General features: G+C 34.8%; 1 protein-coding gene across 1 annotated transcript; it reads left to right on the top strand.

The window, feature by feature from the left end:
* The first annotated feature begins 21272 nt into the window (after positions 1-21272).
* LOC126970179 (uncharacterized) lies at positions 21273-53260 on the top strand. The gene is made up of 7 exons (XM_050815960.1): positions 21273-21507; positions 42744-42958; positions 43033-43168; positions 47226-47359; positions 49919-50106; positions 50736-50881; positions 52906-53260. The coding sequence occupies exons 1-7, from the start codon at positions 21450-21452 to the stop codon at positions 52974-52976; spliced, it is 948 nt and encodes a 315-aa protein (XP_050671917.1). The 5' UTR covers positions 21273-21449; the 3' UTR covers positions 52977-53260.
* Positions 53261-58179: the final 4919 nt, after the last annotated feature.

Genomic DNA, 58179 nt, shown 5'->3' with positions numbered 1-58179 from the left:
TATATTAAGAAATTGACTTGAGATGTTGCAAATGTCTTGCAAATCTAAACAATTTGTTTTGTTTTAGAGTGATAACCCTCACTTCTGGGATTAATTACATAAATAAAACTGAAAACAAAATTATAGGGGCGATGCGGTACTCGAACCCGCGACCTCTCGAGCCAACTGTTCGAGTGATGCATCGTTCATAAAATCTTGTATGTTTTGTGCAACTCTCAGGTGGTGGCTTCATCTGCAGGATTCACTTAACAGTTGATAACCTGCAATGATAAAACATAACAAATTGCTTAGCTGGTTTTGTCAGGAGCTGGTGTCTGAAGCAGGTTGACTTTGTAAATTAAAATATTATACATCTAGTAGTAGACTACAGAAGCATAAAAAATAACAATAGACTACTTTAAACATGTAAATTAGCAGACTAAAGTGCATTGCACTTTGCAGTGTAAAGACAGATAACTTTTGGAAGTAACCGTCTACACTGTTCACTTGGAGGAAGAGCTACGCATATTATGTTATGTATATAAATATATATATTGTATATGTTGTCCCCGCCTCATAGGGTAATAACTTCCAATTTAAATAGAACCATGAATTTGTCGAGACACTTCGCAACACTTTTAAAACAATAGTTACTTGTCTAATTTAGCTAGGAGGACGTTCTTATTTTGCCTGAATAGATTTAGGTAAGTCTACTGACTTATTCTGTTTTATTTTTATTCTGCTTAAAGACCTGGTGGTCTTATCTATCCAATTACAAGCGAGTCTGATTGGGTGTTATAAAAAACGTTAAACGTAGGTGTTGCTTTTCAAGTGTCTCTTTTTTCACCTCGATCAATAAGAGCGGAGGAGAAGTTTTACCAAATTGGATCATTTGTTATAATTGCCAATTAAACAAAATCCACTAGCAATTTCTGGATTTGTTTCCGCGAGGAAGTCTGTTGTAGATGGTAAGTTATATGTGTATTAGAGCTGCTCTCTACAAGTGTAAACTAACTAACACCAGTGGGAGGCTCCTTTGCACAGGAAGCCGGCTAGATTATGGGTACCACAATGGCGTCTATTTCTGCCGTGAAGCAGTAATGTGTAAACATTACTGTGTTTTTGTCTGAAGAGCGCCGTAGCTAGTGGAATTACTGGGCAAGTAAGACTTAACATCTTATATCTCAAGGTGACGAGCGCAATTGTAGTGCCGCTCAAAATTTTTGAGTTTTTCAAGAATCCTGAGCGGCACTGCATTGTAATGGGTAGGTCATATCAATAAATATCAGCTCAACATCCTGATCATCTCGACACAAAAAAACACAGAATTCGTATCGAGTTAGGTAAGATTTCAAATATTACATGTTAATTTGGCGGAACGGTTGTCAGTATCGTATAAGGGAATCGTTCATGTCCAACCTGGTCACAGGCTTGTGAAATAGGGAGGGAATCAGTAAATCAGGACTTCTTTGTCCAAAAACGGTATTGATCTCATACAGATAATGATACTTTTGAATAAATCTAGTAGCCCAATGAAATGCAGTTGGCATGATATTTTATGTAATTTATTTAAATTGTAAAGCACTTGGTGCCGAATTTGCCTTTAAAAAGCTTGGTGAACGTTGTAAGTATTATCAGTACTTCAAGCCACCGCTTGGAAGTATATGAGGTGAAAATTCGAATTTCACCTCATACTTTCTTTTACGAACGGGGACTTCCAAGTACCCAACAGCTCCTACAATTTGACGGCATTCAACGAAGATCGGCTCGAATTGTTCAGGCTTATATTAGCAGTCAGCATTCAATACCGGTTATGACGTAAAAATTAGATATTTCACCGGCACTACGCAGATATTTGGAATTTAACAACCGCGCGTTTGGAATGACACTTATTGCCTCACGCAACCACTTTGTGGAATCGTCTGGCTGTGCTGGCTGTAATATCCCCGAACCGATACGACCTATAGACCTTCAAGCATAGAACATACTCCCACCACAAAGACCGGCAACGCATCTCTTCACCCTTGGTACCACGGATCTCCATGGGTGGGTAGTTTACACTCCTCATCGGGTCATCGCTAACTTCATAAAAAAAATCCTAAATTGTCTTCGCTTAAACATAGATATTTTTTATGATTTCAGAAAATGAAAACATTGCGCATTTTCTTATAATTTTGATCATAAGCTACATAGTACGTAGGTATCTCAATAGAGATCAAGATCAAGGCGAATACGCCTTTTGATAATAGTATTTATTTCAATTTGATGTCATACTATTTTCAAAATATCCATAATAATTTGGTCAGGTGCCTTTTGTTCAATAGGTGACTTTGGCTGTCAAAAGGTTAGTACAGCCAACACATAAAAGTAAGAATACAACAAAACAAGCATTATTAGATCTTCAAAGTAGAAAAGGTTCAACTTAAAAAATCACGCGAGAATCTCTAAAGCCGCCACAAAAGGGACCGTAAAAAGCTCACAAAAGGCACACTGAGGGCTTTGAATCCTCCTCAATAATTCAGGATGTTTTTGTTGGACGGGACATTAATTATTCCCGGAACCCACTTGCGCTTGGAATTTTTTAAATGAATTTGTTCGACGGGGTGGTGTCTGCGGACCGTAAACGATACGTTTTTATTATCTTGACCTATATGTAACGAAGTATTTTAACGTAGTTTCCACCCAATTTCAAGAGTCCGAAATAGGTATAACTTAAAACTCTGATCGGTTCGATTTTGATAAAATAAACGCGAAATATTAGTCGAAGGAAAGCTTCGTAGTATTACAATGCCATGTTTCATAAGTCATAAATAAGAAACGGATAGTATTTGGCACGCCCAGTAATATTAAGTAAATAGGCGACATATTTGAAAACTGTTTCTCTAAACACCAACCGTAATGACATTATCAATCAAATTACTATGAAATCACGATACATCAATCGCTCAAATCATGTACACACAATTACCTATTTTATTTTTCAGCTGATCCTTTGATTTTATTTTTTATATTTTTCTGGGTCACCTGATTTGTTTGTTTACCCAAGGTGTTAAAAAAGTTCGCGAAAGACGACCAAAAAGCCGCGTTCTCCTACATCATGACAAGGCTTCTAGAATCACATACGGCCAACAAAACTAAGTCATTTTTAGCTTCCGAAAAAGTACACCCCGTCATCCATCCTGCACATAGCTCCGACCTTGTGATAGTACCCTGTGTTTCTGTATTTTTCCCAAAATCAAAGATTTGATGAGAGGTTTCACTTTTACCAATTCCGAAGAGCTAGTGACAGCGTTCAATCAGCATGTAGAAAACATGCCTTCAGATATGTGGTCCTCCTGTCTTAAAAAATGGTTCGATCGCATGAAAAAATGTTTGAAATGTAAAGGAGAGTATTTTTAAAAACAATAAACATAATATTTTGGTTATAGCATGTTTGTTTTTTTAAGTTACGCAAAACTATTAGCGTGACCTACGTATAACATGAATTCCAAAACCAAAAACACGTACGTAACGGGTGAGATATGAAGAAAAAAAATTAAATCACTACAGTAAATTACCCGCCGACTCCTACAAAATTCACACTCTATAATCTACTATTCTTAACCTAAATAGATATTATGTAACATTTTTTTTTATGGAATAGGAGGACAAACGAGCGTACGGGTCACCTGGTCTTAAGTGATCACCGTCGCCCACATTCTCTTGCTACACCAGAGGAATCACAAGAGCGTTGCCGGCCTTTAAGGAAGGTGTACGCGGTTTTCTTGAAGGTACCCATGTCGTATCGTCCCGGAAACACCGCACAAGGAAGCTCATTCCACAGCTTCGTAGTACGAGGAAGAAAGCTCCTTGAAAACCGCACTGTGGAGGACCGCCACACATCCAGATGGTGGGGATGATATCGTAACTTGTGGCGTGTCGTACGAAGGTGAAAATATTATGTAACATTGTTAAGATCCCATATATTTTAGTAAAGTAAAGCTTTCATAACATCAAAGCTAACATAATTCGAAGCAGACCGAGCAGGCTGCGAACTTGAGTATTACCAATATTGATATTGTTGGTTCTAAACTTCAGTTTATATTATATGTAAGTTAGCGTGTAGCTTACAAAGGCGGCTTCGTTTTCGAGAGATGAGCTATTGGCAGAAACAAAGTCTGAAATCTGCAAACATACGGATGGTTATTATTTAAATGTAGTACGCGGTTTATTTGAAACATACAAAAAGTCGTTTTTAAAACTAGATTTAATAAAAATAAAATACTAAATGAAAAAACTTATTCAGGCCGTCAAATAAAAAAAAGTTACAAAAGGATTTTAATATATTATGTGATAAGACAGAGATAGACATTAATAAAATGTTATCAAAAATTAAATTTGAAATTGTAGGTCTAAATAAAAATTTCTATATACAGATTTAATATTATACACTTATTCTCACTACATGAGGAAGACACTCTCATTTTTTGAAACAAATTAAAATCCGGATTTGAATAAAAAATTGCGAACGAATTTGGAACTCAGGTTGTATGCGCGTGTTTTTTTTCTTTGATTAACTTTTTAATTTGGCTCGCGCTCGGTTTGCATATAAGAAATATGGTTGATTCAATGTCCGTGATTGATCTCTTTTGTGTTGAAACTTTAACTAACACTAGCCACATTGCAACTGCAAATCACTTTTAAGCCCTGTTTTTTATTTATGAGTTGCACGTTTAGAAGTATAATGTTTTTAGTTTTTAATAGCTACGAGTATATATGAGTATAGTAGATGTTATTAGGTAGAAGTGTAACTAGTTTTCATAATTTTAACAAAAAAAAAAATAACTTCATATATACTACAGGTTAACTAACAGAAAACGAATTAGTGAAGTGAAGCAAGAATTTGCAGCTAAGTTGATCCATTGGCCAAATTAGCTGCCAGTTCTTAAGTAAGATAGCTAGTAGTTTTGAAACGCGAGCTCTCTATAAAATCTCTGCGCTATTGGGCCTTCCGGCTTAAGTGATGCCAACGGCACAAATTTATAAGACGCACCAAGATCGACGATATTTGTGCCATCTTTGGCAGTCGATTTGGTGCCCAACGCAATTTGAAATAGTTTAAACATACCAAACCACAGTATCGCCACTGGTAGTAATAGTTATCCAAGTTACTTTATGAATCATTGAGTTCTGGTAACAAACATATATTGAGAAGCAAGAAGAAAAGATTGATTTAGTTAAGCTATCAGAGAAATTAATCAAACCAAAGCTTACAACACGACAGCAAGACAGCAGATAATGTAGCGTTTACTTATAAAATACTGGCCCGTGTGTTTTCATCGTAACTTGTAAAGTTGCGGCAATTGAGGCTATTGTACGTAGTATGTTGCTGTAACTTAATAAATACTAAGTTTCTTCGGATATTGAAAACATGTGTAACTTGCGTCAGTTCTCCCGTAGTTCTAGTAGGGATAATAGGTTATAAATTATTAGTAACTCGCTCACTGATGGATTAGTTTACTCGAGGAGTCGTGAGTACATAGGAGCGTACAGTTCAGCTGATGGTAAGGGATTACTGCCCGTTATACCGTCTTTTAATAGTAGATGAATCACAGATGATCTTCACGACGTGCTTTTGAAGATGTCCATATCGTTTCCTATCTGACAGCTCCACGCAAGTATGTACATTACACAGTTCAATAAGTCAAAAGTTACACTTGGAAGAAAATTTCTTGAAAACTGCAATGTGGACGAACGCAATACATTTTGATGGTGAGGATGATTTATTTTATATATGAGGGGGAAAACGGGTATGAGACTAACACGATGGGAAATGATGGCCGATCGGAGATGACTTGATTGTCAATGATTCGAGCCGCTTTTCGTTGGATGCGGCCAAATGGAAGAAGCTGGTACTGAGAATATTTTAGTTAGTGGCGTACAGTTTGATGGATGTATGGTGTATCACTTGAAACTAAAGTCGTAATGAAACTCTAGAATGTGACCGGCATTAAATATTGTTTCGCTCTAGAGTATTGTCAGGTGCGGTTGTATGACAAAAATATGTCGGTTGTTTTCGAAGCTTCTCGGTCGAACGAGCAAACTTCTGTCTTCGTTAAGGTGCACAATAATAATAATACTTTATTTAATTTTATTTTACACTCACTGAAAATAGCTTAAATTACTAAATGTACAATATTTATTACATAATACTAATTATTTACATCTTTTTATCGCTAATTGTAATAATACTAATATTGAAAAACGGTTTTGCAGTGATATTAAAAGAGGTTGACCTCTGACTAGGAAACTAGCTACTAAAACTTTATCTTCGGGGTCAGTGATTTCTCGACAAATGACAATGACAAACGAAACAATTAAAGATAAATAAATAAAAATTAAATGTGAATGTGTGTGTGTGTGTGTAATTCTTAGTGAGTAGGTTACAGTAGACTTTCCGTTTCTGAATATGATAATTGTTTAAGATAGGCGGTGGTTTTCTTTCTTACCTCAAAATTGTTTAGTGTATAGAATAAGGTCTTCACAATGTTTATTATACACCATTAGGAAGGTCTTGACAAAGATGCAAGTCTATTTATTTATTTTATTTATCTATTTTATATATATAAGAGATTTCCACGTATATAGCCACTCATCACGATATCTCTGGATCCATTAGAGCCAAAGACTTGAAATTTGGTAGGAATATCCCTTTCACCGAGTAGAGGTCAGCTAAGAACGGATTTTCCAAAATTCCATCCGCAAGAGTTTTTTTTTATTATGAACAGGACAGCCTCTGTCGGGTCAACTAGTTAGATATAATAGCATATCATGGCATCATATACATCGAAAAAGAGATAAAGCTAAGAAAATAAGCACGCGCTGATAATTCAACATCTATATTTCATTTAAAACTCAGCAATCTAAAGCTTAGTATTCAACGGAGCTCGTAGTTTTATCTGATTACGAAAACAGAAACTAATATAAAATCTCATCACGAATCTCGCTACACTGCGATACAGTCTGCTTATGAGGGTTACACTAAAAGTTCGTAGAACTGGCCAACAAGAAAAGTATTCGATGAAAAATTCATTGAAATGTCTAATAAAGAAGTCTTTGAGAAAATGGAAGATATATAAAGTTATACAGTGTAGGTCTAACCTACAGCAAGAATTTTTTTGCCAATAAATCTAACGGGGGTTTTCTTGTATACGAGTATATTGAAAAATGATTTAAATATTCTTATTGTATTGTGTTTTGGGTTGAGCTGATGGTCTTGTTACCAATGCTCCAAATAAATAAAACGAACAATTAACAACAAGATACCTATACGTATATTATCATTAATTACGAATTTGCTGCAAAGGTGCGTGTCATAATCATTACATAAGGTCAGCATCGCTCTAGTGATTACTCTGTTGTTATGTACCGGAGTGAAGTAGCGGCACTTAACGGTAATTAATCCGGACTAGTCTGGCCCGTTCGTGCTGATGTTATAAGACGGCAGCGTGACTCTCCCACTTCTAAAAGCCCTTAGTCGCCTCTTACGACTCCTTCGGCCTGGGACTCCCCTATTCTTTATACGCCCCGAGGAAGCACAGGGTAAAGAGCTGACTGGGCAGCAGTGATCACTTCTGACCAGGTATTAATCCTTCTTTGTCCTCTCCCAAAACAAATCAAGCGTTTTATAGTTGTAAACATGCCGTGTCAATAAATTTTGTGAAATAACAGTTTATTAAACGTTGTAGGTATTTATTTTAGCAAAACTAAAAATTCTTATTTTTTTTGGGTTTGTATGTGTTTATTAATTATTTTTATAGTAAAACTCCTTTACGCGCGCTTGACGTGGGGAATAAGCTGGTGAATGCGTGACGAGAGCGTTACGAAAAGTGTGATCGGGCGAGGTGTACAAGCGAAGTTGAGTGGGTGGTACAAGTTAGTAAAAAGTGCTAAGTGCTTGAAAATGGAACAGTTCAAATCCTCCGCCAATGTAAAGATTACACCCACATAATATTTTATACTAGCTGACCCGGCAAACGTTGTTTTGCATTAATAAATTGTTTTGATCTTTTGCTTGCTAGTTGATAAGAGATGGCGCTAGTTGTATTCATTAGTAACAATCACACTTCTTTTATATTTTGTATAATTCACACTATAGTTTTATAAATTATAGCCTATTTGTTATTCTGGCGTGTAAGCTATATTATTGTAAAGTTTCATCATAATCTATTCAGTAGATTTTGCGTTAAAGAAGTTCAAACATACATCCAGACATACAAACTATCACATTTATAGTATTAGTAGGATTGTTACAAGGAGCTTACCACAATAAAGTTTATTTCATCCCAATTCTATATAAAATCCGATTCAATGAATGAATTTTCCATCTATCGTGTGTCTTAAGCACGTGCTATTTTTATACCATTGTTTTAAGGTCTTTAATAGGTAAGTAGGTTATTTTGTTTAATAGTTAGGAAAGAAAAACTGTATAATCTTTTTATGCCCACTAGACATGGGTTTGCGCCGTATTTTAACGAAAATATTCTCATTGTGTAACGTCATTTACGAAGTTACCATAACATATAAGCGTCACGACGAAATGTTGTGAGATGCCATAGAGTTTGTAATTTAATAGACGTACCATAACACCTGAGTTTATTTAAATATTGTCATATTGAACAAAACGTACAAACTTACATCTAGTTTTGTATTTGCTTCAATGGCTCGTATGATCGGAGCCAACCATGATCCAATAATTTGTCAATTGAAACTATACAAGAAGTATAGCGTGTCTTGGAAATAGTTATTTGTTCAACAAGTGAGTAAAGTTATTTTGCTGCGAGTGCTGACTTTAAATCACGAATCGGCGAAGTAGAAGAGAATTCTAGAATTCTAATATAGAATACTGAGGCAGTGAGTGATTTGAAGGCACGACACCAAAAAAAATTTGCTCTCGTGTGAAACATACAACTTTTCACCTCGACTAGCGAAAAAAGAGTTATAGTAAGAGAAACAATTAATAATGTTTACTAGTATTTATTTTAAATAAAAGTCTTTTAAAAGGCAATAGTAAAAGAACAATGGCGAAATTTTACCTGACTATAGGAATAACCGTCTAAGGTTAGTATAGTTACAAAAAAAACTTCGTAGATAAATTGACTTGTTAGATAAAATTGTATTGCAAAAGGAACCGGGGAAATAAATAAAATATTTATTTCATTTTCACATTATATGCTGTCACGACTATGAAATCACATCCATTTTAGGTTAGATCAAGGAAAGCTATCTGTCAATATGACTGACAGCGATGAGCAAGTGATCAATGAGTTTCTAATTTCTATACCTGTCACCTATGATCTACCTAATGCTAATAATACCTATCAATTATATGTAGTTACCGATGTTGTGTTGTTTTGTGCTTTCTTTATTTTAATAAGTAGTTTCTGTTTTACATGGCTTGGTTTTGGACTTGAATAATATCTTTCTCTCGTTTTAAACTCTGAACCTCATTTTGAACTATTTCTGCCCTCCATTACCGGACTATGATATGCCCCACGATTTGGTCTAACGTACGCTGTTTGTATAACAATAAACAAAATAAAATATTTTGCTTGTTTAATTGACTGCTACCTACTTCTACAAAATAAGATCTTGGATTGAGAAAAAGACATTAGAAAACTAGGTACTTATTTTACCAGTTTTTTAAGATTATAAAAATAGAAGTACTTAGTTTAAAAGTCGACCCGAGCCTTAAATTCGGGCGTAGGTTAGGCACACTTTAGAAGTACCTACGACTATGGATTGCGCATTTGACTTCCCTCTTATAAAATTACTTATAAAGCTATGGACAACCAACTCTGGTTTGTTGCAAATAAACTGTTATTACCATTGCATCAAGTAACAAGTTTCCATTTTATCATAATATAATACCTACTCAGAGTTGTTGACCGTAGACAGTAGTACCGTAGACGTTAGTAATTAGGTAGGTATTTATTAACTATTTGCCTATGGTTACTCACTAGTTCCTATCCTTAAAGATTTTTGGTATTGGTGTTATTCAGTGTTATTGTTGTTGGAACATGTTAGTTGGAATATAATAGATAAGTATAATATAGTTAGAACGGTAAAGTAATAAAAATAAAAACCTAACCTAAAAACTCAAACAAAATAATCATTTATTTCTCCATTATCCCGGTTCCAAATTTAAAATGAATAATGTCAGTAGATGCAGAAAATTATAGAGAATTAATTAGTACACGTCAGTTCTTGAGACGCTTCCATTCAATTTCATATATTTTGTAGTATGAAACTTCGCCATTGTTCTTTATGAATCCAAATTTCGATAAGTGACATATAAATTTGTGTGACAGTGAGATAATACGCGAGGCTAAAATGAGTTTCGGAATGCACCGGATCGCATTGTTTATTTTTTTAACGCGGAGTAATTCCCGGATGTATGGTTCGAAATTTAAATCACTTTGCCTCACGCGAGTTTTCACGTAGCAATAGCACCCTTTTCGTGCTGGAGAGGTTAAAAAAATATTACACTTTATTAAACTTTTTACGAGGCAACGCACATGAACATGATTTTCCGATACCGAAAAGTTAATTCATAATTCCCCTCTATTATTATTAGTATGAAGTAATATCTTAAATCAACTTCAAGTTACTATTGGAATTCAAAACCTTAGAAGTTTTTATTCAAAATTGTTTTAACTTGTAATTCGGCTGCAGCCTATTGACACGTCTAGAAAATTAGTAACTCCTCAAAATTATTTATATATAAATATTGAATATATATGATGAATATGGATGTTTGTCTCCAAGTCATGGATGTTTATATGTATTTATGTATGTTTAAGCAAGTATATTGTATTAAATATATCGTTGTCTTGCAACCCATAACACAGGCTATATATGCCTAATTGGGGCAAGATAATTTGTGTAAAAAGTGTGTCAATATTATTGTTATTATTATTGAAGTTCTTATGTACATACATAAGTATTGGAAACAAGGCAGATTACCTAACGGGAAAGATTGGCAGAACGAGTCTGTATTCTGATTATATTCTGTAACATCAATTACCCAATGATTACATAAGATATAATGAGATGATTAATTAAGTACCTAATAGGCCTAATTCACTACAATGACTTAGCTACTGTGAACTTCAAACCGAAACATGAATGATAATTTAAGTTTGGTATCAGAAACACTTGCCGCAGTACGACCGATATAGTTGGCAATCGGTATAGAGCAGTGTCTCGATTGTTGATGAAAATTAGATTAAAATTATAAGCGTTTTTTTGCTCAGCAACGTCTATATATTCCAAGTCTATGGTTCAATAAGTCTAAATTATGGCCATATTTGAGGCAGCACTCGTCATCCTTCCTGTAACTTGTATCGTATGTAAATGTATTCTCTCATATCTGTGTGTGAGATATACTAGGTAAGTACGTGTTCGCTCTTTGATCTGGGAGATGCGTGTATGAATATTTACGTCCACTCTAAAACATTGAACAGTTTGATGTAGCGGGGAGTTTATCTCTACATTTACCTACTGCACAGTACGGGAATATAATATGAGTGGGATTCGACGAATGTAAATGCGCTATCTATAGCGCTTATATATCTGATCGGGCTTTAAATATTGTTATAAAATAAAACCTTTTATCATTTATTTATAAGAAACTTCTATCACCTCCCGCTATTTCACATCATATTTTCCGGTTTATAGAACTTTATTTCTCATTAAGACAGTCGTCACTTACATAAGAACATAAAATCAGTGAATGAGAGGCGAATTTCCTAATTGCTGCTTTCCGGTTCGATTTTTCGAGATTAATATTAAATTGCAATAAACATGCCGACCAGAATTTGCTGAAATCCTATAAGGAAACAAATAAATTAGCGCGAGAAATTAACATTCTGATGGGACTCTATCGCGTATCATCAAAAAAGTCCTGAAGCCTGGAGTTTGGTGCTTAACTTCGATCTACAGAACATGCCCTAAATCAATCCGTCATTTAGAGAGAGCAGCTCAATCAAATCAAATCAAAATCAGTTGATTCACGTAGGTCACGGAAATAATGACAATTATGAATGTCAAAAAAAAAAAAATTTTTTTCTTATTGAATCTACCGCTACTTCGTAAAGGGTTGAGCTAATGAGAAGAAGTCGCCGCCACAAGCAGTGACATTTAAGCGAGCATGATGAAAACTGTCACAGGAACTCAACCAAATAACAAAAAAACAAGAATGTTCATCTAAAATATATTCAACAACACTCACTAAACACCTCTACTTATAATTTGACCATTTTGCTTTTACTATAAATTTTTCATTTTTCAAAAATTTTTATAATTATAAATACTATTATATTTAATTAAGGGTAACTAAAGCTCAAATCTTTTAGAGCAAGTCATACCCATGCTTTCTTATCATCTAAATAATCATTTAAATTGTAATACGATTTTTCCATAAGTTTATGTTTAATATAGGCTTCGAACTTGTTCTTGGTTTGAACTTGATCAAAAAAACTTGCCGATACACGGTAGAAAACTGCAGAGGTACGGAGTATCCTTTTTACTGGTGAAAAAATTTTCATAATTGAACAGTATTACAACAAGCAAAATGACAAAGTGCATGGTGTGTGGGTGTAATAGGGTGTGATAGTGAGACATTTTTATTTGCTATAAATACAAAATCACTGCCAAAAGTGCATCCTATCCGCCACTCAGGTAACTTATGTTCGTTGAAATGTCATGTCAGTTCTCGTGTATTCGGTGAACATTCATATATACACATACACTCTCTTTATAATATTAATAATGCATACAGCACTAAAACTAAAAATAAATGTATCTAAACTGAAATTTGACGAAAAAGCCATAACCCACACACATCGACACATCTTATCATTTATATAACGGACGTGAACTATTTCGCTACTTTTAAGTATTTTAGTTCTGAACTAAGTGAGCTTTAATATGCAACTAGTTCCACAACATTCGCACAAAGCACTCGTAAAGGGACTGAGTTCAGACATCTTTATAAAGTGCTATATTTTTGCATTCTACTTCGCTACCATTCATAGGGATCCCTACATGAAGGCTTACATGAAAGGGTGCCCTGATACTATCACACATTCATCTGTATGTTGGTGGGCTGTAAGTGAGCTCATAAGCCAGAATAAAAAAACAGCTAAAATTTTCACAGTGTCTCTATATACCACTGGACTGGCGGCTGTCAAAGTGCCTGGTTTGACATTCGCCATTTTGGCGCTGTTGGTCATGTAACGAGAGTCTGCGGTACTAAATCTAGTGATAACAACCTAGTGGACAACATAGATGGTGGGAAACTATTTACAAAGAAAAGTGTACTTTATTACGTTGATTCTTGAAGTATAAATAACACTGAAAACGAACGAAATTAATTCAAAATGTAAAAATACTTCAGAGTATTGTACGTTCCTTCACAGCTATCTGTATTATACGTCAAAATTTGTTAGTTCTTTGGACGCTCGCGTGTGGCTCTTCAAATAGGCACAAAAAATTTGCTGTCAAACATATGTAACAGTTTGTCCAGTGTTATTTATACAGGTCAGTGACAATACAGTATATTACAAGAATTAGTATCAACCCAAGATAAATAAATAATAATAACATATGCACAAATATTTACAAATTGAAAACCTGTTTACGTTTGAAGCTGAATTGTTTGACAAACTACAAAGAGAGAACACGGAATAGTAAAATTTACTACAGGACTAGATAAACTCAATAATTCACTTTAATTTAACGTTGGGAATAGTCGCCTCATTCCCCAACCATTGTAAATTTGTCATCGTCTTCATCATATCAACCGTAAGACGTCCACTGCTGGACAAAGGCCTCCCATAAAGATTTCCATGACGATCAGTCCTGCGCTGCCCTCATCCAACGTATTCCGGCGATCTTGACGAGATCATCGGTCCATCTTGTGGCATACCACATGGACCGAAAAGTTTATAAAGTTGGGGTCCATCCTGAATCCCCACGGCCAGTCACAATTACAGATGGAGCTTCCACCAACTCTAAGATAACCGTCCCCGAGACTCATCCACAACTACAATAATCATAAAAATATTTAAACCCGTAGGTACAGTAAAACCTCCATTACACCATCAAAAACTGCCCCTAAGCCGGAAGCTCAACAGCTTTTTCAGTGAAATGGGCGGGGATAAGGCGGTCAAAAAGAGAATTCACATCCGCGGGGAGTCACCCGACGTGACTCAAGTGACGGCTGTGCACTGAAGCAAAAATAGTTTAGCTTGTTGAAAAACGAAAAGGATATGTAAGAATCAACGCATGTATGTATGTGTGTGTGTAACTGTATATGTAACAGTATGTATTAGCACAGTAGACATATTGTGTCTATACAACAGCGACAGCCGACACACACACGTATATGAGCGTGAGTGACAGTCCGTACGTCCATCTGTCAACTGTAGGGTATGTTTGTATGTGCAGCTATTATTGTGTGTCCTGTGCAGCGTTGGTAACTTAACGCCGGACGATGGTGACTCATCGGGAAACCAACTGGACATTAAAACCCGCCTAGCGAAATTCTCTAACAAAAAGTGATTCTCTCGCTTGTATAAAACATGCAGTCATTGATAGATTGATTGAGGACGGCAAACTGTTCGCTTTTATACTTAGCCGCATTTCACTTCGTGGCCAATCGCAATACTGTTATTACCACTATTTCAAAATTTTTTCAAATGGCTGCACGTTTCATACTAAACTAAATTTCAATTTTTACTTAGGCAGCCCCGCCTCTATTTACGTAGTATTTACATCATCTTTGATTGAAACGCTAAGCAACATCATATCAATTCCGTCGTATTTTATACAGTGGAACAAATAATATACAAGTGGGGATGAGTATCGTCTACAGCGGGAATTTAACTCGGTATAACGAATTCACGTCAACAGACGTCACTGTCTTCTCAGGTGAATGAATCCTGACAACGAGCCGTGAAGCACTTCGCTACCAATCACTCCATCCGAATACGCCCAAATCACTTAAACTTGATGTTCCGTTCAACGTATTCAACATTCATAGTACATTAATGTATTTCGAGTGTATTGTACATAGTGCGTCTTAAATTATGATTATTCCTCTTTATAGGAGAGTTTGTTGCGCCATTTCTTCTCTTTCCGAGCGCAATTTGCCATTATTATATTATTGTAGTAGATTTGTTTAAACTGACAATAAAAAGAATTCTAAAGGAATCAATTTTGAGAAAATAAATGCCTTTTATTGAAGCATAAATCATACCTAAGAGTTAATTCAAAAAAAAAGTGGAATTAAATAACCCAAAGCTATTATGCGTACAGATCAAGCTAGACACACTGTAGATAAAGATATTAGGTGAATTGTAACAACAGATTAACACTTTATAATCAACAAAAGAAGAGCATGACGAAGAACCAACAACAGTTAAGGAAACGACCCGCCCGAAGATGTCGATACCGAAGCAATGACATTTAAACGCCAAAACCGTAGTCGATGATAAACGTATTCAAATATGCCATTGTAAATGACGACTTTTGACAACTTCACCAGTTTAAGATTTCAATTTCAGTAATTTATAATAGTAAGGAGGAGAACTCTATAGATGTAGTGTTGGAGGAGAATACTGGGAGTTTCATGGACCGAGTTTCGCACCAACGTCTCCATTCTCCAAGAACTTGGCATAAAACAACGCCTTTCGGTGTTAGTACAGAGTCGCATTCTTAAATTCTTCGGACACGTCTCCTGGCGCGAGAGTAACTCCGTCGAGTGCCTTGTCGTGCAGGGTAAAGTGGAGGACAGCAGAGGGTGAGGAAGGTAGCCCATGCGATGGACCGACCAAATTAAGTCTGCTGTGGACGGTCCATTGAACGAGTGGCGAATGCTCGTGGGCCGAATCACATCTGCCCCAAAAGATGTCACTTCGTGTTGACCACGACCGCTCTGCCAAGAGTGTCACGAAGAAGAAGAAGATAATTGTATATACTTTCCATGAAACAATATAACAAAATCCATAATTTACGTAAGGGCCGCCGTCGACGTGTTTCAATATTTTATCAAACAAACCCTCTTAATGTTATAATTCTTGCGGCATGATAATTTCTGTAAAATATTTCAAGCGTGTTATTTGGAGAACTTGTTCCTAGTAACAGAGTGAAGAATTTACACTGTATTTTCACATTCAGGAATCTTAAGAGCAAATTCTTGACGAATTTAGCAAAATGGTTAGAACATCGTAGCAGCCGGTTATTAAAGTAAAATTGCGTTATTTTAGTTATAGCTAAAAATATGTTCATCAAAGGTATATAATATGCAAAAGGCTAAATACATTGACGTCTGGTAATGTAATGGGAACTCTTGTGTTCGCTATCAGTCTCTTTTTAACCGACTTTAAAAAAGGAGGAGATTCTCAATTACACTGTTTTTTTATTTGGTTTAGTTACCTTTCTATTGTTTGTACTGATTTTGATAATTCTCTTTTTATTTGAAGGTTTGTGGGTTATCCTTTGGTCTCATTGCAATTTTGTAAACAAGAAAAACAAAAATGTCTTAAGTTTGCTATATGCACTCCATAAATAACAATAATTATGAATTAATTAGACTTATAAGTTTGTATAAAAATACGCATTTATTTTAAATGCATATTATATCTATTGATTTGGAATAGTTTTTTTTGAAGTCGGTTGTTTTTTGTTAAAATTTTTTCGGTCAATAATGCCTTTTGAACCCTGGCTAGTTCAGTCATCAAAAATTTGCCCAGAAACAACAAACATTATTTTTTGTGATGTGACCTTAGATACGCATTCAGGGATTACTTAGGAAGCTTTTTCATGTAGTACCTAAACGATTCAGCCAACAGATGGCGGTTTCAATGTCCTTATGGTTATGGGATGGTAATGCGGCTTTAGTTAGCGTTAGTTAAGCGTTTATGGTTTTTCTGCAATGAAATTGGGCGGGAACTTCTGGAGGTATAAAATTTTATAAATAATATTGCTTTAAAGGGCAATTGAAGAACAATGGTTGGATTGAAAAAACAGATCACTAAAACATATTTATGATTTACTTATTAATATTTAATTTACGTAATTATTATTATTTTCATATGTCAATCGTAATGTTCAAGTTCATAAGGCAAAGAAAACGCTTAGCTGTCATACGAAGGCGAAATTAAAAGGCGACTTGCTATTACCACATCTGCAATGCAGAAGTTGACGAGGATATGGCGGGACAGGAATATCAACAAAGCTACTAAAGTCCAGTTAATGAGATCTATAGTGTTTCCCATAGTACTATATGGTGCCGAAATATGGACAATCAAAGAACGAGAGAGACAAAGGATTAACAGGCTAGAAATGTGGTGTTGGAGACGAATGCTACGAGTATCTTGGACACAAACGTCTCGATAAGTGAAGAACTGTGACAGAAAGGCTTTCATCTATAGTCAGAGCGCGTATCCTCAGATACTTCGGACATATCACGCGACGTGGAGAGCATGCCATAGAAAGACTTGTTGTTCAGGGAAGGGTCAACGGCAGTAAGTCAAGAGGACGCTCCCCTATGCGCTGGACAGACCAGATCAAAGCCCTAACCAATACTCCCATAAACACATGTGCCAGAGAGCAACAGCCAGGGATAACTGGCGTAGAATCGTTCGTCGTTCGACGTGACCACGACTGATCTGTCAAGATTAATCCGACGAATACGAATACGGCGTATTCTCATCGATGGAACGTTCCATAGATCAGTAATCTAACGCCAAAATCAGGAAAGAGATCAAAAAATCTATTTCAGATCACATATTAAATAAATGCCTGATTGGAAGCACGCTCCAATCCGTATGTGAGACGCCTTAGTTGTAAAGTTGCGGCAGTTTGATTCTATTGTACGACCTAAGTTGTAAGTTGTTATAACTTAATGAATATGTAGCTGTCTCAGATGTTGGCAGCATGTGAAGAGTAAGTTTCAATGTTGGAAGTTAGTAATATTTAATAGATATTGCTATTTTGGTATTGAGTGAGGTGAATGTCGAATGGAAACCACATTTGTGAAGATATGCGGTTGTAATAATATATCCAATTGATTTATTAGACTTAAGCTTTCTCTTTAAGGATCGTAATGAGGGTAGTAATATATATGTCGCAGGTATATTGTCAAAGCCGTGTATTACAGTTTCACTAGTGATATTATATTTAAACATTCGAATGTCAATTCAATTTTAACAATAACTTCATTTTTAACAATATAACGCCCTAGTTTTAGTGACATTATAATATCACGGGTACACTATGGCAATAGTATAATTAATCTAGGTATACTATAATATAAGTATTATCTATAAATGAAGTTAGCAGTGTGAGACGTCGAGCGTTCTGAAGTGTAAATTTTTTTTCATACGCAATTTGCAAAACAATAACAGTAAACATTGGAGCGTGTAGGCGATTTTCTATATGAAATTATTGTTGAAATTGTAGTGAAAAAGGAGAGTTTCTTGCGCCGCTTCATCTCTCTCAGTGGTAGTGTTAGAAATTATATCAAAAAGAATTCGAAACAAATCAATTTTGAGAAAATAAATGCCTTGTATACCTTTTAAGGGCCGATATGGCTTTGGCACTCGCCAGCGGCTACCGCGGCACGCTATGCTCAGGTCGTGAGTTGTGGTTAACAGTATAAATTTGTTTTTGGAATCTACTAGTAAACAAAGACCGATTCGCTTAGATAACTATTAGTTGATTACATTAGTGTATATATAAAAAATAATGACAATATACAAGAAAAAGACCAATCAGAGACGGCCGATAAACCAAGGACCAGTAAAATTGTCAAAATATCAATGCCTTACAATATCAGTATAGTGTACCCGTGACATTACAATTTCACTAAAACCAGGGCGTCAAATTGTAAGAAATGAAGTCGATCGATAATCCACCGTTAAATTATAATATCACAAGTTAAATTTTAATATCACGGCTTTGATAATATAGCTGTGACATATACGCGCTGGTGAATGAGTGCTGACAATTTTACCATAAAAATGAAAATTAATACTTTGTGTGAACATAAATTTTATTCAACTTATACACGTTTTCAGTAAGTTAGAAGTACTCGAAGTGCATTGGAAAAAAAATGTAAATCAAAGTGTACACTTTCTAGCGTGTGACATCGATTGACTTTTGTAGTATTAATACATTTTTAAAACTTTTATCATCGCAGAACTTTAAGTTCCGTCATCAGTTGTGTGTGGCGTGAATTTGGGAATCAAAGACCAAAACGAATGACAGTGGACAGATTGATGTACTATAATAGTGTCAAGTGTCAATTTGTCAAGAATTTCTCGCCGCCCCCGCAGACCGCGACCACGATTCATGCAATTGGATCTAAATGTCAGCATCAAATTTATAGAATATGTAATAAATATATCGTGTGTACCTGTCATAATAATGTCATGAGTTGGCGCGCTGTGATTGTTCGGCTGCTGTTACGTATTTCCCCCGAAAGAGACACGTAACAATGGTGAAGAAGCTAAATTTGTTTGTTCATTCAACAATGTATTATTTTTATGTTTTATTATTTCTAAATATTGTGTTATTTATTGCAAAATTATATTGTGTTTCAGAACCCGGGTTGTTCTGGTGTGGAGTTTCAGTCTGCCACCATGGAGCTGATTAACGGTCTTATCTCGTTATTAATATATTTATACATTATTGTATTACTTCGTTGTTGATACCCGAGTCTAAGAGGTATTACCTCCTAGACTTCTTAGTCATTAGGTTTCTAGCTTTTCGGTTATTAGGTGTAGTACATAAACACACACGCAAAGCGTTAGCAATCATTTTTGAAGTTTATATAATGTTGTCACTGTACAAATATTGTTATCTTTTACAGTTTTCCGGGAAGATTCCCGAGTTTGATGTCTTATCAAACCCAAAACAGCTCCAAATTACTTCAATTATGTGGATATCGTTTCAAAGGTTTTTGGGGTCATACTACACTGAATTTGAAATCAGTTTTGAATCATCATCAATTATTCATTTTAAGTGTAAACCGTTTTAAATTCATTTCACAATAATAGAATTGCTCATTTCAAAAACAATAAAGGCACATAGTTATGAATCATGCGCCTTTATTGTTTTTTGCGGCAAAACCTTTCTTACAGGCATATGAGTATTCTGGCTATACACAATATCAATTCACTCCTTCCTCTTAAAAAAATAACTGCATAGTAGACCTTCATTGCATAAACAACATAAAGAAACATTTGGAAAAATGTTGCAAAAGAAAATAATTTGAACCTTTCAACATTTACTACTCTTCAGTGTAATTCAGATAAAAAATTCTAGAATAGTTATTGATGGATTTATAAAACATCACTACATAATATAAAACAAAGTCGCTTTCTCTGTCCCTATATCCATATGTATGCTTAAATCTTTAAAACTACGCAACGGATTTTGATACGCTTTTTTTAATAAATAGAGTGATTGAAGAGGAAGGTTTATAAATAGTGGAGAAATAGTGTTATCTTTGAGGTTTCTAATGTGATGTCGTAAATAGTTACATTTTTTCCGCTTACATTGCAAACGCAGGCATAACCCTACGAGATTTATCAAAATAAAGAACTAAGTATTGTACACATTGAAAGGGTCTACAGAAAACTCCGCTATGGTATATGTCTATCTCTTATGGATATCCCACAATAACATTTTTTTGTCATTTATTTTTGACGACAAATAATGGCTAATCTTCGAAGCTATTTTAACCAATACAGCATTAATCCTTATCTAATTAAATACCTTAAATACATTGTTGATTTAATATAGATCTATATGGCCCTTTACAGCATATGATTTAAATGAATATTTTCGAAGATATTACAGATTTACAAATTGCGGAACGTAGCTTTTTATAATTTTTTTCAGTGAATGACATAGGCTATATATTTGATACCCGTGCGAAGCCGGAGCGGGCCGCTTGTAATTCATAAATCAACCTTATACAATTTAAATACTTTCTTCTACTACACTTCTTTATTTATAAGAATAATTATTGCACTATTATGAGGTATTTGAAGTGACAGATTAAATCTTAAGGTTATCTTCAATTATAGGTATGATTGGCTTGACACCTGTACCACAGTCCTCTACGTTTGGCTACGAGTCCAGTCCTATGTCTACAGTTTTGCTACGAGGAAGCGTTCGTAGCCAGAGTCTACGTTTGCATCGAGGCATGAATCGTAGCGGCAGTCCCGTTTGGATACTTGGCGCGTAAACCCGTTTTGACTATCGATATAAGATTAATACGATGTTTTTCAACCAAAAAAATTAATAAATTACTCTAAAAGTTGTTGCTATAACACGCTTAGACGATAAATATATCAAAGTGAAGTGGTTCTATAATAACAGATAGGGGTGAATAATTTTCCTTGATTAATTATTTAATGTTGAAGATGAAAAGGATTTTTCACCTCATTTTCCGCTTGCTGTTCCTTCTTGAAGGTGAGTTCTATCCAATTATTATCTTACGTTACAAATTATTTTTGTTATAATAACGGTTATAATTATCAACAATGTTTTAAAAAATATCGTTTCTTGCAGTGGTTTAATATTTAAAAAAATGCATATAGTATTTTATTTGATTAACGCGAGTTTAAATAAAACACTTTTTACAATTAAAATCGTTTTAATCTTTTAAAAAGTGTCTTATTTCATTTTAAAAAAATACCATGGTTAAGTTTATGTGATATTATTATTACATTTTGTCTGGATTGAACTTTTTAAGTTAAAACGTCTTTTAGCACGCTAAGCTCTTTATCTTTCGCGTATTGAATGAGTCTAAACTGTGACGCTCGGTAAAGTCGGCTCGAGTAGACCAGAGTATTTATACAAAATTTTAATTAAAAATATTTTAAAAAACTTTATCAATACAAAAGAAAATCTGTTTAGTATTATCTCGCTATGATAGTATTTTCACTTCTGTCGTGTGTTAAGTGTTTTGCTGGACATACTCAACGGGATTTCTATTTATCGATATTGGTTCAGGTACACTTTTGTTCTATGTGTGTTCCTTGTCAAACCTACCTTGAGACTTTCCGTCTAATCCTTGAAGTATAATAAAATAAGGTTGGTTGAATTGTTAGAGAAAATGATAAGAGCGTCTGCTAATCTCAATTGCATGTGGTATTCACTTAACAGTAAATATTAACATATTTAAACCATATGTTTCCCATTTTAGCGGTCGTATTATTTCTCCATGGACTGCTAAGAACAGCTTGGGTGATAGTGAGTCTCCTTGGTTGATTGTAATTTATTTATTCAAAAAGGCCAACTACCAACTAAATACAATTTATTGATTTATGCACTAAGTATTAAAGTAAAATAATTAAAATGTAAGTACTTAAATGATATGTAGGCACAATATTACAATATTAAATACATGTGATATCTTTCACAAGTAGTAAACAGTCAGCCACGCATGGTTTTAGCTCCTTAGATCTTGAATATAAAACCAGTAGCTAACGAACACACTGACAAATCAAACTTGGTTACACATAGAACTGTAAGGTTTTCGACTAGTATATTCTAACGCTATGATTAGAACACAGACCTAAAATAAGGGTTAGTATAATTACGTAATTATGCATCCCTACTCTATGGTATAATATAATAATGACATTGATGTAAGCTCGTGTATAATCAATGTGTCAACGTAACATAATACTTTATTAACACGAGTATAATAGTTTCTCTTTGAGTCCGTAATTTGAATAGAAATCCCCGATAAATGGACATTCTAAAATTATATTATGAACCTCCATATTCACTCCGTTTTAATTAATGTGTATTGTGATATGCGCGAACAGTATCAGATTTTAATTATGTTATATTATTTTGTATGATATCATGTTAACTTGTAATGTAAATATTTTTTTTTCCTACCTTGATGACAAACTCCGTTTAAGTCCCTAGTACGAGGGACAAAAGTGGCCGATTCACTCCCGGCTAGACGACTTTTGTCCCTCGTACTTGGGACTTAAACGGAGTTTTTCATCAAAGTGGGAAAAAAATAATATTTACATTATATCATACACAAGAATATATCATAATTAAAATCTGATAGTGTTCGTCTACGCAACAAAATATCGTATACGCAACGTGAGATAAGCAGGACATTGCCACACGCGATGTCAATCAATTACCTACTTTTCTCCCTAAGTGCGTAATATACTATTTTTTATGGAAGATGGTTAGGTTCGGTTAGATTGTTAAGAGGGTAGCGCTCGTTTGCATGAACTTTAGTGCCTATGGTGGGTACCTACAGAGTTATTCTGAACCAAAAAAAATCATGGTTTAAAGTATGATGTAAAACCAATGTACACTTTAAAATAGGTATCGTATATCGCATAATTAAGAAAGTAGGTACAATACTTCGTACTACGTAGTTAATTCTCAATAGATAACACTCATTGTAATAGTTTTAGCATAAACGGAGGAAATATTATTTGTATCTCTACTCGTCGTAAAAAAAAACACAAAACAACGGCATGGGATTGCATATAAAATTCAAATATCGTTTGCTGTTGCGAATTACAATTCAAGTATAACTAAAAGTACCTACTCTGTGGGTGGTATTTTTTGACGTTCAATAAGTGATTTTAAATCTTATTTTGAATGAAAATATTTGAATTTGAAATTAGAATTTTTGGTATTTATTACGCAAAAGATGATACTGATTGAAACCATAGAGTTGGCGAGTTGTTTCGATTCGATTGTAATTGGTTAACGAGATAATATGTTCCGAAGAAAAATCGATCTTTTTAAATATACTATGAAGATGCCACTCTTAATCGATAATGATTCGATTAATAGCGATTGATTTTATTATATCAATAATTTAAGTATTGTTAAAATAAAAAAATACTCGGAATTTTACAAAAACTGAAACACTTTATTTTTAGTCCCAAACTAAATGTTACAATGTAACTTATATTATAAAATATGTTTTTATCTGACACAACGATTTGCCGGTGTATGGTCCCTTAATATTTCAAAAGTTCTCGAGGCAAAAAGTCTCAAAAAATTATTGGCCAGTACGTAATTACATTCAAATCTAAATATAAACTGTCTTTTGTAGTGTAATGCCCCGATTTTTCGAAAAAGGAATAAAACAATTTTCTTGGTAATGCTTCGACTTTTCTAAGCTTACTCTAATTAACTATGGGTATCGTTAATATTATAAACAGCCAATGACTGTCGTCCATTATATTTTTTTATTATTTTACACTGTAAAATATAATTTACAGCATCACTCGTATTTGTCATCCGTTAAATCGTGCAATATATCTATCGAGTGCAACTTCCTGCTGTCGAACCTTGAGGTGAACATGCAAAATGTTTTGCAATTTCTTCTCATTTTGCTCAAATTTACCGTAATAACGATAGATGGTAAAATGTACAAGTTTTGATATTCATAAGTGTAATTTTCTGACCTACAATAATACTTTATTTTGAGTTTCAGCACTGGAGGCACTAGTTACAATCATGTATAGTCCATTCATTTTGACACAAGGAAAAATTTGTATATTTACCCGACATTCATCTTTTTACCTAGAGTTTCTTTAGACATAGACTTTACCGGGAAACAGTATACAAATACTTAACATGCTTTAATATTTTGCATATCCATGCCTCCCTCTATTCTTATTATAAATTCATGATTTTGCAGACCCTACTCTCAAAATAAACCGACATTCGATTTCAGTGTTAGATAGGGTATTGTGAGGAAATCTCCAGAGAATACTGTTCGTTTGTATCACAGAACACAGAAAGTTGTATCATGTTTTCAATGTCAATTTAGGTAGAGTATATTATTTAGATAACATTATGCTTTGGCTTATAAGAAGCCACATAGCCGATAAGAATAAAGTAAAGTAATATAAAACTTTTCAACAAAAGTTGCCTGTCCAAACGTTGCTTCAGCAAAAGCAAACAAAAACTGATTATAATTGCGGGAGACAGAGGAAACTATGGTGATATAAATTTATTACATATGTATACGAAGAGTCCAAGAAAAAAATTCGACTATAGCACAAGCATTGGTAAAATAAAATAATAAATAAAAAAAAACGATCATCATCATCGATTTTGGCATCTTATACAAGGTCTTGACGTGACGTTCGCAGATACAGGAGAACTTATACTTAGTAAAGTTATAATGCTAAGAATTACGATTGTTTGTTTGAACGCACTAGTCTGGGGTCACGGTGGTGCCCCCGCCAGGTCGAGAAAAAACAAGAGGCATGGCCGTACCATCCTTTTCTCGAAGCAGTTCAGGCCATTTTCAACCTCCTATAACTTCGTTGTGGATAAAATTAGAAGCCTGACTAGGTTTGTCTATTGTTATATTATTATCATCAGTCTGACCTGACTTATGGACAGTTTATCTATTTTTTATAAACATAAAAGATTTTTAATAATATACGGTCACTGTAAGATGATGTACGGTTATCTAATTACGTAATAGCTTCAGGGAGAAGGAGCCTTAAGTAGGGACTAAATAAATTGACCGACTAGGTAATACTTAAATATTGTATTACATACATGTAAATGGATCTCACAGCTTTTTATGGTACAAGAACTGAGTTGCGAGACTTGGTTGTTTTACAAGTGATGTTTTTGATCTTTGGTTCTACCGAATTCGATTAATTATTTTTATATATGATAACATCAGGCTACCAACACGCCTCAGTTATTCTTAAACATAATTTTTTTGAAGAAAGTCGGAGCGTTCCTGAACTGTTTTATCCGCGTAGTATTGCGTAATGGTTAGTTATAAGTAAGTCAATACAAAAATGTTGATCCTTAGTAACACTTTTACAATATCTGTGATACATTTCAAGCCAATTTTTAATACCTACTTTACCTACTTATTTCTTACAAATAACCAAATACAAATTAAAGACTCCGTTACACACCAACAGACACACAGATGCCAAACTAATAAAAGTAAGACCGACTATTTAAATTATCGCTTTGTCATCGGCGCTTGGTTAGTGTGCTAAGTTCCACTTCAATCCGACGTTTAGTGGGTGAAAATTACGTTCAAGACTCCGTTACATTGTAGATACAAGATGGGCACTAGATTCGCTGTCAGCGTATTTGATGAAGTAATAGTTTGTGACATGTATTATGTTTTCATGATTTCGTTCTGGACGATTTGTATAATCTAATAGACAACAACGTCCCATCCCACATAATTGAATTCGCAAACTCACATCAATATTTTTTTCTTTATTATTGTATTTTTATTTTTTATATACCTTTCATTGTATAAATTTAACATTTACATAACTTTATTTAGCCTTTACTTATTATATAAATTTTAACTTTTTGTACGCCTTGTATTTATGTACATGCTGTAACTGCCTATAAATATAATTATGTGTATCCCTAGCACCTAAGACTTGTTTAATGTTATCACATGTAATTCTGTTGGTAGTTCATAACTTAATAAAAAAAAATCTGAATTCTTTCCAACAGTCAGAATTTCTTCAATTAGAATTCAAATTATACAGTATTGCACAATGTCAATGTCCTTCGCACGACACGCCACAAGTTAGGATATCATCCTCACCATCTGGATGTGTGGCGGTCCTCCACAGTGCGGTTTTCAAGGAGCTTTCTTCCACGTACTACAAAGCTGTGGAATGAGCTTCCTTGTGCGGTGTTTCCGGGACGATACGACATGGGTACCTTCAAAAAAAGCGCGTACACCTTCCTTAAAGGCCGGCAACGCTCCTGTGATTCCTCTGGTGTTGCAAGAGATTGTGAGCGGCGGTGATCACTTAACAACAGGTGACACGTACGCTCGTTTGTCCTCCTATTCCATAAAAAAAAATGTCATCCATTGTTTGTTGGGAGCCGATGAACTGGGTACAAACAAAAAAATCGCATACGCGAAAGGGATAGTAGGAATTGTAGTGTATCTCACTTACTCTCAATACCAATCAAATTTATGTGTCTCTGTCACATTATTATTGTTAATTTAGGATTTGTTCCTCATTCGCCCCGCAAAGTTTCTTCCCACACAATAAATTCTTTTTTCGATCTAGATTTGATTCCTATTTCGTGTCTAAAATAGGAATAATGTATAATTTATTATTTTATTCTTGTTTAGTCTCAACTTTTGTTCTTTATTCGCCAACATGTTTTGTACGGACAGCATACAAAATATTTTAATTAATCTTATATTTGACACTGAATATTATTAATGAACTCAACAAGTAAGTGCTCAATACCAGAAATCAATTAGTGGCAACAGGAGCCTTTTTAACCGTTAAATGCATACAATATAATACTTTTGTTTTTAAAACTCAATATTTTTATGTGCCCTCTGGACAAGCAAGTTTATGACTTTACCTTTACAAGCAGGTAAGTCATAAGGTAAAGTCGTTTGGTCTCGGGTAAGCTATTGCTCTTATATATATTTAGAATATTGTTGTAATTCACCTTTTTTTCTGGGTAAAACAATATTTTATGAAGTGACCCGAAACAGGAATAAAAATAAACGTGGGACGAAACAGGAATGTGGGACAAAAACTAGAGGCGAAACAGGAACAAATCTAATTTAGTGACGCATCTATTGTCCATCTTCTATCTACGCCTTACATATATATATACCAAGCTTATAAAAGCGTGATAAAAAGATATCTTTTTAATGTAATAATAAACATATGTTTATAACATTCTATGACATATATATAATACAGAATAACTTTATAAAAATTAATCAAGCGCTTCTAGTAATTTATGTGTAATCTCGGTATAACTTATTATTATATACACACTAACTGACCCAGCAAAGGTTGTATTGCCATATAAAGTAATAAGAAAAACATCAATAATTAAAATTTGTGGGGTACAAAAAATAAATGACGACCGAATCTCAGACGTACCAAATATTAAATCGTACATAAAATCTACCAAAGTAGCTAAAATTAAGTTTGTGTCTTACCTCCGTAGAAAGTTAGAAAGATATAAGGATTCTAAATAGTTATTCATTTTAAACCATTCTTTCAATTTGATTTCTAAACGAAGGGACAGATCAAAGGAAAAACACTATTGTTGTTTTTATTTAATTCCGTGCATTTTCATATTTATTCACCTTTTATACCTTCTCTGGACTTCCACAAATAATTCAAGACCAAAAGAAGCCAAATCGATCCAGCCGTTGTCGAGTTTTAGCGAGACTAACTTTGCAATTCATTTTTATATATATAGATTATCCCCTTGAATAAAATTCTTATAAGATCAAGGGTAATGCTTTCCCATCACCTCGTGACTAAACTAATTTGTCTTGACAACGTGAGACGGTTTAATTGCATAAGCTTAGCTCATCCCCTGTGTAGCTTAAGAGATATTTAATAATAATTATAGTATAAAATAACAATTTCATTTTCCTTACCGATTGGGCGATGAATTTGAATAAAAAAGCGAAAACAGTTTACCTATGGTCATTTATTTATTACTTATTTATTGCAACAAAGGATACACTAATATTGACAAAAATACAAGCTGAGTGCTACTTCAATTATAGGCGCAAAAAACATTCATAATTAAGAATCAAATAAGAAATACTTTGATGCTTAAAAAAATTTAATCACAATTATGTCATACGTTAAAAGTTGACTCACAATTAAATTAATTATATTAAATTAAATTACCAACATTTACCAACAAAAGATAATATTGAATAGAATAAATAATATACATATAGATACATTAATTACAGCAAATTAACTCATTAAAATTATGCCATGAATAGATTCCATTTTGACTTTTGAGATTTCATAATATTTACTATCAGTTTAAAGAACTTTAATTTCTCATTAAGACTGTCGTCACTTACATGACAAAACATAAAGCGGTGAGTGAGAGGCGAATTTGCTCATTGCTGCTTTCCGGTTTTTAAGGCGGTGGTCCAAGTTACGAGATATAGTTTATTGTTATTATGATTATTTGCTTTGTAAATGATATAGCAGCCTGTTTTTGAAGATGTTGAGCGAAATCGCTTCTCTAACAGTTTTCGGAAGCTTATTATCTCAAAAGAATGCATAAATTCACTTACTGTTATAATTAAACTTTGTAATAATATGCATATAATGCTGGAAATCGTAGTATATAAGCGTATCTATACATAATGATTACTATATGCGGAAAAATATAATAAGGTATTCCATGAGTTAATATAAAATAGCGAATGAAAATAATGCCTACACTGTCCTGTTGTTCAATGGGCGTGTTTGTTTACTACGGTCTCGTTGCAAAAATGTAATGTATTTTGGTAGGTTGTTATACAACTTTGCTCCTTCAGACCTTATATTTCTTTAAGCTGGGGTTTGGAACTATCAAAAACATTGCCACTAATGGCTGATTTATATAAATCAAATCAGAATCACTTTATACATTTAGGTCTTCAGGTTCATTAATCGTAAGATATAAGCCCCTATAACCACACCCAATGCACACACCTTACATACCTTATTTCTTACTATACATACTTTTTAGATATACTTCTTAGAAGTTAGACTTTGATTGTCTGTAAATAAAGTAATATATATTAATAAGCTATGGAAGAGCGGAGTCTTCTAACACAGGCGCTATAGTGCTTAAAAGGAGGATCCAATCATGAATATTGATTTATGTACATACTTGATAAAGAAAATAAACATTTTGTATTTGTAGGTTTATTATTAGGGTGTCATAAAAACTGGATTATTAAAAGTATTTTTATATACGTTTCTTCTATACGTTAGACATACATAGACAATTATTAATGCTAGTTTATTTTAGCTTCAAAAATAGAGAAGATATGAACTGAGGCCAAAACCTCGTCACGGCCCTTTTTGGCCGGTTGATGGGAAATTTAAACTAAAAAAAAAGGTTAACAAAAAATATATAACATTGTTATAAGGCTTTTAATTGTTACCAGCTCTTACACTATAATAGAGGACAAACAATTTAGAAAGCTTTTAAGGTATCCATATAAGTTAAGTTTAAATCATGGTTTAATCTCGCTGCACGGTGCTCCCGCGTTCAACGTGTTTAATATTATTAGAAAAGTGCGTTTTCTGATTTTGTGGGTACCGGTGGATTGATCTGTCACGGTCGGTACTGTAACGTTGTTTCGTGCAGTCAGCGCGAATAAATTAATTAAGGGTCGTACGAATTAGCCAAAACAAACTTCACCACAGAAATTTAAATTGTGTAATTATATACTTTTTATTTTGGACCAACACTCTCTAAGTCTCAAAATACCCTATAAGTCAAGCGGTCTAGACAATATTTTTCTAGCGCTTCTTCGAAAGGGCTTGGACATATTACTACAAGATATTACAGGTAACATTTCCCTGGGGCCATCTTCCAGAACAATGGAGTTAGGCTAAAGTACTATTTATACCCAAGGCAGGCAGAAAGGACTGCTTCCTGCCAAACTCCTTCAGGGCCATAAACCTTACCTCCTTTCTCCTGAAGATTATCGACAAAGTCTAATTAAGAATAAGCCTATTCATAGTTCCCAACACGTACTGTAGATCTAGGTCTACAGAAACGGCTCTTCTACAACTTGTGGATAGAGTCGAGAAGGCGATACAAGACCAACAAATAGCACTCTGTATGTTCCTAGATATTGAGGGCGCTTTTGATAATACCCCGACATTCACAATAGGCAAGGGACTAATAAATAAAAAAAATAGGATAACAGTATTGCTCCAAATAATATTGTATTGTATCTCGGCACTTTCCAACATTCCACAGACAAATTTGATATTTTTATAATGCGACCATTTCATTTCCAAAGCTTATAAAAGATAATATGACGTAAGCAACATAAAATAATAAATGTGTCTTAATTAACATCTCCTTATTTGAAGTCAGTTCAAAATAATATTTATTTCCTCATCTAAATTAATGAAGGAATAAGGGGAAAAGGTTCTGATTGAGATGTTGTTTTCTTGGCAAAAATATTGCTTGAAGACTCTCTAACAATGAATTTCTTTGTTGAAAATTCTTTGAAAAGGCCTAATGAAGGAGCGACGAGAATAACAAGGATGACGGAACTAAACTAAGAGATAGAGGAGGGGGGAGGGGTGAGGTATTCCTTGAAAACTTTTGTTATGAAAATATTTTTCTACGCAGCGAGTGAAATGAATCTCTTTTTGAATGATCTGGTAGCTTTTGTTAGCGTGGAATATTTAGTGTTAAATCAAATTTATTTTATTAAACAGTGGTAGCCTCAACTCTTTCCGTAAGCTTATAAACTATTAGCTAGTCTCGCTACTTTACCTGTGTGTAGTCACTATCTAGAAGTGTTATTATAAAGCGCTATCTTTCTGCGTACTATGATTGAACGCAATCTGGCTTAGTGTACTCAAACATACACAAGTGTGTACTGAAAGTAGATTGGCTTTAAATATATACAGCATTTTGAATAAATTAAGTTTTAACAAACACGGAGATAGTAATATTTCTAACTTAAAAAATGTTTACATTGAGTTTTTAAAATGGCCATTTCAAAAAGAGCATAACAGTCTTTCGATTCAAGTTCATATAAAAACTTATGTTTTTCCTGAATCTCTTTTTATAATATTTATAATTTAGTTCATGGATGACAGCAATTTTTTTTTAAGTTTAATGACAACAGATTAAATGACGTCTTTACTACTGGGTTAGGTCTAGTTTGTTAGGTGACTCTTCTAAAAAGGGATCCTAGAAAATATACATAACTCAAGGCAACGTTCAAAAGAATTGTAAAAAACTAGTTCATGTGGTAAAGATTACTCGTAAGTGAATAATTAGGGACTACGCGCACTTATTCAGCTCTTTTCAGCTTTTGTCCATAGAAAACAACAATTTTGTATGGAGACGTGTACGCGTCGATTCAGCTTTCCGCGTCCATTCTGCTTTCGCGGCAAACCAGCACAAAATGAGGATAAATGTGTTTTTATTATGCGAATGCTATAGAGAGCGTCCGGCGCTGTTCCGCCGCGGACAGCGCTGTTCGCCGTCGAATGCGGCGGAACACCTCTTTACAGGGATGGTTCGCGATGCCTTGTCGACAAGTTGCGACCTGTATTGTTCCTGCATTGGTCATTATGCACGCAAAGATTAAAGAGTGCAGACGTGATTTAATGTTATTATTCTCATTCTTACGACGCCGTACGCGGCTGATAGAAGCAGAGCTGCATAAGTGTGACCAAAATCGTTCAGCGAAACGCGAATGGAGCTGAATAAGTGCGCGTAGTACAGTCCCTTAAGCACCATGTATTACTCGAGAGAATGTGTAATTCCCATACACCCATACAAAATTCACCCTTGGTGAAAAACTTTGCTGTAACAAAATGCCGTAAACCTGAGTAAGAGGTTGATTTTTTATAGGAATAATAAATACAATGGCTGATGTGACGTCATGTAACAAAGCGTCTTCAATGCGTGAACCTCAGAATTGATTGTAGATAGAAACGTGATTGATGTTCTGATCAAACTGTTATTAGGGTATTATTCATGAATAATAATTTTATATGATGATTGCTTTTGAGATTAACGTTGTTCAGTAAATCAGATCACCAAGAATACACTGAATGAATGTAGAGCGAGGCCCGGAACCTAATTTATACTTCTAAAGATTAAAATAAGAAAAAATAAACAAGTAAACAAGTTGCTTACGTAACAGCTAGTTTTGTCATTCTCGACCTTAGTGCGTGAGACATAAGGTTGAGATTCAACGCTAGAAGGTCTTCTTCTCAATCGGTCACTCTTGTCAGAGTGGTCGTAGCTGCTAAGTCTCCTTAGGTTTGGATCGCACTGAATCCCGCGTGACGCTCCTCCACTTTTGGGGGTTTGTAGCATTGTGGAAGCACTACACCACCGTTGTCTGGGTCAATGTTTTGATTAGATCCGTCCATCGCGTGGGTGAGCGTCGTCTCGCTCTTTTCCCCCCCACCTGGCCCCGCACTATCAACAGCTCAATCGATCCTTCATTTCTGGAGATGTGACCAAAGAACTTCAGAATTCGTAGTTGCACAGTGAACGATAGACTTTCTTTTATCTTCAGTTCTTTCACGATGGAATTGTTGGTAGTAGGTTACCTATTGAATTTTATGAACAACCTTAAAGTAATCACCATAACAATACCAATAATATATTGATATATGTATATATATAGGGTGTGTCGAAATCATTTCAGAATTTACAGATTAAAATAAATCACTTTAATTGCTTTTCCTCATTCGAATAGCGTATTCCACGTTGTAATAATACCAGAGTGCTGTTTTAACCAGATTAATTAATGCTTTTGGTAAATATTTTGCCATATAAATAGGATTTACCTAAGCCTCAGAGCATTTTAGCCCAACGTTGTTCTCTAGCATAACGTTATTAATGGATTACGCAGATTAAACTGGAGGAACAAAGCATAAAATAGAAAATATTATTTTACTTTGCGTATTACATCGTGTTGTTGGTCTTTGTTAAACATTTTATCGTAAACATGTGGACCTTAAATCATTTCTACATCTAGATAGACAATCACAGCTGTGAAAACGACGAAAAAAATTGAGTTTACAACTAACAACTAACTAACGCATTGGGAGGGTCCTTTGCAGAAGAAGAAGAATATGGGTACTAATACCATAACGGCGCCTATTTCTGCCGTGAAGCAGTAATGTGTAAACATTACTGTGTTTCGGTCTGAAGGGCGCCGTAGCTAGTGAAATTACTGGGCAAATGAGACTTAACATCTTATGTCTCAAGGTGACGAGCGTATCTATCAGATTATTTTTATGGAGATTGATAAATCTTAAGTTTTGTCAAAAAATAAAATTTCTGAACAAAAAATATAGTTTATCAGAAAGCTTTTAATTGGTTAACAGACTGTATCATAACTGTGTGTGTCCGCCAATAGCAAGTTGAAACCTTATAAAGTAGCCAGTATTTTGGGAAAACTCTGTTTTGTAAATAAGAAAAATCATGTGTAATAATCGAAAATAATAATCAATTTTTTTTTATTTGTTTTAATAAAAAAAGGATTCCTTTTGTTTGTTGTAAGTTGACTTTATACAAAAGTTTAGGTCTTTTATTTATCCGTTGAGGCAGTACGAAGCCTGCCGGGTCAGCTAGTCTTAAATATAAAATTCTCGTGTCACAATGTTAGTTACCTTACTCCTCCGAAACGGCTTTACTGATTTTTACCAAATTAATTTTTTTTGGGCGTAATTTTTTGTTTTTATTTTTATATGATACAACATTAAAAATACATGCAACCCTAAATTTTGAACCCTCTACGATCAACCCCTATTTTTCTATCGCGATTTTTATATTATTCTGTTCCATTCACAATTCCGCTATAGGGTTATGGCAATGGATCAATACTTACAATAATTGTATTACGATACATTTGGTTGGTCTGAGAATCGGTTGCATCTACTTTTTACACCCCAAAAATTTGTTTATTACTTTATATGGCAATACAACGTTTGCTGGGTCAGCTAGTATTAGATATACTATCTAATATATAAAATTCTCGTGTCACGGTGTGCGGGACCGAACTCCTCCAAAACGGCTTGACCGATTCTCATAAAATTTTGAGTGCATATTGGGTAGGTCTGAGAATCGGACAACATCTATTTTTCATCCCCCTAAATGTTAAGGTTTTACACGAAATTTAATTTTTTAATTTTTTGACTTTTTTTTTAAATTTGTTTGATTATGAGACAGCATTGAAAAATACATACAACTTCAAATTTTCACCCATCTACGATCAACAGTTACTTTTGTATCGCGATTTTAATATCGGCAATACAACGTTTGCTGGGACAGCTAGTATATATATATCTATATATATCTCTTGCTTGCTATAGCTATAGAGTATCTAGACGTGTAAATTATCCGATTTTTTCTTAAATCGATTAATTTTCTTCAAAAGCAAACAAAGAAAAATGAGAAATATAATTATAAAAAATTGTAGTAAAGGTGTGAAAGACTTACAAAATCACATTCTTAACAAAAATATTATAAAAATAATCCTTTTATTACGTTATAGGTTATATATGTTGTTATACGCTTTTTTTTATGGAATAGGAGGACAAACGAGCGTACAGGTCACCTGGTGTTAAGTGATCACCGCCGCCCACATTCTCTTGCAACACCAGAGGAATCACAAGAGCGTTGCCGGCCTTTAAGGAAGGTGTACGCACTTTTTTTGAAGGTACCCATGTCAAAACGTTAATAAAACTTAACAATCTTCACCTATTCCCCCATAATATACACCCATAAAGAAACATTCTATAGATCTATAGAGACAGACTTAGCACCGGAATCATAGGATTGGTAAGGATTGGTCGCCGCTGCGCTCCAACTAGATACCGCACTACTTAAGAACAATAGCTTTTAAATTACGCCACAGATTAAGAATTGGTAACCGCTGCGCTCCCACTAGATACCGCAGAACCTAAGAACATTAGCTTTTAAATTACGCCACAGATTAAGAATTGGTAACCGCTGCGCTCCCACTAGATACCGCAGAACCTAAGAACAATAGCTTTTTAATAACAGCAACTATTAGATGCTTGTGTGCGTGGCGTCTTGACACAATCTTTGATCATTCACATGATCTTTCAAATTTTGTAATATTTTGTAAAATACGCTTCGTGTTTTTTTTTACATTAAAATTTATAAAATACGAAATATGTACTTACTGATGATAATATGTGATCCCAGTGTCTTTCTTATTTCTTGTAGTATTATTTTTACAAAGTTTTACTTTGCAACCCTGCATTTTAGTTTCAATTATTTGCCAAGTTTGATGGAACATGTGGCACGTCAACGTCACAGATTGTTCGAGGTTGGCTCGAGTACGCCCACTTGGGCGTTGTATTAGTTTGCGACTACGTATGCAGTACCTAGTTGGAGCGCAGCGGAGACCAATCCTTAATCTAAGACACAAGGTTGGGTTTAAACAATATGTTAACCCACTTGTCTCGTAAGTATCCATCAATAGTATAGTTATATTCATATATAAAAATTTTCTTGCACGTTGTTTGTCCGGAATAAACTCCTAAACTACTGAACCGATCTTAGCCCAATTTTGTATACTGTGTGCAGTTTTATCCAACTTGCGGGATAGGGTATTTTTTATTTGGATTCGTAAGCCTCAATAAATTTTAACATCGAATTTTATTTTTGTGTACAAAAATTAAATTTAAAAAATAGTATTTTTAGAACATGGAACAACGAAACAATTATTGTACTTCTACAAATTTCGTAATTAACAAAATAATTTTTAATTTTCTTATGAAATTTCGTATCTCATAGTATTCTATTGTTTAGGTGAACAGGTAACCCTGCTACTATTGAGTAGGTATATATTTATAAGTACTGCTTCTATTGAACAGAGTAAACAGATTAAATAATGATTAAGAATATGTTGTAAAATATTAAAATTAAATAATAAGACCACAGGGGATTTCTCTAGCCGTGTAAATACACTATTTATGTACATAATTATTACAATTACTAAAATGTCTGTATGTAATAAAAGTGAAAATAATAATTGTAAAATTGCAAACCTGATGTACCAAAACTTGCAAGGATCATTAGTTAAAGAATTTAATCTAGAATTATTTATGAATCCCGAATTTTATGTTTAACAGACAACAATATTTTTAACTTTACATCTGCAAATACTAGGTTTCAACGCTAGACTTCAAACAGCGTCGAGGAAAGAGTATAATCGGTGACGAATCGTTTGAAATACCAATGTATGTGGGGACTTATGGGTTTGTTACAGATTACGTTTCAGATAGTCTGCACGATCTAATTTTCTCCCCATTTTAACATCGAATGACCAGACTGGGGAACATGTTTCAATCTTATGTTGTTGATACTACCTATGTATTTGATTTTACAACACGATCCCAGAAAATGTTACAAATAAAACATTACGAAATTCAAAATAATTGTTAAAAAACGTTTATGTGGAAAGGTTACTATAACATAAATGACTTTCTTAATGACACTACAACAAATAGGAACGGAGCGACCGCTCAGGCAATTTAAATTATAATTATAAAATATAATCAATTAGTGATTTTTTTTTATAAATGAAAATATTTAAATAGTGAAAGAACGAAATGATTCAACTTGAAAGTTATACTTATAATAAAACATATTATATAACCTCAACTTTTATGTTCGGAATAACAATTTCATATGCAATGTGACTGAATATGAAATTACGTGAAAACAGGTCGTGTTTGTGTCAAAGCATTAAACCGTAAACATGCTTAAGCTTTCATAATTATGAACAAACGTTGTTTGTCGTCTTTGTCTTATAATACGTACAGATGTTTTCTAACTAGTTTGACCACAAAATATGTTACAAAGCAACTTGAAAACTTCTTATTATAATTTTCTTAAATTCATATTTGGAACACGTTTACTATAAGCTTCCAAAGAGGATTTAATTACTATCTACTCTAAACTTCAATCATTTACCACGATTTGACATGTTTTATTCAAGATTATTATTTAAATCACAGTTATGGAATGATGTGTCAAAGAAAACGAAATTGCAGTGATGGCCTTATTCAAAATACTAAAGAGCTTATGCCAAGCGTGCCAAAAATCGGTTACAGTTACAATATATTCGCGTACCTGTTCCATCTTGCTGTATCCTAGATGATACGACATGCCCAAAATCAATCCGTATAATTAAAGAGATTATTTTATGAATGGAACTAAGGATAGAAGAAAGATATTAAATTATTATTCAGAATCGAATGATGGATATCATAAAATAGAGTTTTTTTATTAATCTTCGTGTTAGTTATAATAAAATAAAAATATCGATTAATACTCCGACGGTGCCAACAATAAATAAATCTTAGAATCGGTACAATATATAGTTAAAATAACAGATATTAAATACTGCGATATAGAAATAAAAGGTAGTAAATAAATGTTATTAACCCTCAAACCCTTTGCCCACATTTGCCAGCTCTGAAAGCGCACGTCCAACCCCGCATACTGTGAAATATACTGAAATATTATACAGAAGTGCTTGTTAACGGTTGCATGCGGTATTTTAAAACGAATTCAAGTGGAGTGTTGGCAAATAGAATGGCTATTTCCTTCGTGCCTACATTGAAAATACAAATTTTAGGTTTTGAGCAGAATCTTTGTTGGGGTTTTAGAATAACGAATTTGATTTAAATCCACACTTTTGGTGTGGATTTTAAGAATGGAGCTTGGCAAAATTCTCACGTCCAACAACCCTTTAAGGAATCTGTTTCCCAAAAAAAATCCCAATCGATAAAAAAAACATACCGACGAATTGAGAACCTCCTTTTTTGAAGTCGGCTAAAATCCGTTATTAATTGCAAAATAAAATTATATAAATAATAAATATATTACTTGAATTTGAAAGTTTTTATTAAAGTAATAGAATTATTATAGTTTTATTGTCTGTGTTAAATTCCGCATTAGGCGCACTAAAGCTGTGTTGGTATAATTGCGAAGGTGCAATATTATTTAATCGAGACCCGATAGTACTATACAGGATGGCAAGATGGAGATCTGCAATCATAATATGTTTCTAAACTATATCATCCCCACCATCTGGATGTGTGGCGGTCCTCCACAGTGCAGTTTTCAAGGAGCTTTCTTCCACGTACTACAAAGCTGTGAATGAGCTTCCTTGTGCGGTGTTTCCGGGACGATACGACATGGGTACCTTCAAAAAAAGCGCGTACACCTTCCTTAAAGGCCGGCAACGCTCTTGTGATTCCTCTGGTGTTGCAAGAGAATGTGGGCGGCGGTGATCACTTAACACCAGGTGACCCGTGCGCTCGTTTGTCCTACTATTCCATAAAAAAAAACTAAGGAATTGAAGTTTGTCTTAGCAAAGATGACTAGGATAAAACTGTAATGTAAGCACGAAAATCGTAACTTTTATCGAGTGTCAAATGTTAAAGAGCCCGTCTTTCCCCCTCCGATAAAACATTATAATATATCTATTAATTACTACATCACAATACACCTTACGAGTATACTATATATCTTTAACCACTGAAACTCAAGAAGCAAGAATTATTAGTAATTTGATACTTGTAACTTTACAAAGTTGTGGCTGGGAAGTTCTGAAAACTTTTGTTACTTTACAAGCTTCGCTTGCTCTGATCTTAAGGTGTGAAGATATAATCGAAAGCGAATCCAATTGGGTACAATTGGATTATTATGTAAAACTTAAATGAAACTAATCAAAGAAGATTTTACATAGTTGTTCTTAATTATAGTAACGATAAAAACATTCCAAATGGGGACTGTTCCCAAAATATTTTTATGGGAATGGAGGGTACGGGTGCTAACCGATACCATTGCCATCTTCTAAGCTGCGTTGAAGTGCCTTTGAAAGGTGCGCAATATATTGAAATGACCTGGAAAACCGCACTAGGAAGCTCCTTCCATTATTTGATTGTACGTGGAAGACAGGTTCTTGAAAAGCAACAATTAATAATAGGGATGATATCTTAGTTTACGGTGCGATGCTCGGTCAGGTCAAAAAGTTCTTGGGAACCCTCTCCGCCATAAATACGGTAGAAGACACAACCTAAAGCCCAACGTTATGTGATAAATGTTTGAGCAGGGACCACCACAGGTATATAGACGACCCATGCTATTTGCTATTAAAGTGGAAGTAAATACTCTGATAAATTTGTCAGCTGTCCACTTTATATACTTCGTATTGGAGATTAGGAGAGACAGCCCCCTAACAGAGATATGAACAGACGGTAATGGGATTCCTATTGGCTACCCTTTGGCTACAGGTTTTAAAAAGTATAATGTATCATAATGGTGTTATATCTTGTCCCATGGCATGATCCTTCGTGTGAGTGTGCAACTCGAAATATCGTGCAAGCAGAAATATTATATCTCTCAGTCAACATTATTATTCTAGTCTCCAAGTGCCAAATGCGACACCGCCACAAAGGAATTGTCTGTGAATTCACTCGAGATTCTTATTTTATTGCGAATCTGTGACCGCAATGTCGACGACCCGAGAACGGCATGAGGCAACTGAATTGAAAACACAAACCTATCGCTTTTTTATTATTCACGAAATACTTCAAACTGCTTCGTTAAATTGCTATTGAAGGCTTGCTTTGTTTTAGAATTCAAAAGCTGGTACAATCTTATTGCGTTTGAATTTCCTGACACAAATTGTAATTTGGGCCGAATTTTAGGACATGGTTTTTTTCAAATAAATATCTATAGTTATTGTAAACTCAAACTGTACAGTTATTTATTCTTATGTCAAATTAATATTTTTTTAAATTCACCACTTAGGAAAGCTTTAGAAGAAGATTATGAGAAGACGTGGCTAGAATTTCAACGATTTGATAATATACATTTTTATACGATAGATGAATATGGCGACATTAAATTAACACACAGGTACTTACTTAACCGTAATCATTAAAACAATAAATTTAACATTTAAAGTAAATAATTGAAATATTTAAATTTCCAAACAAAGAAATTGTACATTGATGTAATAAAATTTTAATCATCCTCACGTAAGCGCTATTCACCTACGAGTTCTGAACGGCTACGGCGTAGATGTAGTAAGTGTGCCTACGCTAGCTCGCGGCTACAATATTACTAACAGATGTTCCGAAATGATGTTATGGAAAATTGGTTTATTTAGGTGAATTAAGTATATTTATTTTTTTATGATTAAGTTTAAGTAGCTTTACACTTGTGTTCATTTAATATCGCTATTGTAGCTCTTCCAACCCCTAATCTACCAGTCGGTCGGTCACCGCGGGAGAGCTCGACCAAAACCTCCCAAGAATAATTATCAAAACGAAACATACCGTTTACATTTGCACCCTCAATCGTATTCCTTGGGGGAGGCTTTTACCCAAACGGGGTCCATGCATTAAATAATTAGGAAGTTGCTAATTAAAGCAAATAATAATTAAACTAGTTACAAAATTTAATCTATAATTAGAAACCAAATTAATTTTAGTGTAATAAACACTCTGGCTCCTTCTCATGTCCAAGTTACGTCAGTTGGTGCTGGGGCTGCTGCTTCGACTGCAGAAGACAGCAAACGTCGCAAATATGTTGGTCTCAGTGAGTCATACATCTTTGTGCCGTTTGGTGTCGAGACACTTGGCCCGTGGGGCCCAGAGGCGCGGAGAATATTCAAAATACTATCTTCGCGCCTCAATAAGGCTACTAGAAACCCAAGCGCTGGCAGCTATTTCGGTCAACGGATCAGCCTTGCTATCCAACGTGGTAATGCTGCCAGTATTCTTGGTACGCTTCCACGTAATGATAGTTTTAATTTTATGTAGTTGTAGTATTGTAAATATAGTTATAAGATTTGTTTTGATTAAATAAGCAACCTTATAATTATTTAAAACTCTATTTGATTTCTTGTCTGTCTTATTATGTTAAATAGTGTAATAAATGTAATTGAATATTATAGGTTGAGTTTCTTGCTACTTCTTCTCATTAGCCCAACCCTTTACGAAGTAGCGGTAGATTCAATAATAAAAATATTTTATTTTATTTTGACATTCATAGGTGTCATTTCCGTGACCTACGTGAATAAACTGATTTTGATTTGATTTGATTTGATAAGTTACGAATTGTTATCGTTTAATATGTACTATACATGGAATAAAATAAAGCTTTATTTTTATTATTATTGTAGCTCCACACTGTTTACAATTTATAAGAAAATTCGTTGTTATAAACGAAAAGACGACGTGGAACATACTGATCCTAATAGTGTACATACATAATATTTTATACAGATACTATCTGATCCGATAGATATCGTTATGTACAAATGATACAAATTACTACATAATATATTATAGATCATTCAGAAAGACGTTGTTCCATTCATTGTTTATATTCTGTACATAACGACATCTATCGGATGAGATAGTATCTGTATAAAATCTTATGTATGTACATTTATCTCGGTCAAACCAATTCTCTAAGGAGCCGAGCCTCGAATCCCGAACAATAACATTTTTGTTTCACAAGATATGACTCCTCTAAACAAGATATTTTATCTTTGGCATGTTATTAATGTGATTTCGTTTCGATGGTTTCATCAGAAACACTCATATGCAGTGAGATCAATGTAGGATTTGTATTTTGTATGTGTTTCACGTAATATTTACATAACATTTTATAATTTACTAGATATTTATACAAGTAAAGCGATAATTTTTATTTAGTTTAAAGTATAGTACTCGATCTAAGTTAGATATTTTATAACTAAGACATTGTTGAATCAGGCTGAGTTATCTTAAAGTACCTTTACTCAAAGCAGAGGTCGTGCCCTGGCTACGACCTCTGAGGATCCTACTCCTCTTAAGTTAAGTTAAGTGAGGAACTTGAGGATATAATTTAAACTTCGGCACAATAAGGGGCAGACGTTACCTAGCTAGTAGCTTCGACTTCCAAATCTCATTTTTAGATATAGGAAGTTGAGGGTAGGCGCGCTAGTGCAAGCAATAGATCCTACGATTTAATGTGTTTTTTCTCCCCAAATCTTAATAAAAAAATGACACATTGATCACATCAGTATGGAACATCGTATATCATATTTTTACAATACATATTACCGTGCACCTAAAATTTCCCCTTTGTTTAAGGTGGGGTATGGTCTCTCCGCAACCTGTCTATCTCTGTCCCTCGCGCGGTGCTATCAGGAGAGGGACAGTCCGCAGTACTGAGATGTTCATACGACTTAGAGGGCGCCGCGCTGTACTCAATACGATGGTATCGCGCCGAGACAGAGTTCTACAGATACGTGCCCAGGGAACTGCCTCCTACTATGGTGTTTCCTCTGCCCGGAGCGAGCGTTGATGTAGGTATTTCCAAATCCAGATGCTAAAATATATAATTTTATTTGAGATCTTTTCAACTTTTTCCCTGTTTCAGTTGTCACAATCAGATCATCATCAAGTTAGGATCGTCAATTTGAACAGACGTCTAAGCGGTGACTACCAGTGCGAGGTGTCTGCAGACGCTCCGCTTTTCCACACAGACATACGATCAGCTCCGCTCACCGTTGTGGGTTAGTATTGTATACTAAGCGGTGACTCACAGTGCGAGGTGTCTGCAGACGGTCTGCTCTTCCACACAGACATACGATCAGCAGGAATAATGTAATGGTACCAGTGACTGTGAATAACAATATGACTGCATGAATTCAAAGAACAATTCGTTTTAATGCAACATTTCGTATATATGTACGTCTAGTTTAACCATTATAATTGTTGTTCGAAAAGTTGTGAAAGGCGGGTGTCCCACCCGGGAGTATAAAGTAGCGCACCACACGGTCGATCGCAACCACACCTAGAGCTTAGATAAGATAAGATAAGATCATTTATTTGTAGTCATGGGTATACATAGATGTTTCAAATCACAATAAAAGTTCTCCATTCCTTGCCCGCATGCTGTGGCGTACAAATAGTAATTAATAACAAGTCAAACAAATATATTTATACACAATGACAGTTAATTGATGTACATATCAATAATTGAATATTTTGAAATAACATATAACAAGTGAAATTGGTAAAAAGAAATTAAATTAAGTAATATGATATTTAAAAAATGTTAATTGAGTGTTGTATCTGAAAAGAAGTCTTTTATGGAATAGTACGATTTTGTCACTAGCACATTAAATAGTTTCTTTTTAAAACACGTCAACTTAAGTTCTGTGATAGTTGTAGGTATCTTGTTAAATATTCTCGGCGGCATTTCAAGAACACTATTGTACATCGAAGCTGTGTTGCTGCCATGTAAACGTAATCTATCCATGCTTCTCAAATTAATATTGTGGATTTGAGATGTTCTGACAAATGTATCAAGGTTAGTTTTTACAAATAATGCTATTTCATAGATATATAGTGAGGTCAAAGTAAGAATTTTAAGTTGGTTAAAGAAGGGTTTACAACTATCCCTTATTTTAAGACTACACATTGACCTAATACAGCTCTTTTGGGCTTTTAAAATTATATCTTAGTTTCCCCAGAAAATTATGCCGTAACGTAAGTTGGATACAACAAATCCATGATACGCTGTCAGAACAGTTTGTAGCGACTTTTGAAAGCTCATGAAGTGCGTACGAGAATTTACTTATTTTCTTACTAAGTTCTAATGCATGTGCCTTCCAATTTAATTTACTGTCAATGTTAAGTCCTAAAAATTTTGTTGTTTCGACACTTTCTACAACACAGTCATTGTATGTGACGTTAATTTTTTGAGGTGTGATTTTTGGTTCTCGCAAACGAAAGATCATAACTTTAGTTTTCTGTAGGTTTGGTTACAAATTATTAATGTTAAGCCAGTGTAGTGTCCTTGCTAGAGCATCATTTATATTTACTTCAAGTTGTTGCAGGCTGTCACCTTTAATAACTATAGTACTGTCATCTGCAAATAAAATCGTATCGCTTCCACTAACTCTTACGCAACTGCCCCCGACATACATGGAATAACACAAAGTAATACTCACATAGCCCTCGCTCAATACTTAGGCGGCCACAGTATCTGCTCTGACACACTCGACGAACATCAACAGCCTTTCAGATGTAGCTCCACTCAGCACGCTGATCGGCAGCTAACTGAAAAGTGGATGTAAATACTACGTAATAAGAGGCGAGACTGCCAAAGTTAAAATTGAAACTTAGTTAATTAGTTTAATATGAAACGGGCCATGATTTAACATAAGTTTGAAATAGTAGTAATTGCAGTATCGCGATTGGCCACGAAGTATAATCCGGCTAAGTTTGAAAGCGAGCAATTGCTTATAAGGCCGTAGTGGATTACAGCTCTCTCCTTTATTTACAAGATTATAGCCGTTGTCTGTCAATGTATCAAGAACGTTTCATACAATCGAGTGAATCCTTTTTTTAGAGAGTTTCTCCAGGTTGGCAGACTGCTCCTGTAGCAAGCTACTAAGTACCACCTCTTTTCAGTCTGTCGAACAGTCATTAAAAAGGTGGGGATGATCATAATGTCAGCATTGACAAAGAAAGCATTCGATAAACCGAATTCATACAAATTCAAATTGTACCAAAATTTATTTACGATGCGGGACTCGAACCCGCGCTTGAGACCGCTGGGACGCAAACCGAGATCCTGAAAATGAGACTCTTCCTTAGGATCTCATGCTAAATCTAAGGAAGATTCTTAAGTTTCCACTTGTGTCATGTGATCTCAACTTACAATCTTAAGCGTTTCTATGATAATAAGTGACAAGGCGAGCAAAATGTTTAGCTGAGGATAAGTGACACGCTCTGCCTATTATAATGCGGCAGTGTGGCCCCGACTTCATGTGTCCGTCAAAGTCTTAGTACCCCATTAAATTCATAAGCTACGGTGCATTTTATACCGAAACACAAGTAGAGCTTTCACGTTTCTCTTTGGCGACAGAAAACGTCACTTACTTACTAACTTAAGTAGTTACATTTGTTCTATTCTTCAGAAGCGTAAGTTAATTAAAAGATACTCATGCTATTCGAAGCACTACAGAATGAGAATTCTCGATCCAAATAGACGAATTTGCCTCTTCAAGTACAATTCACGGTTGGGAGGTGAACTATACTCCACGGTGAAAGATAATACTGCATTTTATAGTGAAGTCGGAGTATAACTTACTTTTTTATATAGTTTTCGTATGTTATAATTTCAAAGTAGTTTCAGAGTGAAGTTTTAAACGAAAAAGCTGAAAGTATTCGATCGTGGGATACATTTGAAATTTTGCTAGTTGATCATAAGTTACAATTGAAATATACGTGGCAAGCCTACTTGTAATCATCCAGATATTTTTGCCTTTTTTATATATGAGACGGGGCAAATTGGCAAGAAGCTCACGTAATGAAGAGTGGTGTCCGCCCATGGATAGTCGCTACACCAGGGGTTAAGAGATGTATTGACTTGTGTGTAGCTGGGAATATGCTCTATTCTATTCGGTAAAATTGCAGACTGCGATTATTGACTTGACAAAGCGTGGTTGTAGAATGGCAGACGTCAACATCATGAGGGTTAAATTTCGCATTTTCACGTGAGGTCTGGTGGTGGAATTGTTCTGCTTATAACCTGAATACTACCCGTAATATATGTATAATATGCAGAGAGAACCCACATCTCTACGCAAGGCGAAAGAATCAAGCTGATCGAAGACTTGATCGTTGATGATTCGAGTCGCTCTTTGGCTTCATTAATTTGGTACCAATGAGAATGCTCTTACATTTAAGACGGCGTAGGCGTAGGAAGAGACTTGTGGTTCTTTTATCATATCAACTCATGACTGGACTGGGTGCTTATCATCTCAAACTCTCAAAGAGACTAATGTCGCTCAATCTGTTTACTTAAGTCACTGTTATTTGATTCAGTCGCACTTAATGCCTCCAGGAAGAGAGCACGTTTGTAACTGCATCTCCTAACTTTTTTGGTACGAGGATTTAATCAACTGTCCTACTATTGAGTAACTATAAACCATTTCTCCTACATATCAGACGAATTTTAGGTCACGTGCGGACAGCGACGAGTTGTATGTAGGCGGAAGGAGGGTCATGTATGTGTGCCCGATATCCTAGCACTTCTTTTCCCATTACATTGGGATAGTCTTTGGGTCTTTATTTCGTGCTTGGTCGCAACTAGCTTGAGTCATAACGTTACTTTTTTGCGTGCGGGTGCCAGTCGGTAACCTTTTATCGTGGCAGAACGGGTAACACCGAACAGTACCCGAGACTTGTAACTCGGGTGGAGAATTATGGAGTTCCCTTACAATATTCATCTGCTCCCGTCTTTGCTGCTTGTGTTGCTATCCATGCCTAGCAAAATATAAGAACTTATAAGTAATGCTTTCTGTATTCTAGGAAAGAACTTACTGCAAATCTTGACAGATCAAAGTCATATTTTAGGTCGTACAGTAATTTTACTTGTATACCAGCTACTTGTCTATCCATTCGTTAATTACTATAACTAATTTGCATTGACTGTGTGTATTTTGGTATAATTGCTTGACATATTGAGTGTGTACTATCCTTTTGTTTCTTTATGTGTGATATAAGCAGCGTGTAAGTAATACTACCACGAAGATAAACAGCCTACTAATTTCACAGACCCACCATTCCGTGCACCGCTTCTTGCCGTGTCCCAGAGGAACTACATCAGAGGTGACGTCATCACAGCGAACTGTACCGTCGACGAGGCCTTCCCTGCTCCCAATATCACCTGGATATTGGATGATCAGAAAGTATGTATGTACTTAAGTATATATTTCAAATAAAATTTGAAAACAATATTTTATGAACGATGTGGGACTCGAACCCTCTCGCATTCCGTGCGAGTGCTCTCCCATTTGAGCTAACCGTTCAAGTGACCTATCGTCATAAAATCTTTTATGCTTTGTTCAACTCTCAAGTTGTGGCTTCATCTACAGGATCTACTTTACTTTTCTTTTCTTTACTTTTACAATTTATGACTTTGTATTTGTTTCTTGAAATTTGTATTTTCCGCTTCGATAGAAACCTTGTTACAATGCACAAGATATCAATAAAATATACGAATATAATAGGAATACAAAAGTAAATGTGTATTACATGAATACTAATAATTAAATATTACATGAATACAAAAGAAAACTATTACAATTAGCGTATATTCGTTTTATGCTTGATGATATGTGTGGTTTTGCAATTCTGGGTCTTTTAAAGTTACATGACCCCCACAGGGTGATTGCCCTCACCATGCTCGCGTCATGTGTTGTATAAACAGTGAAATATACTAATGGCCGCGCCTGGAGTAGACGACATGGCCCCGGTTACCAACATACAGTCTCTGCAGACTGTTTCACCTGTCTGCAGTTGTCTGCAAAGAGCTGCAAGCCAGAAAACAATTTCTTGCTTGATCCACCACCAGATAAATCTCATAATGAACACATACGAAAATATATATGCTCGAGTAGAAGGGGCGCAAGAAACTCAGTGGGACTCTCTTTTTTAATAAAATTGCGTTACCATAAAATTTATTCATTAAGTAGCCTGGGGTGGTTGCTCCATTCAAAATGTATGGTATCATTAAGAAAATCATATTTGTTATAGTAACCTTTACCACAATAACGTTTTTTTTACCAATTCTAAGATATTTATTTTGTACATTTTCTGGCATTTTGTTTTAAAAGTATATACATCGCCGAAAAAACGAATAGAGTTGCTATCTCGCCTTAACCGAGTAGTAGGCATAGCTTCAGACTTAACATAAATTTATGTTTGTTCCTTGTGCTAAGATTATGACTATCACAGTTTCTAGAAAGTTCGCTAATGTGCCTTAAATGGACGTAATATGAATTTCAAATGTCTCGTGTTTATTATGTTAAGTAATGAGTGTAAAAGTGATATAACACGATCCAAGTTACGAGTAAGTTTCGTGAAAATAATATTATGAAGTAAGTTTGTTAATATTATAATTATCCATCCATAGATGAATCTCACATAACGGAAATTGCAATATTTGAAATGCATTTGAATGGAAAAATTCACTCCCCTTGATTATTCGTGTTCATTCGAAGCTTCTAGAATGTCTGGTAGAATTCAGGAAGTTGTATATTCTACCCTCTGGGGCTCTCTACGTAAATATACCGGGGACTACAAAGGTGTATGTTTTATTGGATTTATGTTATTGTTATTAAAATAAGTAGATCTGAATTGAAAGCGATAACTGCTTGTTGTTTTCATAAATTGAAACTTTAAATTGTTTAAACAATAACTGTATTAATAATTATTAACATCTGTACATAATTGTTGAAGAGCGACCAAAAAAGAAAATCTAAAATAGAATAATAAAAGTTACAAAGTTTTTGACTTATCCTAGCCTTCGACTTTAGCGAATTTAGTCATGTAAGTAAGTAACGATGTACAATATCGACATAATATTCTTAAAGTTGGTATGTTATTTTTCTTCAAGCTATAAAGGTAATTTTTTTAAATAATCTAGTTGTAAAGATTGTATAATTACACATTGCTATGATTGAGAAGCAGAACAAACATTACATATTTTTTTATATACTAACTTATACTTGCAATTTCGTCCGCGTTGAAAAGTTACTTTAGGCATTTTTTTACCATAAAGCCTGACTATGAAATTGTACAAACAAGCGTACGGATTACGTAATGTTAAGTGATAACCGAAATGTGGGCAGACCACATAAAATGTGGACCGATAAGATTATAGAGATTGGCGGAACTAACTGGCTCGAAAAAGAAAAAAAAATAAAGGAATTGAAAGGAATGGAGGAGGCCTTTACCCAACTGGGATACATTTGAAAATGATGAAGAAAACTAACATAGTGCATGCATTATAACTTACTAACATAAAAGTTAATAATAAAATAATCATGTTTGTCGACTAACAGTACTAACATACTAACACTAAAATGTAGAAAATCAAATGGAAAATCATTAATAAAGGCTTTATTATTATTATCATAAGTGATTACCGCCGCCCACATTCACTTGCTACAACAGAGTAATAACAGGAATGTTACGGTACCCAAGTCGTATCGTCCTAGAAACTCTGCACGAGGAAGCACATTCCACTGCGTTGAAGAAAGTTCCTTGAAAACCGCAGCTCGCCATGATCGACTAAATGTTCCTCATTGTGGCGGTGTCATGGAGTACTTTTCGATTTCCCTAATAAATACGAGCTATGGCAGATCTTTGCGTCATGTTCGTAACCGAGTGCTTTACCACCGTGTACTCGCTTTAAAAATATTGAACAAAAGATGCTTGTTTATGATTTCTTTATTATAATACAGATAGCGGAAACAGTATCCTCACAGGCGGCTGAGCTGGACTTGAAGGAGCGAGCAGCATTCAGTCAGCTGCAGCTATCAGTGCTAGAGGTTCAGAAATATGAGCTTGGATTGAGCTACACACGAGATCGCCTTGATAGAAGCTATCACCCGCCGAATAGAGAAAGTCCTAGACATACAGATAGTGTGAGGTAAGATACATTAGTCTGCACAATTATGGAAAACATTTATTATCTTTTAAATTAGAGTCGCAATTAAAAAAAACATCAATACTGCTATAAAGCAACATAAGTTAGTAGTTGCCACAGAAGTACGATATTAAAAAATGTAACGAGCGTAAGTTAACATAATCGAATTTCACATAAATTGTCGCAAAATTATCTTTTAAACAACTATTACTGTTAAAAGGCGCAAAGCTTCTTGACCTATCAATGTTCATGGAGGATTTTGTGCACTCATACCGATGCCTAAGGTTCTCCGAATCTGTTGATACACGATGTTATTTTCAATCGTCTGGCTCCTTTTCATGTCCAAGTTACGTCAGTTCGTGCTGGGGCTGCTGCTTCGACAGCTGAAGACAGAAAGCATCGCAAATATGTCGGTCTCAGTGAGTCTTTGTGCCGTTTGGTGTCGAGACACTTGGCCCGTGAGGCCAGAGACGCGAAAAATGTACAAAGTACTATCTACACGCCTTAATAGGACTATTGTAAATTTAGTTTTTACTTCTACGGAAAAAGAAAAGCAATTAAATAGGATAATATCATGTTAATTTGCTTCTTATTATTGTTTAATAACAGCAATATATTTATTTTTGTCATAGCTATAATGTGTTGGCACCAGAAAGCGGCCAGTTTACCCTCAGCTGTGTTGCAACTATACACAACATCTACGCTCGACAGAGTGAGGTGGTCATCATGAGAGAGGATGCTCCACAACCAGCCTCTGTCACTGGGGAGAATTCCGCAGGTGATTACTAAGTAGCTTCGAACTGAAATAGTATAGCATGAACGATTTAGTAATTGTTCTACCAGGCATATTTCAGATTCTACTAAAAATAACAATTTCTTATAACATTATTTGAAATGTCTTAAAAACCACTATTTTAAACAGAATATCATTTGATAAAGAAAAAAAGTAGATTCCGCTTTTGGTGAATAAATTCAGTGATATATTTTGTGGATATTGAAAGAGGCTAAGCCGTCATGGTCGACAATGTTATCACTTATCAAATCGACGGCTTCTAATAAAATGAAATAATGGGCAGGAATGAATAATGGAGGAGTGGATTGGAATAAGCTTCTCACTAATTTGAATAATATTAAGCCACTAACTAATGCACACATTTACAAAATAAAATTGGGCACGAATTATCGGGCTGTCATAGTCCGGTCAATTAAGACATTCGAAGGTGCATAAATTCCCATAAATAAGCTGAAAATCAGTAAAATTGTTCAAAAGCATAATTAAAAATAAAATTTTAAAGTTCCATATCTTTCTTGTGTATGAAAAAAAATTCACTCAAGGTCGAAGGTAAAAAAATGAGTATTTCGCGATTTTCAGTAAAACGATTAGTTTTATTGTAAATGTACCTCAGATAAAAAATTGCATCATCAAATTATCTATAAAACATGTATTAATACTTTTTTCCTACGAGCAACTGTTAGTGACACAGTCGCTGTGTTACGCGGCCGAATTAAGACGGTCGGACAGACCTGTTTTGGATAGGATACGGTCGCATTGGAAAGAGCCTTGCGATCGTCACTTAGATACGAACGGACTGGTTAGCGTAACGTAGTAATAACTTTGTAAATTGTGCTTCAAGAAATAAATTAATTAACCATCTCATATTCGCGTTTCCACGCTACCTATGAGGTAGTGTACTTAGTGCGTTTTTAAAACTTTTTTCGTTCTCAGTTTTCTCCTCACCTTCACTCACATTTTTACATGCTTTATATTAGCTTCACTTGTATTTTTGTAACCGACTTCTTTGGGCGCGATTTTGACCCACTTTGAACGGCTAGATTTCGTTCAAACTTTGTAGATTTATCGAGGACCGATGACATTACACTAATTTGATAAAATTATTCAATTTTTCGATTTGCAAAATATGATTTTTGTTAATTTATATAATTTTTAAATAAATAAATCACTAATAAGCGCCATCTAGTAATTTATTGGAAACTACAAAGGAAACGCGTGACATCTCAAGACAGTTCCACAAAATTAAAGTATCTATGTCGTTTAGAAGCGAATAGAAAGCGGTGAATTTATATTTCCATTATAAATTATTAATGCGAGATTTAACTGAGCTAATTATTATAAGAGCTAGTTCGGGGATCTCGGGCTAGCTGAATTAAGTGATCTTTCAATATAACTAAAATATTTTTATTCGCAAACATCCCACGCTTTTTTTATAATCTTTATATATATAATTCTTGTGTGCGTGTGTATGTCAATGAACTCCTCCTAGACGGCTGGACCGATTTTGATGAAATTTTTTATGTGAGTTCAAGGGGAAACGAGGATGGTTTAGATTCACAATTGAACTACCTCCTAAACGGCTGGACTGATTTTGATGACTTTTTTGTTTGTTTCAGTGAATTTGAGATTGGTTTAGATTCTCAATTCCGTCCATATAATATAATTCTCCTGCTCATGTGTATGTTAGTGAACTCCTCCTAACGGCTGGACCGATTTTTCAAATTTAAGACGTGTGTACAGGACAACGTCTGTTGGGTCCACTAGTGAAAAATATAATATTTTTTTACACTATTTTCAATTTAAATTTATTTTCTATTTTTTAGTTGAATTTTATATAAAGCGTGTTCTTTAGCTTTTTTTAAACTATTATTTTTGATGTAGATTGACCGAACTATCAGTTCGCTAAGTATGTCCACGCAAAGGGGTTTTAATTTTAATAATAGTATGAAAAGAATCAACAAGGATCTCATGAATTGAAATGTATCATTCAAAGGCCAATAACTTTTCAGGTACATCGCCTAGTGTCTATATGTTTCTAACATTAGTATGCAGCGGAGCAGCTATCGTCTTCTCGTTATGACCAGCACAAGATACTCGTTCTTCTAAACTTTTATTGTTGTTATATTGAAAAATATATAAGTCAGTTATCCTACTAAGTCAGTGTTGTTCTTAAAGTAATTTGTATATAAAAGATATATAGCTGCCAGAATGTTTTTGTTATAAATGACCCCATTTTTAGTATTTCATTGTTATAATTATATAATTAATAAAATTATACGCAATTATATAAGTAACGAAATATATGTTATTAAATTGTTGCATCAAAATAACATGTGAATATGTAAATAAATAAGTTTTAAATTATTTATAATTTCATTTAAAAACATTATCTCCTTAAGTACCAACTCACAACAAAAAATACGCCACTTTTTAAAAAAGTGCCTCAATTCGATCCAAATATGATAATAACCACCTTAGATAATTTATAGTGTTTCACAAGTGGGAGGCTCCTTTGCAAAGGATTCCGGCTAGATTATGGGTAACACAACGGCGCCTATTTCTGCCGTGAAGCAGTAATGTGTAAGCATTACTGTGTTTCAGTCTGAAGGGCGCCGTAGCTAGTGAAATTACTGGGCAAATGAGACTTAACTAACATCTTATGTCTCAAGGTGAAGAGCGCAGTTGTAGTGCCGCCCAGATTTTTTGGGTTTTTCAAGAATCCTGAACGGCATTGCATTGTAATGGGCAGGTCGTATCAATTACCATTAGCTGAATGTCTTGCTCGTCTCGTCCCTTATTTTCATAAAAAAGACTTTCCAGACTTGTTGATTGCCCTATATAGCATATAAAAAGTTATATAAAGAACTAAAATAAACTAAGAATGCCAATATTTCACAGATCTCGAATATATATGTAAATAATAGCTAGATTTTATATCGCAGACATATTGCCGGAAATAATTCAAAGCAACCGAGCCTCTTTAGGCTTTAGGATTTCCTTTGGAACTTCTTTAAGTTCCAAAGGAAATGGCTGACTACAGATATTCTTAATTTGATGGATATCAATTTTTACTAAAATTAGGGTTCAAAGGTCGATGCGACTTTTCATAAAAGGTTACTTATTCATGTGTAGGATGTGTTTCAAACACATCCCATACCGCATCTGATGCGGTAGGAGACAATTCCTACTACCAGATAGTTTTTTTTATATTACATATCACGCGTTATTTGAAATATAAAAAAAAGGTAAGGAAATTGATCTTTGTCTAATCGTTTCTCTTAGAAGTTTTTGAGTCAGTCAGGGGAAAACACGTCATAAGTTATTTATTTTTTATATTTTAATAAAAGGGCTTATTGTCTACTAAAATATGTTACAGTTAAGTCATAACTTATCTGAAGAGTGAAATCAAAAGGAGTCTTGGAAAAGAATCCCACCCGATAAATGAATTTTTTATAAGCTACACAGGTACCTATTTTGGATGTTTCTAGGCATCATATAAAAATTATTTTGTGCCTCAAATATTGTTTACACTAAAGTAAGGGTAAAATAAACGTTGTAATGTTAAATTGAATTTACAGCCTTCGGTGGTCCTGATGACGCCATACTTCCAACTAATACATAATGCACACAAAGAAATAACATTTAGATTATACAAACACGTAAGTCTCCCAAATACTTCAATGATTTTTTTATAACAAGAAGCGACAAGTCGATCAAGACTCACTATGCAGTGCTTCCTAGGATTCTTGAAAACCCAAAATAATGTGTCTAATTCACACAATTTTTAACGGTTTATATAAAGTTTTTTTTACCAGGGAGGCTCCTTTGCATAGGATGCCGACTAGATTATGGGTACCACAACGGCGCCTATTTCTGCCGTGAAGCAGTAATGTGTAAGCATTACTGTGTTTCAGTCTGAAGGGCGCCGTAGCTAGTGAAATTACTGGGCAAATGAGACTTAACATCTTATGTCTCAAGGTGACGAGCGCAGTTGTAGTGCCGCTCTAAATTTTTAAGGTTTTTCTAGAATCCTGAGCGGCACTGCATTGAAATGGGCATCTCTTCCCTTATTTTCATAAAAATAGCTCATATTTTCACAAAATATGAGCTTTATATATAATATAATTATGTATCTACAGAATATCAGAAGTAAATTCATATTTTCTGTACAATTCTACCTTATTCTACCTACTGGTTCTGCCGGCGGCCCCGATGGACTGACACCCCAGCATCTTAAAGATCTGGTATGTCCTTCCACAGGGGATGCGGGTAGAGCGTTGTTTGAGGACATTGTTCTCTTAGTAAATCTCATGCTTTCTGGAAAAGTTAATACCGAAATTACCGAAATTTTATATGGTGCGAATATATGTGCTCTTAAGAAAAAAGATGGTGGTATTCGTCCTATAGCCGTGGGCTGCACATTTCGACGCCTTGTTTCTAAAATTTGTTGTAAACATATTTCTCCTTTCCTATCAACTAAATTCATTCCAACTCAGTTGGGTTTCGGCTGCAAAAGTGGTTGCGAAGCTGCAGTCCACGCTGCGCGAACTTTTTTGGAGAGGAACTCTGGTGATGTCTTTCTAAAATTAGATGTGAAAAATGCTTTTAACTCTGTTGATAGGGGAGCTCTGCTGAGAGAAGTTAAAATTTCAATTCCTTCAATCTATCATTATATTTGGCAATGTTATAGTAAACCATCCAAATTATTATTCAAAAATCATAATATTTGGTCTTCCGTTGGCTGTCAGCAAGGCGACCCTCTTGGTCCAGCAATATTTAGCCTTGCCATTCATTCCGCCATAACAAAACTAAAATCAAAATTTAATGTTTGGTACTTGGATGATGGTACTTTGGGTGGTGAAGTGGACTCTGTTTTAGATGATTTGAAAGTTGTAATAGAAAGTTTTAGCTCAATCGGCCTTGAGTTAAATTTTTCGAAATGCGAGCTTTTTATCGGCGAAAATTACCAAATTTCAGACCGGGTTGATATTACCAATAAATTTAATGTTCTGGCCCCCAATATTAAAGTTTTTGAAAAGAATTCACTTCACCTTCTTGGAGCACCATTATTTCCTGTTTCAATTCCAACGATCTTAAACGATCACATTAAAAAATTTAATAACGTTTCGGACAGATTATTGAAAATTAATTCTCATATGGCCTTAACTATTATTCGGTCTTGTTTATTTGTTCCAAAATTTACGTACCTCTTAAGGTCTAGCCCGTTATGGAAATTTCCAAATTTGCTTGATGTGATTGATATTTCTCTTAAAAATATTTTAGAAACCGTTTTGAATTGCGCGTTTACAGATCGTCCATGGTCTCAAGCCTCTTTACCGATACGGTTTGGTGGTTTGGGTACTCGCAAAGTTTCGGGCGTTGCCTTACCAGCATTTCTATCTTCAGTTCATAGTGCGCAGCCTTTGGTTACTAGAATTGTAAATCATGTACCAGGTAACTCAGAGATTGTGTATTTGAACGAAGCTAACAATGCTTGGCTAAATATTGGAAACATTCAAAATTTTCCAGACGATTTAAAGTGTCAAAAAGCATGGGACGCACTTCTTTGTAAGTCAGCCTTTGATGATCTTTTGATCTCATCTACTGACATAACAGAGCGTGCTCGTCTTTTGGTCGTGACACAAAATGAGTCGGGCTTTTGGTTACAAGCCTTGCCTTCTGCGCCGATTGGAACGCTACTTGACAATATTACATTGTCAATATGCGTATCACTCCGGCTACGTATAAAACTGAATGAACAATCAATGTAGATGTGGTGTTCAGGTAGATGCTCTTGGACGCCATGGGTTATCCTGCCTAAAATCGGCAGGCCGTATCAGTCGTCACGCCAGCATTAATGAAGTCATCCGCAGGGCATTTGCTGCTCTTAATATACCAGCTGTTTTAGAGCCAAATGGTATTACCCGCCGCGATGGCAAGCGTCGTGATGGAATGACGCTGGTGGCTTGGGCACGGGGAAGGGCGCTGGTGTGGGACGCTACTTGCGTCGACACTCTGGCTCCTTCTCGTGTCCAAGTTACGTCAGTTGGTGCTGGGGCTGCTGCTTCGACTGCCGAAGACAGCAAGCGTCGCAAATATGTTGGGCTAATTGAGCCATACATAAAGATGTATGGTATGGCTGTATGTACACCAAATGGCACAAAGGTGCCATTTGGTGTCGAGACACTTGGCCCGTGGGGCCCAGAGGCGCGGAGAATGTTCAAAATACTATCTTCGCGCCTCAATAAGGCTACTGGAAACCCAAGCGCTGGCAGCTATATCGGTCAACGGATCAGCCTTGCAATCCAACGCGGTAATGCTGCCAGTATTCTTGGTACGCTTCCACGTAATGATAGTTTTAATTTTATGTAGTCGTAGTATTGTAAATATAGTTATTCTACCTTTAATACACATTCCACAAAAAAATCACCAAAGTGCACCAAACTTTTAAAGTTGGAGCCATGCTTACCATTCGATCTAGATAAAAATTGTACGGAAATTTATTAATTGTACACCAATATTATTTAACATGACGTACAATTGTTAGTTTTATTTAAAATGCGTCTGATTCTGAATTAAAACTATGGCGATCTTGTGCGAGAGACGTAACCTAGTTCCGCTCCGTCCTCAGTAGAATATTTACTTCAAGATATAAGAATTTAAATTGATATAAAGTTCCCAGCTCTAAGCCATATCGTTTTTATTATCCCAGCTCCGAAGCATTACACGACAAATTATTGCGGCGTATAAAAATAACGAGCAACCGTTGCCTCTGGAGTTTCTATTAAAATCTATTGCTTCGACAAACCGCGCACTTGTTCTAAAATCATAATGGAAGTTTCGTGTATAAATAACAAAAAATCTACCAATAATTTGCAAATACTTGCATACGCCTAGAAGTACTCTAAAAATATAACGTTTTTTTTTAATGTAAATAAGGGACGAGACGAGAAGGACGTTCAGCTGATGGTAATTGATACGCCCTGCCCATTGCAAGGAGTGCCGCTCAGGATTCTTGAAAAACCCAAAAATTCTGCGCGGCACTACAGCTGCGCTTGCCACCTTGAGACATAAGATGCTAAGTCTCATTTGCCCAGTAATTTCACTAGCTACGGCGCCCTTCAGACCGAAACACAGTAATGTTTACACATTACTGCTTCACGGCAGAAATCGGTGCCGTAAATAACTAACACACATTCAGTTTAATATATTGGTTGTAACATTTATAAATCACTTTACCATTATTGCACATAATTGATTTCTCTTTACATAATCAATGTTTA

Source organism: Leptidea sinapis, chromosome 20 (genome assembly GCF_905404315.1).
Source record: "Leptidea sinapis chromosome 20, ilLepSina1.1, whole genome shotgun sequence".
Classification (NCBI taxonomy): domain Eukaryota; kingdom Metazoa; phylum Arthropoda; class Insecta; order Lepidoptera; family Pieridae; genus Leptidea; species Leptidea sinapis.
Note: the sequence above shows the minus strand (reverse complement) of the source record. Positions and strands in the feature narration are given on the sequence as shown.

Bases quoted from the DNA above. Each gene is read 5' to 3' on its own strand.
- LOC126970179 (XM_050815960.1), top strand. From the start codon at position 21,450: ATGTTGAAGATGAAAAGGATTTTTCACCTCATTTTCCGCTTGCTGTTC. The intron at 43,169-47,225 runs GTTAGTATTGTA...CTAATTTCACAG, and splicing joins AGCTCCGCTCACCGTTGTGG to ACCCACCATTCCGTGCACCG. The intron at 47,360-49,918 runs GTATGTATGTAC...ATTATAATACAG, and splicing joins GGATATTGGATGATCAGAAA to ATAGCGGAAACAGTATCCTC.